The 56783-nt window shown below is 34.4% G+C and overlaps 7 protein-coding genes, 1 long non-coding RNA gene and 2 pseudogenes across 11 annotated transcripts; 5 read left to right on the top strand and 5 right to left on the bottom strand.

The window, feature by feature from the left end:
* The first annotated feature begins 2879 nt into the window (after positions 1-2879).
* Positions 2880-3753, top strand: LOC123229766. The gene is made up of 2 exons (XR_006504933.1): positions 2880-3141; positions 3523-3753. It is a non-coding gene; the product is annotated as an uncharacterized LOC123229766 (long non-coding RNA).
* A 7817-nt stretch (positions 3754-11570) lies between these two features.
* LOC123229761 (cyclin-D4-1-like) lies at positions 11571-14169 on the bottom strand. Its single transcript, XM_044655703.1, has 6 exons — positions 13506-14169; positions 13067-13153; positions 12875-12973; positions 12568-12772; positions 12331-12455; positions 11571-12251 (listed from the first exon to the last, which is right to left on the bottom strand). The coding sequence occupies exons 1-6, from the start codon at positions 13830-13832 to the stop codon at positions 12039-12041; spliced, it is 1056 nt and encodes a 351-aa protein (XP_044511638.1). The 5' UTR covers positions 13833-14169; the 3' UTR covers positions 11571-12038.
* A 4478-nt stretch (positions 14170-18647) lies between these two features.
* LOC123229763 (protein CutA, chloroplastic-like) lies at positions 18648-20980 on the top strand. Of its 2 annotated transcripts, none has more exons than XM_044655706.1 (6): positions 18648-18841; positions 18943-19046; positions 19144-19206; positions 19990-20021; positions 20199-20293; positions 20603-20980. In XM_044655706.1, the coding sequence occupies exons 1-6, from the start codon at positions 18672-18674 to the stop codon at positions 20682-20684; spliced, it is 546 nt and encodes a 181-aa protein (XP_044511641.1). In that variant the 5' UTR covers positions 18648-18671; the 3' UTR covers positions 20685-20980. The 2 variants fall into 2 exon arrangements, with proteins under 2 accessions (XP_044511641.1, XP_044511640.1); XM_044655705.1 differs by having other exon boundaries at positions 18649-18841; positions 18931-19046.
* Positions 20981-22199: 1219 nt separating this feature from the next.
* Positions 22200-23875, bottom strand: LOC123229762 (14-3-3-like protein B). The gene is made up of 4 exons (XM_044655704.1): positions 23262-23875; positions 23013-23135; positions 22568-22684; positions 22200-22441 (listed from the first exon to the last, which is right to left on the bottom strand). The coding sequence occupies exons 1-4, from the start codon at positions 23757-23759 to the stop codon at positions 22421-22423; spliced, it is 759 nt and encodes a 252-aa protein (XP_044511639.1). The 5' UTR covers positions 23760-23875; the 3' UTR covers positions 22200-22420.
* Positions 23876-24003: 128 nt separating this feature from the next.
* Positions 24004-26473, top strand: LOC123229760 (pentatricopeptide repeat-containing protein At5g18475). Its single transcript, XM_044655702.1, has 2 exons — positions 24004-24193; positions 24745-26473. Exon 2 carries the CDS (start codon positions 24783-24785, stop codon positions 26367-26369), a length of 1587 nt encoding a protein of 528 aa, XP_044511637.1. The 5' UTR covers positions 24004-24193; positions 24745-24782; the 3' UTR covers positions 26370-26473.
* A 59-nt stretch (positions 26474-26532) lies between these two features.
* On the bottom strand, positions 26533-30599 carry LOC123229764 (chaperone protein DnaJ-like). The gene is made up of 5 exons (XM_044655707.1): positions 30238-30599; positions 30078-30155; positions 29918-29993; positions 26897-26970; positions 26533-26800 (listed from the first exon to the last, which is right to left on the bottom strand). The coding sequence occupies exons 1-5, from the start codon at positions 30361-30363 to the stop codon at positions 26729-26731; spliced, it is 426 nt and encodes a 141-aa protein (XP_044511642.1). The 5' UTR covers positions 30364-30599; the 3' UTR covers positions 26533-26728.
* A 493-nt stretch (positions 30600-31092) lies between these two features.
* LOC123229642 lies at positions 31093-32288 on the bottom strand (annotated as a pseudogene).
* Positions 32289-32630: 342 nt separating this feature from the next.
* On the top strand, positions 32631-34215 carry LOC123228832 (annotated as a pseudogene).
* A 3569-nt stretch (positions 34216-37784) lies between these two features.
* LOC123228931 lies at positions 37785-48585 on the top strand. Of its 3 annotated transcripts, none has more exons than XM_044654442.1 (23): positions 37785-37966; positions 38185-38251; positions 38428-39000; positions 40018-40283; positions 40438-40509; positions 40625-40759; positions 40991-41109; positions 41192-41497; positions 41892-41979; positions 42051-42156; positions 42243-42356; positions 42917-43080; positions 43244-43364; positions 43601-43825; positions 43905-44095; positions 44593-44760; positions 44840-44945; positions 45577-45714; positions 46159-46320; positions 46399-46599; positions 46745-46939; positions 47052-47123; positions 48060-48585. In XM_044654442.1, exons 2-23 carry the CDS (start codon positions 38213-38215, stop codon positions 48210-48212), a joined length of 3714 nt encoding a protein of 1237 aa, XP_044510377.1. In that variant the 5' UTR covers positions 37785-37966; positions 38185-38212; the 3' UTR covers positions 48213-48585. The 3 variants fall into 3 exon arrangements, with proteins under 3 accessions (XP_044510377.1, XP_044510374.1, XP_044510376.1); XM_044654439.1 differs by having other exon boundaries at positions 45574-45714; XM_044654441.1 differs by having other exon boundaries at positions 37790-37966; positions 38191-38251; positions 45574-45714.
* Positions 48586-49801: 1216 nt separating this feature from the next.
* LOC123228930 lies at positions 49802-53101 on the bottom strand. Its single transcript, XM_044654438.1, has 6 exons — positions 52473-53101; positions 51460-51544; positions 51110-51282; positions 50644-50671; positions 50340-50448; positions 49802-50131 (listed from the first exon to the last, which is right to left on the bottom strand). Exons 1-6 carry the CDS (start codon positions 52716-52718, stop codon positions 50050-50052), a joined length of 723 nt encoding a protein of 240 aa, XP_044510373.1. The 5' UTR covers positions 52719-53101; the 3' UTR covers positions 49802-50049.
* Between the last annotated feature and the right edge of the window lie 3682 nt (positions 53102-56783).

Genomic DNA, 56783 nt, shown 5'->3' with positions numbered 1-56783 from the left:
GATGGGGGGACCATACAATTAGCGGCTTTTCCGGACGCGTAGGCGGAGCCGCCAGTGGCGTGCTTTCTGGCCTGTTTTAACTGGAGTTTCTTTTGCACTTTTCTTATTTAATCTTTTCTTTCTGCTTATTCTGCGGTGATTGTTGACGGGGGCTTCATGTTTTGTATATTTTTATTTGACCCTTGTATTATCTAATATTCCAAACACAAGCTCATTATTGATTATTTTCCGTTCCATGATTATATCTAGGAAATTAATGGAATAAAGTCTAAATGGGTTTGAACAAAGTCAACTTTGATGGGCTAGAATAAGACCCCTAGATTGTGATTTTTGTTCTTTTTCAAGGTTCATGTATGCTAGGAAATTTAATCACAATCTTATTGATGGCATAATAATTCTCCAATGAGAAAACAGAGAAGAAAAAGATTGGGCAACAAATGAGAAATGGAAAATGGCTGGGGAAGTGGAAACAATATTGTGCACAATCTGAGGGACAAGAGGCAAATAAAAGGTGGCGACTTTTTGAGCCATGTTGAGCGTGGGGTCAACCTGTCATATCCTTGAAACAACAAGTACCATTAGCAGCGTACCCAGACGATATAAGTAAAGCTCTAAGCATTGATAGAGTAGAATCATAGAATTATATTTTCAATTTCGTTGAGTCGTCAACTTACGGTACAACTGTAGCGGCAGAGAGTAGATACAAACTCTGTAGTCAATGCTGCAGAGCAGCCGCGTGCCATGTTTTATTTTGACCATGGGCTCCTCTGGGTTCACAAATTAAAATAAATCCCATATAAATTAATTACCCTCTTAACTTCATGTCAAATCACAGTAAATTAATTATGGTCAGATTGGAATCAGTCTAAAAGAATCCAAATCAAGGTTGAATTTAAATTTTTGTTTTAAAAATATTTAATTTAAAAAGTTAATTAAAATTAAAAATCTTTGTATAAATTAATTAAAATAATATCAATTTAATATTAAATTAAATTTAAATTAGACTTTGTTTAAATGAAAAAGCTTAAATTTGAAATATTTGAAATAAGTTCAAATTTGATACCATTAAAGAAAATTAAACTCGAGTTTAGATAAACTTAAATTTAGTTTAATTTGAATTCAATTATAAAATTAAAGAGTAAATCACATTTTTCCTCCCAATTTAGCCTACAAATGCTTTTATATTCTTAAATGGTAAAAATAATATTTTCTCATATGAAATCAAACAACTTTTATGAAATGGTAATAGTGCTCACAGTAAGATATAATATCAATTTCTAGCAAAGTGGTAAAATTTTGTCAAGCCAACATTATATGGATCAAATTAAGAATTGTTACTCAAGTTAACTAGACAGAAATCAATCTTAATTGATAAGAGAGCATCGCCCTGTGTTAGATGTCAACTATGTTGCAAGTGTTAACAGTATAGGTGAAAAATGGTTTGAGAAATACCGTGTCATAGACATATCTATGCTTGAGATTTAGGTTAAATCTTTCTATTCGTTATTTGTACAAGCTTTACTAAAAGCTTGTGTGTGATATCAACGTGACAATCGTATATCTTCATAGAAAGATTAATTGAGGACAGAACATTAATAATTTGAAAAATGGTAAAATTAGGTTCAAAGCTCATTCAAAGTCAAATCAATGGGTAATTGAAAATAGTTGTGAGTTAATTGAAAGTAGTAAGTCTTGAGTCTTTATATGAACCAACTATGAAATTTTGATTGAAAATTTATGTATTTCTCTTGAAAGTTTATTATTAACAACTTCCTCCCAACTCCTTTCACTGTAAAGATGAAAGGGATTATTATTTGTAGAAATGATGCTTCAAACTTTGAATGAGCATGGAGAAATTAATGATACTTCTTTTATCTTGTGAGTGTGGATAGAGCCAAGCCCCATTGCACTCATTTTGGCAAAAGAAATTAGTGGTGATTGGGTTGAAGAAGCATTGCAACATTAAGTTGGCTGTATATTTCAATTTCATGAAAAGGAAAATAACAATGTTGCATTTCTATTATTAAATTTCCACTAAAAAGGTTTCTATTATTAACTTGTTTGTCACGACTACATCAGTGTCAGACAACACTAAGGGTAGTGAAAATGTTTGTGTTTTTAATTGGGCCTCCAATGCATGAAACTAGATCACTCTATCGAAAGCCCGATATCTTGCAGTGCTGTTTCTAGCTCCTTCACCCTTTTATTTAATCGAAAATAATACTATTTATATATATTTTAAATATATAAACATGTATATATTTACGTGTAATTATATAATTAAATATTATATTATTTTTAATTTAAAATATTTTAATCAAATAATAATATAAAAAAATATATATATCTATTTATATACTTAAAATAAATATGTATAATTTTAGTAAGAGTAATATTATGTATATTCATTTTAAGTATATAAATAGATATATATTTATCTGTGTTATCACATATTTATATATTATTTTATTTTTAATTTAAAATTATTTAATTATATGATAATATATAATAAATATGTATATTAAAAATAAATACACATAATTTTATTATTTTAGAAGTGATAACATATTTGAAAGTGAGGAAAACTTCAAAATAGTGATGAAAAAGGATAAATAAAATGTTGACCTTATTTGCATATCAAATAAAATACTTCAATTCCTCATTTTGAATAATATATGATAAAACATTTACAAATTAATTTCCGCTTCACACAATTAAAAAAATATCGAAGTAAAACGAATAGATTAATAATTTACTAAATAGAAAATAAAATAAAAATAAAAGACTTTTGTTAAATATTTATTAATTTTTTTCGAATTTTAATTTTATGTATACTTTGTTATCGCTTGGACCACGAATTAGGTCCGACCCATCATTGATGCTCTTCCTGGAGGAGGACTTAAACATAAGTTTACGGTGGATACTACTGATACATTTTGGTTTTTGGTAAGTATACTAGTGATACATTTACTTTTGCTTTGAAAATTAAAATTCAAACTTGAACCGTGGATGCAACAGCAGTATCCCCGCGCAGTATATAAAACGTTCCTGCTGTTCTCGATCCTGTCTAATTTAACTTCTAGTTTCATAACGAGTGCAGAGCTCGTCATTTGAACTCACGGAACGGCCTTCCGAAGAAAGGTTAGTGCAAGCCATTGTAATTATTCTAAATCTTTCTGTCAAACAGAGTAAATGATCATATTTTATCGATTTCACTCATAAATTATGGCACAAAATTAGTTTTGTTTTAAACTCAGACATTGGAATTAGTTATGGAGTCTGCGTTGAAATGAAAATTATTGATGCTAGACAATGCACTCGTGATCCAGTAGTTGTGTTTACAATTATTTAGTGTTTTTTGTTCTGTGATTGTCTATCCTTGAGTAGAGCCTCAGGAACTTTAGTTTAGATGAAGAATTATAGAATGGAAAATCATGCTGGAATTTTTGTTTTGATACATACTTTTCTTGCTCAAAAAAATTAATATACTATATTTTTCATTTCCACCGTGGCATGCTCTAGGATCATATCTAGGAATGAATTATGAAGAAGAACAATATGAATATTGAAACGACCTCCAAAGACTACAATTGGCTTCTGATTTGGTGCCAAGCGGCCGGAATTTTGGTAGTGCTAGTTGATTTTCTTGAAGATGGTTCATGGATGTTTGTGTTGTAGTTGTCTCAATAACAATATCTGGTAGGCATTGCCTGCTGTTTGGCAGAGAAATAAAATAATTGAATTATTGTGGAATCATGTGTAAGTTCAAAAATCGTATAGGTTGAATTAATTTTTTTGCATCATTTGTTGACAAATATTCAAAGAAATATTAGGAAACTCAGACATGAAAGCATATATGAAATTGCAAATGTACCAAACAAATCAGTTAGTGTAAGGATTTGAATGAATTGGTGTTAAAAAGGCATTTGGCTATAAACATAGTATTATGTTATTTTGTCTATTCCGGATTTCTAATTATGCCTGAAATTTAGTTAATTGCTTTACATCATATAGTTAGAAAGATATATTGATTTTCTTTAAAAATAAAACTCTTTGAAGTCATCTTCTTGTAAGTAAGTCTTTATTTTAACTTTATATAGATGGATTGTTTTGGTTTCTTATTAAGGTTATTATTTAATTCAGTTTTAGGGAGTTTGAGTGTATACCACCACAATAATTTTTTCTATGTAATTTGGCTTTTTATGGTTGTACACTAAACCTATTTGTTATCAAACATCTAATTTGCCTTCAAAGTAAAACTATAACATGCAAACATACGTTTGGTGATAAAAGTGTGTTTCATACTCCATAAAAATTCACTAAAAGTTCCGCAATTGATGGAATGGGCATTCCATCATAGTCAAATGACCATTCCATGTGTTGTATAGTGAGGAGATCATTCTAGAATTATTGTCATTGACCATATTAGAAGTGTTCAAGTTGTTTCTAGGAAGAACGGGGTCATTTCAGGGAGAACGAAGTTGTTTCAAGTATGACGATTTGTGAAAAGAAGAACAAGAAGGGGAGCAAGCACATTTGTCCATTCCATTAGGCAAGACTGAAGAGTTTTAGTTGGGGTAAAATTATATTTTAGGTTCTTCTATATAAGTGAAACCCCAGGTTTTATAATGTAACTAGTATAACCGAGTTTTTAGAGTTTTCTTCAGTGATTAATAAAAAAAGAACAACAATTATGTGGACGTTGGCATATTGTTGAACCAAGTAAATTTGTGTGTGTGTTTTTGTGGTTGATTGATTGCCTTTGCTATATTATATCTCTTGAGATTATTATGTTATTCGATTCAAGTTTATTTTAGGGTAGAAATTCACTAAAGTTGGTATCAGAGCTATACAATGATAAGTGGATTTAGTGCAAACACAAATTTTGATGACAAGGAAAATTTCACTTAATAATAGTTGAAGGTTTCAAACATGTTAATGCATAATAAGGTGCATATGACATTCAGGGGAATGAAGTCAACCAACATGGATGACAAAACATACCAGGGCATGGAAGTTGTTGCCTTCAATATTATCTGAATGTGTTTAGTAGATACAATGAATTATGGTATGGTCAATGAAAAGACAACACATGGTTTGGGTTTGAAATTGGAGAGTCTGTTTATGTCCAATAATGTCACCAATAAGTTGTTCATGAAATGTGACTTGTACTAGTTTCAAATGGAAGAAAGTGGAGACCTAAGGGAGCATACTGTTCAAGTTAACCAAAAGGCTAGTGATCTATTGTGTGTGGATGTTAAATTAGAGGACGAGGACAAGGCCATCATCTTTATCTACTTGTTATCGTCATTGTTCAATCATCTAACTACTGTGAAGAGAACACTAGACTATGAAGAAGTTGTTTCAGTTTTGAAATTTCACTTGATAATGCAAAAGTTAGATACAAAAAACTCTTAAGGAAAGGGTTTGTCAATAAGTTCATATTATGATATTGGTAAAGGAAGAAATAAGGGAAAATGAAGTGGAAAGTCTAAAGGAAGATTGAAGTCAAGAGTGAAGAAGGGAGAATGTTTTAAGTACTGTTAGAAGAGATATTGGAGGAAAGATTGCTTATTATTGAAGATTCAAATTAATGATATGCATAAAGACATTGTTTCAAGTTTTGCTAGTGTTATATCAGAGACCTTGGGCAATGATAAAGACCTGTTGGTTGCTCCCAATGATGAAGAATCTAAATTGGATCTAAGTCTAGGAAATGCATATTCATTGGGCATGGTAATGAAGTGAAATGATATAGACTGTAAAATCCTAAGACACATAAATTATAGTTAACAAGGACATAGTCTTCAATGAAAAGGCTATGATGAATTGTAAAGAGCACTACAAACAAGTAAATTTGATTCAAGTTCCAAAACAGAAGTGAAAGTTAATCTTAGTAGTCCTTCAAAATCAATTCAGCTAAGAGTAAAATCAAACGACCTTAGGCGATGATATTAGAGACCTTGAGTGATGGTAAAGACTTGTTGTCTGCTCTAAGCGATGAAGAATCTAAATTGGATCTAAGTCTAGGAAATGCATATTCGTTAGGTATGGTAATGAAATAAAATGATATAGACTATAAAATCCTAACAAATAGAAAATTATAGTTAACAAAGACATAATCTTTAATGAAAAGGCTATGATAAGTAGGTAAGTATCATTACAAGCAAGTAAATTTGATTCAAGTTCTAAAATAAAAGTGAAAGTTAATCTTGGTAATCCTTTAAAATCAATTCAACTAATAGTAGAATCAAATGACAATAGTGATGATTTAAACATGTCAGAGTATTAGGAACATCAATAAGAACACAATATCACTATATATAAACCTAAACATACAATTAGACAACCTGTTAGGTATCATTATGATGATAAGTATGTTTTTTGTGTTTTGATTAGTAGTGAGAACTAATTTATTTTTAGGAAGCTATTTTTAGTTAAGAAAAAGGGATATGAAAGGGGTGCAAGTGGATCCATAGAAAGGAGGGAGCATTAGAAAAGGAAGGTCACACGTTTAAAGCACAATTAGTTGCTGAAGGGTTTTTATAGAAAAAAGGGATTGATTATAATGAAGTATTCTTTACAATGGTAAGGTATAATAAGAAATCTATTGACATTGACAACTCAATTAAACCCGAAGTTGAACTAGTTGAATGTTCAAATTCCATTCCTACATGGGGAGTTGGAGGAGGAGATTTATATGCAACAACTTGAGGGATTTGAGGATCTTGGGAAAGAACATACAGTTTGCAAGTGAAGAAAGTCTCTTTACAATTTGAAATAGTTTCCTAGGCAAACAGTACAAAAGCTTTGACTCTTACATGTTGAGCATTGGCATTATTAGGTGTTGGATTATTTTGCGTATTTTAAAATATAGGATGATACTCCCTTTATGTATCTATTGATATATGTTGATAATATGCTAATTGCTGCAAGAGATGTGAATAATGTGTGTCACCTTAAGTCTTTATTAAGTAGATAATTTGATATGAAAGATTTAAGAGTTACTAGAAAAATTCTTGGTATAGTGTTAGGATTAGGACACTTGTCCTCAATCCATAAAATAGTTTTATTATAAAAAGAGTGTTTAGATTTCAAAAGGAGGGGAAAGAAAAAATATTAAGGTTTTCTAGGTTTTAAAGGAGCCACCTTAGCTAATTGTGGAAAGTTGCTGTTACATTGATTTTACATTACAATGACATATTCTACATAGCATACTCTACACATTCAACTCTACTATTCAAAAGTCCATCATCTAGGAGAGTAGATTCTATGACAAGAGAAAGGTGATCACCACAGTAGTCGAGTCATTCGACAAAATAAACACACCACATCTCTAGGTACCTAACATATAACAATTAATAAGGATTGGAAAATTATGAAGCTCTGACTATCACAAAAGATTTATGTTGAAAAAGTTTTGAAGAGATTTGATATGGACAAAAATAAGCCAGTCAATACTCTATTGGCTAATTATTTTAAACTATTTAGTTTTTAGAGTCCAAAACTGAAGTTGAATGCATGACAGTTACAAAAACAACTAAAGAAGCGTTATGATTAAAGGGTCTGAATTTGGATATTGGTTTTGAGCAACAAACCTTTGGTCTGCACTATGATAATAAGAGTTTTATTAAGTTATCAAAGAATCAAGTGTATCATGTGAAAACCAAGACATTGTTATGAGGTACCATAAAATCAAAGAGTTGATTTCTTTAGGTGAAATTTTATTAGACAAAGGTACACACAAAAAATAACACAAAACATATGTTGACGAAGGTGCTAACATTGTTCAAAATTACTCAAAATCATTACATGTTAAATAGTAATGAGTTAAAGCTTAGGTGGGGGCACGCGTTTCAAAAGGTTGAGGAAATTTTCAAAGGATGCGAATATTCGCCAAGGTAGTGATTATTAAAAATGCTGCTCATATTCAAAAACAGTTTACTCAAAGTTTCAAAATTGATGGAACAGGCATTCCATCATAGTTAAATGGTTGTATTAGGCATTGTATAATGTGGAACGATTGTTCCATAATTTTTTTTGTTGCTAGTTCCAAAAGTTATCAAGCCATTTTGAAAAAGAACAGGGTTGTTTAAGATCGTTTGAAGTATGATGATTTACAATAGGTATAACGAGAAAAAGAACAAACTTGTTCTATATAAAACGAGCAAGATTAGAAGTTAGAATGAGCATTCCAATCTAAATCTATCAAGCGAGTAGGTTTTATAATGTAACTAGTGTAACCAAGTTTTCATACTTTTTTCAGTAATTAATAAAAAAAGAATGGTGGCTTTATGGACATAAACACATTGTCGAACCATGTAAATTATGTGTTTTTATAATAGATTTTATTTTCAATATAGTTTCTCTTAAGGTTATTGTGTTATTTGATTTGAGTCTTTTCGAGGGTAGAAATTTGCAACATTTGGTTGGTTAGAAGAGTATATGATGGAAAAGTTCATTGATCTTTGTTAATTGCTTCCATGTTGATGTGGAAATTACACTAACACGATGACATAATTTTCCAAAGATATTATGTGAGAAATGTGGTGGGAATTGTTGTTTGTGTGAAATAGAAAACACTGGAACAATAACATGAGTGTTTGTTCTTAATGTGGTTCAATTTTCTAAGCAAAACCTTAGTCCACCGTTTTATTACTATTCTCTTTTACAATGTATTCTCAAGGAACATTAAAGAGAATGTTTTGACCTTCAATAGCTTGTGGTGAACTTGAGATGTTATTAGAGGAATTTTGGAGAGAGTCCTAAGATATTCTGAGTGATTGCAGAAGGATTGAATTGGAATCCTAGCTAACTAGCATGATCAAGGAAAACATTGAGCTTTGCTTTTAGAGATCGGGTGAAAAGGCTCCCTCTTTCTTTAATAAATCTTTTAGTAGAAATTTTGGTCATCCTCTATTTCACTATTCAACCCTCCATCTATAGAGTAAGGAGGTAAGAGAATTGTTGTAATTGCTAAGACTTAAGGAACTTGAATCTTTGTTGGAATGAATGATATGTGTGCAATTGGAATAGCTACGAATAGTGTTGCCATTCAGCATTATGCATTTAATGTGACGTGGATTGCCTAATCGTCATGGTGATTATGTTTCCTTGATGTGCTTTGGTGGCAGCTCATGCCCCAGTCAATGGGGGATGTGTAGCCTTACCTGAACTTCCTAACTTTTTTTCTATCTAAGGTGGATTTGCTACACTTGCTGTTCATTGATCGAAATCCACTTATTTATGCTTTAGAGCAATATGCGTCTAGGTAACATATTACGCCAATAGTGCTTAGCAAGATACCCACCATCTAATGGCTAGACTCTATTTATGCAATTCTCAAGGGTAAGGTTACTCTCACAACACGTGTTAAGTAGTTTCATGAAAAAGAGGAAGATTTTCTCTTTGAAAACAAGTAACTAGCACTTAGTAACTCTTCAAATACTGCTTGTCATGTGATCATGCGAAATTCTCTTTAAGCTCTCTGACTTGTAACTTTGCAAATTTTTACATCCTTAATCTAGTTCTCTAATGCCTTTAACCTTTGGTCCAAGATAGAAACATTTAGGAGACACAGGAAATACAAGTATTAATAAATTATAGTGTCTGTTCTAATGTACTGTTAATGAAATATTACTCATTCATTCATTCAGATGAATCATTTGATTCCCAGGCATGGTAGTTTTACAGTTTCAAAGACTCTTGTCTCTTTTTCATCAGATTGTCCATCTACTTCTCCCCTGTATGTATTTCCATAATCTGATAATATGCTCCAGCACGTAAGGTTAATTTGTTTTTATAAAAAGTTTCCAGACTTGGGTATAGGTAATGTCAGTTTATATTCAATACTGCTTTGAAGCAGTAGCTTTCAGGCATGTAGAATGTTTGGAATAAGATGTAAACAGGATACATAAGTCTAGCTTCTTGACAATTTAACGTGTTGCAAAAATACATTGAAGTTTATTGAAAGTCATGGTGATTGATAGCATGCATTATTCATGAAATCCACACTGATTGGCGGTGGGAAACTCACCAGGGGACTTTAAGTCACCTCATGCATTATGTCTTCTATTAATAATGTTGTCCTCCGGCCCATAACAGGCGTTCTATTTATCTTAACTTTTTTGTCATCGGCTTGATAACCTATTCTTTCAATAACATTTATGTAGGGTAATATCTTTTCTTGGGTCCAAATTATCATTTCTGCAATGTAGATTTATCTATTTGTTTTCTTTCGAGTTGTTGGTATCCTTTTGCACTACCTTCCAAACCAAAAACTCTTATGCATATGTATCAGATAATTATGCTAACTCTTTACTCATTTATTTCTAAATTTCCTATTTGCATCCATCTGTTCTATTGTGTTAAACGTACAGTTAAGACTCCTTGAAAATGCCCAAACTTTTCTGTGAAAAAACACGTGCAAAGTTTGGTTTGTGAGGCAGAGAATTCGGGTATGTGAGGGTCAACATATGAGACAGTATAGACCGGACAAAAACAAAACAAATTAATAAAACACAATTAGGGTTTTTCTTTTCTCTTATTCTTCATTTCATTCAAACCAGTGAATGTCCTATGTGACTGTCACGCTTGATTTTGGTCCTTAGTCAAGGTTTTTTTTTGTCAGGAATAATCCACGGAATTTCTTTGTTAGCCAATATGGACCCACGAGTATCCCATATAAAGGAAGCTCCTCAATGCCATATGATTTTTACCAAACTAATAAGTTGAAATAATAAAACTATGTATTTCTATTTTAGGTACAAAAATTAGTATATAATTATTTGTGTTATTATATAATTAAATAATTTTTAATTGAAAAATAATAATATCTAATCATACGTAAAAAGACCATTTTTCTTTCATATTTTGTCTCTTTCCTGACAATAGTTTCTTTCTTGTAATTTAAAAAAATATTTTTTTAACTTTTCTATTTAATATTAAAACTTAATTATAATTTGAAAAAATTAAAAAAAATCATTCTTCTTCCTTTCTTTCCTTTCCTTTTTCTTTTCGGTTTTATCTTCCACTCTATTTTCTGTTTTTCTTTCCATCATCGTTAATATTGCTGCCATACTTGTACCGAAATTAGGCTGCAAATCTCTCTGCATGAACAAATAGTAAAACTCTACCACCTTTGAAAATTTCATCACATTTGTTGAACTTGTTTTTAGTCCCTTTGACTTCAATGGTGATGGAAGCGGTTGTGGAATATGTTTTTCCAATAGAAGTTTATTATATGATGAAATAGGGAAAGTTTATTTTGGAGGTGGATTTATAACATGAGAAACATGGGATCTGATACCATGATGAGTTGAGTCGTCACTTTCTAATGATGATGATGACTCTGCTTTGATTTAGGTTTCTTCAACTCTTCAATTTTCTATTTTATGCTTTTATTTTCCTTTCACTGATATATGGTTTTAAGAACTGAAACAATGGCTATTAGTTTTCTCACCGGGCGGAAGAAAGGTGTAACGCCGACGTCAAGTCATTTGGGCCATATATTTATTTAGATGGAAATTCGTTTTCCTGTATTATCCATAAAACTACTACATCAAATATCATAAACTAATAAACCGAATAAATCAAAACCAGCTGTATCTCACATGAAGAACAAGTTGTTTTTTGTCTTTCTATTTTCTCTTTTCTTTCTTTCTATTTTTTTGTTTTTTTATTTTTCGCCTCCCAACTGTAAGTCTCTAAGCTGTTAAGAAGTCTAATATTTAACAGCTGGTGACTATACTCTTAAAGACATTTCCTCGCATTCACCAATCACCATTCTCCATCCCCCAATTCTCCATCCCCATCCATTGACTCAACCTTTTTCACTCTTTCTTTTCTTTTCTTTTCTTTTTTATTTCCCCAAAATTTTCTATCATTTTCCCTTCTCCGTCTCCTATTTCTGACTTCATTTTAGTTTTTTGACTTGTTTTTGGGAGCTGCCCTCACAATTTACAAGCAAAACAAAAGTCCTAAATAAAAAACAAAATATATTGATGATGTGAATACAGTCCATCTTCCTTCACTTTTCATTATAGTTCCACTTCACAAGGTCTGTTTGGCTTCCTCCTTTTGGGATCTGGTGTATTATTTGAAGAACTTGGGCATGACCCAACCGTTGTGTCATCACTTTTATAGCTCAAGCAAGCCGCATCCAGCACCCCAATTGGACTTTGGGGGACACAAGCATCTGCACTAATCAATGACAAATCTTGCACAATTTTTACACACTCAACAATTCTCTCCTGCAAAAACCATAAAGATTGTGTTAAGAGTCTAATCCATCATTTATACTTCCTTCTGCTTTTGGACCATTGAATTTACCTTATTTACATATTGAGTGAGAAGAGAAATTGCTTTCTTTGTATCAACTGTTTTGGTTTCCCCCGTAACATATATTGCCACTGCTGCTGCAACCTCAGAAGGCTTGAATTCCAATAATTCAATCCCTGCATTCAGTTCCCACCCACCATAACATCAGACTCTCTCTTACTTTTCTTCATCACTATACTGCAGAGAGATGTTGTTATGTAAATACTGTGTTATGAAAAGAGAGTGGACCTTTTATAGTGCTTATTATGAGTTGGATTGAACTCAGGCATAAAGTTCTTAGTTGGATTTGATCACCATCACTGATCTTGCGAATGAAGTAGTCTATGTAGGAGAATGGGGTAATTGCTTGCATTCTCCACCTCAAGGTGCTTAGCACCAAAAGCTCCATTCTTTTTATGGTTCTAGCTTCAAACAAGAACTTTGATTCACCCACCTGCTAACACTCTTTACCATCAGACCTCATAGATCAAAAAAAAAAAAAAAAACTTCACAGGAAAGCTAAGGCAAAGGCAACACTAATTAGAGCAACTTCAACCTGTAGATCAAGACATGATGGAACTTGAGTCTCCTCCATTTTGGCAGCAAGCGACAAACATGCCACCGACAACAATTGCATCATCCAAGCTTTACCCTTCTGGAGATAGCATAAAATGAAGTAAAGATGCAATGAGAAAAGCAGTACAGTCTATAGTTGCTAAAAATAATGGCAGCTTAATCCGCATCTTACAGGCAATTCATAGGCAGAGAGAAATCTGTCCAAGTAGTTGATGGATAAATAAGCACAGAGAGGTCCAAAACCGAAATGAGCGTTAACCTGTAGAATCAATCATAAGAAGGAAGCAATGAGACAAACAATTGAATGGAACAGAAGGAAGAACAACTCATACACATCGATGAAATTTGCAATCAGAATAGGCTGAACAAAAGCAATGAAATAGATGAGAAAGGCAAAGACGACAAAACAATATAGACATTGGCCCCATATCAATATCAATCAAAACGGTGACGAATTCCTAGCACATAACCATAACTTCATCTCAATGAAACCTTTAATCAGGTAATACAAAGTTTCAAAGGAAGAACCATTTTTGGAAAACCCACAACTATTAACCATCCATTTTATTAAAGCCAAAACAACAAAAGCATTCGTATATCTAAGAACCTACCTTAACAATCCAATTGACAGCCTCTTTTCTAGCCACTAAGTCCAAATCCCCAATTTGCAGTCTCTTCAAGTAATCGCCATTTGGCAAATGCTGGCATTCCTTTTCGAGCATCAAAACCAAACATTCATCACTCTGCAACGGGAATATATCTCCCCAATCATCAAACCTCTTGTTTTGACTACGGGTTTGATGATCGGCATTATACAAAGAGGCCTCAAACTCCTCCACCACAACCCCATTGTAATCGGTATTGATATCATCGAAAATGCAGTTGTTATCCTCTGTACACAGAAGGCTTGAAACCGCCGAGTCAAAACTTGTTGCCATTACAGAAGCCACAAAGAAACAAAAAGAAAAAACTCTCTCTTATAACTCTCTCAAAAGCAAGAAGTTTACAATAACTAGCCTTTGATTTCTATGTCTGTATATTGAAATTGTTTAGATGTTTTAGCTGATAAAACAGAGAATCTTAACCAAAGAATTGTAGAAGAAAGAATGGTTTATAGGTGTATATATAAGAACAAAAATACAATAGGGTCTCTGCCCCTCTTAAAGTTGAGGCCTTGAGGCTGAGAAAGACTGCCACTGAGAGGGCCTATGAAGCAAATGAGTGCCCCTTTTAGGGTAAAGGCGGGGAGAGAGAAAGAGCCAATGTGGTTGCTTGTAGTAGTATTAGTGACACAATTGAGCATCAAAGCGAAGGAGACTGAAAATATATAATACAAAAATGATGAAGGGCATTTAGAGTATTTCATTTACAAAGTCTAATTTTTCAGTAGTTTGAATGATAAAAAATAAAACTTATAAATAAAAAAAATTAATTCAAATCTACTATAACAAGATATTAAAATCAAATTATTAACTTATTTAATTCAAAAATTAAACCAAAATTTGGTCTTTCTGTATAATGGGGCACTCTGACTGGTCGGGAAAAAAAGTCCAAGCACATAATAATGACTAATGACACTGCATTACAGCCTTTTTTTTTTTTTTTTTCTACCTTTGAATTATTAACACAATCAAATTCCTCAAAATGTTTACTAACTTAAGGCTTACATCTGGAAAGCTATTTTGATATGGAATTGAATGTCCATTTATGGGCCATCCGTTGTGTCTTTTTCCTCTTATGCTGACGCGTCTTCTCTCATCCACCCGTCCGTTTCTTGCATAAGTGTGAAATTACAAATTGCCCATTTTCCTTATAGGTGAACCGTCACCAGTTTTCTTTTATTTTTAGCAGATGATGTGGACTTGATCGTTGCTGTATATTTTTATAGAAATTATAATAGTTTTACTTTATTAATTGAACCGACGCATAGGGCGGCATTTATACAAATACCATGAAAAAAGATACAGCATGAGACGCATGGAAGGCGGGCAATTTTATTTGAATATGAAATCTTCTCAAAATCATCCCTAAAGCCAATTAGGGGAAAAACTAAAGCCTCTTTTTACTGCCAAAAGAGAAAGCTTTTCTTTTGGTTTATTCACTTTTTGGAGCGTCTCTTGTAAATGTAAAATCTAAAGTACAAAATGACAGGTTGAACTTATATTAATCACTTCATTAACAATTAATTAGAAGTTTAAATCAACATCAATGAACATCATCATCATTTTCCTTGGTAATGCTGTAAATTTTATTTGTTTCCCGAGAAAAAGAAAACCACTCTTCTCTGGTCTTCATCCTTCTAATTCCCTCCATAGATGCCCCTCGACAAGGTGTTTTCTCAGTTAAATTTCCTTAGCAAGTAAAACATTTACTGAGCATACAACGGTGAAGATTTTATTATGAATTTTACTTAGGATTCTTGCTTCCATGAAGAGGTTCCTTCTGAAAATAGATTGTGAAAAGAGACTTTAGGGACACAAATTTCAAACCCTTTTTCTTCGCTTTGAATAGGTAACTTTTTCTGCTTTACCAGTTTTACTATTAAGATAAATTCTCCTCATAAATTCAACAGTTTGCCCATATGCCTCTTGTCAGTTTTGTGCTGATTTTAAAGACTATATTCCAGTGGCACGGTCTAAAGAGCCTTTAGTTATGTATATTTTTTAGTTTGAGAATTGAGATCCGAGCTGAACAGAGTGTCATTCGCACCCACTGCCATATTTTTTTTAACTCTTCCGTTCCTTCTTATTTTACTGTTACAAACCCAAGGTGCGATCATGACCAAATTTATTTCCCCAATATTTCCCATTTGACTGCATTTTCCACGGCCCATTTTATTCTTCATGGGTGTTTGGTTACGTGAACCACTGTATCACCGTGATATGCTTGATGCAAAAATATCACATCGCTTCCCCTGTTTGGATCCTGTGATATTTATTTTTTGTATTGTTTTAGAATATTAGGTCAAACACACAATCAATAGATTAAATTTAGACTATCTAAGGAAAAAAAAGAATATAATAAATAAATTACGAAAAAGGTCAAAAAGTGCCCAAAAAAAAAAAAGAAAGAAAGACTGCAGGATTCATGTAACTCAGCAATATGCAACACAAAATATTTTAATTTTAATATTAGATAACTTACCCGATACACCACCTAAGACTTCGTAAACTTAAACTCCTCAATTAATAGAAATTATAAATAAATGCTATTACACAAATGAGCAATTTGAGGTCCACCCTCTAAATAAAATTAGATGCAGTGGTCGACAATTAATACCTTAGTATGAGACACCAATAACTAATGAATAATGATTATCAACTAAGAAATCTCAAATTTGAAATAGATTATTTGACATATATTAAGAAAAATCTTTAAATCGGATCTTATACTGTAATGATCACTTATAAAGATGTTAGTTTTCGTATAAATGTAATATTGTTAATATAAGTGTATGTTCATCTATTTAAATTCAAAATAATGGGTTAAGTTATGGAGGAGAGGGAGAATTTAAGAGAAATGTTTCCCTTCAAAAAATCTGTATATAAAGAGGAAGAAGAAAAGAGAGCAAAGAGAGATTGAAAGAGCTAGAGGGAAAGAAAACACTTAAGATCATTGTATTATTCTTATATTACACTTTTGACTAAAGAGGAAGAAGAAATGAGACCAAGTTGCCTAGCATGTTATAGATGGTTCTTCCACTATCACGTGATGGCAATGAGTAGATGGTTTCCCTTTTATGTGATTTATCTTTTGCAGGTTAGGGTTTGATGTCTTCCTTGCATAAGTTAAAATCTACACGTTGCAAGTTGGCATCTCTTGCCCGTTAAGTTATGTTTTACATGTTGTGAGTTAGTGCTTCCTTGGAATGATTTATATTCCATGTGTCACCTGTCAATGCCTTGGTTTATTTTATGTAAGTTATACTCTATATGTCGAGGGTTGGCACCTCTATGAAGCGAGTTATTATCTATATGTCAAATATTGATGCATAGACCTACTTTACATAAGTTATTCTTTGCATGTCAAGAGACAATGTATTCATCATGTAAGTTATATTCTATAAATTGACTATCATCGTCTTAACCTAATCGACGTGAGTAATGCTTCATACATTGAGAGATGACATCAACATGATGTAAGTTATTGGTTGCACAATATAAGTTAACACTGTAACAATGTGAGTTATAGTTTGCATATTGTTAAATGACATTGTCAAAATGTAAATTATAGTATATACGTTGTAAGTTAACACTATTGTGCGTGGGTTATGTTATACATGTCGATGGTTGATACCACTTAGGTGAGTTATGCATTGCAACTCAAGGGTTGATGTCACCTTGATATGAGTTATGACCTATATGTTGTACTCAACGTCATTGTGGGTAACAATAACTCCGTTGCATAAGTTATTTTCTATAAACTTGAGAGGATTTTGGATTCTCTTCTTGGAGGCATCTTACTATTGTTTCCGTTGGTGGAGACAAGAGATAATCATATAAGAGGTTCATTAAGAGGGGATTAAAGTTCCTAATGGTGCTATCTAAATAATGTCATCAATTCGTTGAATCACAACGATGATGACATTGGTAAAACCTTTAATTGTATCATTTAGTTACACCTCCACGTCAAGGGCTACTAGTGATGTTTTAACTATAAGAGCAAGTTGGTTTTTAACACGTTCAGGTTGTTCTATAGGGAAAACATTTGGATTGATTCTAATTGCATAACCGGTTATGAATTTCTTTGATATTCTTCCATTAAGAGCCATAAGAATAGTATTCCATCAGAGATGAGAGAAATTTATATTTGTTAGAAAACTAAGAAAAGACTTTTGAAAGGGCTCCTCCTCTAACTTCAAATTGTTGATATGATAATCTACACTAATGAGAGATATGCAAGACGAAGAGTGTAATCTTGTAAGTAAATATTATGATCAAAATTAGTGGTATAATTTCATGTAATTAATAGAGAAAACAAACATGTTTTTGAAGTGGTTTAACCTATAACTCGAGAACCTACATCTATTGTTATATTATTGAATAACATATCTAGAGTTCAACGTAGTTACTATAAATGTTATCAGAGAGTTCTCTTTTATCTTTGTATAGTTACTTATTTATAAGACGAGGAAATGTGAATCAAGTAAATTACAATAGAAATATATTTGAATTCTAATACTGGGTACGTTATCTTATTGAAATAGAATAAAATGATGTCATGATTGTTATCTCACGTTTAGAAGACATAAGGATAAAAAATATCCCAATGAATTATGAATATGACTTGATTTTTTCTTTCCTTGTTCTTGAGAAGAAAAGTTTTTATCTATATTTTAAATTGATTCATAGATGGATGATATGGTTAACTGCGTATATTTGGAGAGACATATAATCAATTGAGCCAATGTTGAAAGATAGAACATTCACGGCCCATTCCGAAATTCACTTAACAATCTAAAAGGATGAAATTTTCGTTCATGATGCCATAACAAACTTTAACCCACTACTTATGAAAATGCTCTTTATTTTTGCTCTCAAAACATCAACAGAAATGGTTCTTAAAATCCAATCAGATTCAACCCAGCAATCTTATAGGCCAGGATCGGAACTCTCCATCCACTTGGCCCATTGATGTTTTATTCTCTGTCTGTACAAAAGTATCCATTTATGTCAAACCTAACTAAACACCGCAACCGTCAGATCAATCTTTCATAAATTTTGCAATCGTGGCAAAATCAGGAGAAATAAAGTAACTTCTAGATTTCACACCCTAAAATGGCTTCCACACTCTGTTCCAGAGCCTCCTCAATATTTTCATCCTACACTGTACGACGTCGTTTGCCCCTAATTGGGGCGATCTGTATTGTCAGCTTGGGCATCTCCAATCTTTCTGCCTCCTTCAAAAAGGATACCACTCATCCACCCCCATTTGCCCCTCTTTTAAGGTACGTACCAGAAATTTCGAATAAATTTCTCTGCATTTTTACTGTGATTGAATTATTGTTCGTTAGCAATTGCATAAGTGTAATTTTAGATCAAAGTTTAGTACTGAAACACTATCAAAGAACTTTAACGCCATCAAAATGGAAGGGAGCAGCGACACTGTACCAAGTATTGTAGTTTACGTTACTGTACCTAACAAAGAAGCAGGTATTATTTCTTTCTTCTGTTCAGGAGTATGTCGTCGTTTCTTTTTTTCTATTCTTTAGTAGAACTGAGCTGAATATTTCGTTTAAAATTTGTTCAGGGAAGAAGCTGGCTGAAAGCATAGTGAAAGAGAGACTTGCAGCATGTGTAAACCGGGTACCAGGCACGTGAATCAGTCTTTTAATTCATGTTTTACTGCCATTGCGTTTTCTCTTGCTGGGATGTAGCCTAATGAAAGACGTATTTTGTGGATAGTTTAGATTTATAATTTGTATGCTTTCTTCTTTAGATGGAACTTAAAAGTATTGAGATCAATTGTGTCTGATTAATATATTAAATTTGATTCAAAATCTAGGTCACTGCCAAGTTCCTCTTCTGGAAATAATTATTAAAATCTAGTTCCTTCTCCTTCCTCTCTCTCGCTAAACATAATTTATTAAGTTGTTGATGAGAAATTGGCAGCATAATCAACTCATTTTGTCAAACTTTTGTTAAAAGAAAAAAAACACCCTTATGTTTTAACTATATGTTTGGTAAATAGGTGAAATGTTTTGAATATTTATTGTTGCCATGTTTTGCACATTCTTAGCTTATCTCAGGCTTCCTTTGATATCATGAGATTTGACTGCAGTATAGGAGTTTGATGAATCAGTCTTCAGATAGAAATGATGAATTATTCTGTGAATTGGTTACTTAATTGTATTGGTTTTCAGAAAGAGCAACCTAGTCTTGATAATTCCCTTAGGGCCATGACAGGAAGAAAGTTATTTGATACTGTAACTCTGGAAAATCTGCTCTATTTGATCTGTTTGTCTTTGGAGCACCCTGCTTCAATATGCTTTTAGTTGGTAGTTGCATAATGAAATTGCTGCTAAATATTTTCGGACCTACTTTATATTTCTTGAAATTAAGTATTAAATTAATCAGAGACATATGATGAATGCAGGTATTGAATCAGTTTATGTGTGGAAAGGAGAGGTATAGATTCTACATTCCCCAACAGCAGAAAATATTTATTTAAAAGAGAATTGTGCATATGAACTTATTGCTAGTCTTCTGAGACTAGATGTTTTGCAAGATTTTGTGTGTGACTAAGAAAACAAGTTTAAAGTTGTTCTGCATTTACTTATGCTAGTTATCCAACTGTTACTGCAGATCCAGACAGACCCTGAGGAACTGCTTATTATCAAAACCAGACAATCCCTATTGGAAGCTCTGACTGAGCATGTCAAAGCAAATCATGAATACGAGTAAGCCCCAAGTTCTGCTTTATGCTTTTTTAGAGAAGCACAAAAATCTATTTGAAAATTAGGGTGGCAGCTTGAAAAGGCTGAAGTTAGAGTATGGAACATGGTAATTGCAGACATGAAGTATGTTGTGGCGAAACTCATTATTTACTTGAACTGATATCAACATAACATAGGTTCAGAAAACTAATATGCATCTTACAGCATGGATTATAGCATATTTTGGACTTAGGATATAGTTAAAAGATAACAATAATACTAATTGGCTGCAATTTTAATTTGATCTCCTACTTAATCTTTGTCTTTGTTCAGTGTACCAGAAGTAATTGCCTTGCCCATCACTGGTGGCAGTCACCAGTACTTGGAATGGGTAAAAAAAGGTACAAGGGATTGACTTTCTCAGACGTTGCAAGGTACGTTTATGAAGTTGTAGGGGCCTCTTTTGGGGTGTGCATGTTAATGGCTTCTGTAGCATAAGTCTAGTCTGTAATTTGACATTGGATCTTAGTTCTAGGTGAAGAACTGTTTTTTGGATATTTGTTGGCAAACATTTTTACATCGTACACTTTACATTTTGGTATAATACACACGCACACACACCCCAAAATCATGTACATTTAGAATGAGTATCCGTTTAGGTATCAATGATGATGTAACATTATATGAATTAATGATTTTAAATTAAGTGTATATTACATCCATTAATCCAAAAACTTAGGTTAATTTATAGCCTTATAAGTTAATGAATAATTTCTGCCTTTAGCGCAAGAAGAAAGTCCCGATGCTCTGAAAGGCCGCTTCAAAATAGAATACTTACTCTAGCATATATGAGAGACCACCCCAATGAAATTTTTGGTTGAAAATAACACTGGGTGACATAGGCTTTCTTCGATATGGCATGTTTCTTATCTTACAAAATTTTCTTATGCATTTTACCCTGAAAAAATCATACATGTAACGCTACATAATTGGAAAAAGTGAATCATATAATAAAATAATGTGTTTAAATAATTTTTCATTTCCTTTCAAAAATTGAGCTTTTTGATATTTAAATATCAATAAAATTGTAAGTATTTATTTTGAATACACAAATAAATATATATTTTAATATTTAATTATATAATAATACATATAAATATATATTTATTTATGTATTTAACTTATGTATGCGTAGTATTGCTTTTTAAATATTAATAGAATTAAATGCACAAACATGATTTAGTGGAGAATCTAAGCATGATTAACAGTAATAAGTTGCAGTCATCTTTAGAAAATAGTGGTGCCTTTGATTCCAAAGATAAAACGATGTGCCGATTGGTTGGATAGTTAATAGATGAGCCTAATCAATTTCTTTTATCAGATGAGGAGAAAAAAGTCAACAAAATGTCAATTTAAAATTATAAAATCAACTATTGTAAGTCATAGCTCACACCTCTCCCAAACTACCAATTATGTACTCGGGTTGATCATGTGCCAGAATTTAGCCAATAAAACACCATTTGTCATGCATGACAACTAAGTCGAATGCGCCACATGCCATGTTCTATCTTAAGAATATTTTAATGCAATTACGACACTTCCTAAGCTTTCAACGCTATATTATAATTCCTACAGCTAGTTTCTCAATATCCTGTCTAAAAAGGCACCATTAAGGAAAAGCCAACAGCCAGCACAATGCCGATCATTTAGCAGCTTGGCTTTTGTCAACCAAGGAAAAAGAAAGCCACTTTTGGAGAAATCAAGACCGATACACGGCTGTCATAGCAATAATTGACATGCTATCAACCGTGAAAGTGATGGGTTCACAATACAAATTCTTTCATATATCTAGTCACTATTATAATTGATGTGTTTGCCCCTTAATCTTAGAGATAAGACAGTCGCCATAAACCAGAATTCACATTAGATATTGCAGAAAATAGAACTAGCTGGTATTAACATCAAGCACTTACCTAGTTAAACCATTTCAGAATTTTGAAAAAGAAAAGTTCAGTCAGAAAATCAAAACATAATATCATGGGTTGACACCCATTCTTCAAATTGATAAACACTATTAAACAGCACAAACAAATGACATTCAAAGCCCACCTCCTCCAAAAGAAGAATAGGACCTCTAAAGCTCACAGAACCTCATGGCTCATCTAACTGGTCCTGCAATGTATACCGTGCATAAACCAGTTTAGTGGCGACAACTAAGTATATGCCTATACTGTAAAAAGACCAAAAAATGTAGAAATAAAATTTATGCTACAGCTACAGAGGGAGAGTAGCACTGACCTGCAAATCTGAAGTCCAAAGAGTGAGGTTGTCCCTTAGAAGTTGCATAATAAGGGTGCTGTCCTTGTATGATTCTTCTCCCAATGTGTCTAGCTCAGCAATTGCTTCCTCAAATGCCTAAGAAAATATTACAAGAGAAATGAAACTCAATGATTTATGAGATATACAGATGAAATCAATGCCACAATCAGATAGCCAATTAAGAAAGAAAGAAAACCCCAAAAACAAGCGTTGTTAAGCTTCCTCCTGAAATTGTTTCAAACCTCAATGTCAGATGGCTTTTCTTAATGGCATATGACTTTAGATGTTAATTTCACTAAAACAGAATTGAAGGATTACGCTTACAAGAACCAATAGGTAAATCTTTCAACTGTGCTTGAAGAGAGAAATAACTTAGATTAGCCGAATCTGATATTAATGTCCAAAAATTGGGGAGAAAGCATACCTGTTTAGCCATGCTGCAGGCCTTATCAGACTGATTGAGTATCTCGTAGTAGAACACAGAGAAGTTGAGGGCCAGCCCCAGTCTTATCGGATGAGTAGGCGCAAGATCCGTTGATGCAATATCCTTTCACAAAACAAATTGATTGTATGAAATAATAATCCAACTCCCCAATTCACACTCAGTCAAACCCTAAAATATCTAATACTACCAGATCTTTTAGTCAATGGTGAGTTTGGTTTTCACAATTACCTGAGCAGATTTGTAAGCCACCATAGTATCCTCAGCAGCGGCTTTCCTCTCATCACCAACCTTAAACTCCGCTAAGTAACGGTGATAATCTCCTTTCATTTTCAAATAAAACACTTTCGACTCACCCGAGACAGCGGATGGAATCAAGTTCCCTTCCAACAAAGTCAAAATACTTGCGCAAACATCCGTCAACTCCTTCTCAACCTTCGATCTGTACTCTTTCACAAGCACCACGTGCTCTTCGTTCTTACGCCCCTCCTCTTTCTGCTCAATCGACGAGACGATCCGCCACGCGGCACGCAGCGACCCGATCACGTTCTTGTAGGCCACAGACAGGAGATTACGCTCCTCCACTGTCAGCTCCGCCGCTGGAGTGGAAGCCAACACCAGTTTTTGCATGAATTGAACCATTTCTTCGTAACGCTCGGCTTGCTCCGCTAGTTTGGCTAGGTACACATACTGCTCTCTCGTCAAGTTTCCGGGGACTATTGCCGCCATTTTACTACTCCGTGAAAGCGAACGACAGAGAGGGAAAGAGAGAGAGGGCTTGAGTTTGTGTGTGCTTGAATTGAGGAGAACTGTGTTTGTTTGGACGTCTTTTTGTGTGCTGTAAAGGATCTTTTATGCCTCGTTTTGTGTGTAGGATGTGAATCCTAATTGAGGGTAATTTTATCCTTTCACAAGAAAATTTAATTTGCAGTGGACGGCTTGGATTAGACGAACAGTGGATTAGTACATGCCTTTTGGGCCGACTTGTTGGGCTATAAAGCGCTGCGTTTAGGCTTATGCCGAGGCTCCGGTTGTTTTTCCTTTTTAAACCTCTCGAGTCTCGATTTCCTTGTCCAGGCCAAGAACTAAAGTCCCTTTGTTCTGATGAAACTGGGATTTACTGCTTGATTAATTCACTGTTTCAGGTTCTCAATATCTCATTGGTAAGCTCCCTATATCTTACTCTACAAATATAATGTAAAGTTACCTCTTCTTTTACAGATCCATATCCACAATTTATACTTTGTTGATGCGCGACTAAGGTCCTTTTTTTTTTTTTGATCTGATAAACTTTGGGTAATCTTTTATTTGTTGTTCTTGGTTATCATTAATTATATTGGCCGAAGATTTATGGGTTGGGAGTTGAGATTGGTTGGGGACGGAGGAGATATGGAGAGATAGAAATCAGTTTTTGCTTATATTTTCTTCTGGGTAATGGTAGGATGTAAAAACAGTCGTCCAACATCTAGCGGGAAACAAGAATGAAAATTGTGGAGGTAGATTGAGTAGTGAGCTAAACAAGTAGAGTTTTTTCATATTTCTATGCCATGAAGCATTTGTCAAAGGCATCTTGATAAGTCTGAGTTTATAGCATTTGGTTTATTTATTGTGAATGTATATGTTGTTAGTTTTCAAATATACAGTTGTTTGCTCGTTCTAATCAAAGCAGTTATCAAGGCCATAGAAATATGTCTAAAAGTGTTATCTTTTCCAGAATGCTGATAATAAAGCCCTAACAGCTGCTGGAATTTCATGAATTTCATGAATTCCATAAGATTCTCTTTTCACAAGCATTGCTGTTTCTCCTCCTGCTCAACTTCATCACTTTCACTCCCATGGATTTCTCCTCTTCAACTTTTGAAGGCCAATACTCTGAAACCAGACCCTCCAACCGAGACCTTGAACACCTCTGTGGAGGTTCGCAAAAAATCAAAATTTATTTCACATGAAGCTGCCATTAGTTTAATCAAGCGTGAGAAAGAACCACAACGAGCATTGGAAATATTTAATATGGTATCGGAGCAAAAAGGGTTTAACCACAACAATGCTACTTATGCAGCAATTCTTGATAAGCTTGCTCGGTCCAAAAAGTTTCAAGCTGTTGATGCTGTTCTTCATCAAATGAAATATGAAACTTGTAAATTTCATGAGGGGATATTTCTTAATCTCATGAATCATTTTTCAAAATGTTCTCTACATGAAAGAGTACTTGAGATGTTCTATGCAATTCAGCCAGTTGTTCGTGAAAAGCCTTCTCTCAAAGCCATCAGCACTTGTCTTAATCTCTTGATTGATTCAAGCCAGGTTGATTTGGCCCAAAAATTTCTCATTTATTCTAATCAGTTTCTCAAATTGAAGCCAAATGCTTGCATTTTCAATATCTTGGTTAAGCATCACTGCAAAAATAGGAATTTTGATTCTGCGTTTGAAGTTGTCAAGGAGATGAAAAAGTCCAGGATTTCTTATCCTAATTTGATCACCTACTCAACTCTGATAGATGGTCTCTGTGGAAGTGGAAGATTCAAAGAAGCAATTGAACTATTTGAGGAAATGGTCTCAAAGGATCAGATCTTGCCTGATGCCCTGACTTACAATGCTCTTATTAATGGCTTCTGCCGTGGAGGGAAAATTGATCGGGCAAAGAAGATTTTTGAGTTCATGAAGAGTAATGGATGTGATCCTAATGTGTTCAATTACTCAGCCTTAATGAATGGATTTTGTAAAGAGGGAAGGTTACAAGAGGCCACAGAGGTTTTTGAAGAGATGAAGAGCTTTGGCCTTAAACCTGATACAGTTGGCTATACAACATTGATTGATTGCTTCTGTCGTGCAGGTAGGATTGATAAAGCCATGGAGTTGCTTAAAGAGATGAAAGAAAAAGGGTGTAAAGCTGATATTGTTACTTTCAATGTCTTACTTGGAGGATTATGCAGAGAAGGTATGTGTGAAGAGGCCCTCGGTATGCTAGAGAACCTGCCATACGATGGTGTTTATCTAAACAAAGCGAGTTACAGGATTGTCTTGAATTTTTTGTGCCAAAAAGGTGAATTGGAGAAGGCTACTGAGCTCTTGGGTTTGATGCTTAGTAGGGGGTTTATACCACATTATGCAACTTCAAATGAGTTGCTGGTTCGCCTCTGTAAAGCTGCAATGGTAGATGATGCAGCTATGGCATTGTTTGGATTAGTAGAAATGGGGTTCAAACCAGAGCCTGATTCATGGGCTTTTTTGATTGAATTGATTTGCAGAGGAAGAAAACTTTTATTTGCATTTGAATTGCTGGATGATTTGATCATAAAAGAGACTAAAGAGTCGAGAAATTTGCAACCTTGTTCTTAATTGAAGGGACAGTATTCTAAAGGGAATACTTTTTGGCATCCCTGTGTTGTAAAAGACTGATAAATATTACTAGAGCTTAGAGTAACTGCAATTATGTTTCCGTATTATCATGTTTTAGAAATTAAATTTATTGGGAAAAATAAATGCCTCTGCAAAAATAAAATGGCCAACCTACGATGTTATACAATGATGTTATGATGAGAATATTTTCTATTTTATACAAAAGTGTCTGATAATGTCAACCTCCCATACATACAAACTGTGCTGCGGTTCATTCCCTCAGTGCTACTCGTAGCAACAGCAAATTTGTGAATTTGCAGAATGAAATCCTTGGGACATCTTACTCACTGTATTTGGCTTTACAAAATTGAATGCCTCATCCCAAGGCCATTGCATGTTAATATAAGGCCCTTGTAGCGGTTTAGATAGTCCTGAAGGCAATAAATGGAAATTTGCAAGAAAATTAGGCTGGTGTAAGTAAAAAGTACATAATGAATGCTGCGAGATGGAATAGGTGAAATTCTTACAACTACATTACAGTCATAGACATAAAGCATCCCTTTGCTGTCATATTCCCTCCTTTTGACAGGATCACTCAAAACTGGGCAACAAAATAAAATTCGGTAGTTAGATTCCAAATCAAAACATCCAGTACCGAATTCAAACTTTTCAGTCACAGAATTATAGCCATAAACATTTGCATAGGTGAGCATTTTATTACTCCTAAGCATCATGCTTTTTAAGCAATAAATTTCATTTAAAACATAATCTCACCAGATACAAGGGCTGGCATCGGTATTGATGAGAATGAATGCCATTAAAAACCAATGAACATTTTTTGAGTATAATTTAGCAATCATATTGGCGCCAAGCACAACAAACATAATTGCTTGCCATGCAAATATTGAGTATGTGCTTATTTTAATGAGAAAGGGAGCAATGACTTCTACAGAGATCATTTTCTTCAGAAAGGGAAGTTTGCAAGGAATTTAAGACTTCCAGCAAACTTGCATTACACCCATACCGTCTTGTATTTTAATGTCAGGTTGATTCCCCCTTAAAACATTACACTCCAGACATCAAGATCTAAAAAAGGCAACCATTGAAAGTCTTTAATACAAAATGGTATGTGATTCGACAACACAGCATCTTTGCATACAGGAGGAATTTATATTGAAGATAAAACCAGTAAGTCATGCTTAGTGCTTATGTAGCCAACATTTTGAATAATCAAATAAAATGGCAGAAGAAGAGAGAGAGAATATGCAAACCCACCCAGCTTTTCAAGGTGACCAAAGATTACCAATTTCACGGACTCATATTGAAACATGATTCATAGTCTTTCTTTCCATTTTGAGAATTTCAAGCTTTGACAAGTTTCAGGACAGAATATCATCTTTATGCTCATTCTCATGCAAAAAATGATGTGCAGGGATCCCAAAAGGGACAGCTAATAGACTTGGCAAATGGATGGGCCGGGGCGGGTTGATACAAATACAGGTCAAAGACAGATCAAATTGTACATGTAGGAATTATGAGGATTCAGTTATGAGGAATTCCTATGACTAACTTTCATTAATTATAGGCATTTTGACTTGGAAATATAAACCAAATTCAATAAAAATCAAAAGGAATAAATACCAATTTTGAACTTTCAGCCTCCAGTTCAAATTCCCAGTAAGTGTATGCACGGTTCACTCCAAATTAAAAACAAGTTGATATGAAACCAGCACCCACTTCATTTGTGTAAAATAGAATCCAAAAAGCACATGCAAATTAAACTATGATGGCAGAATTACTCCTCCACCTTAAAAAAAGTATATTAATATGATAGAACTGAAGAACACAAAAGCAACAGTTTTTACAAGATAAAATCTGCACTCTAATTTACAAACAGTGAATCATTAGTTTGATAACACAAAATGGTAGTAGAATAATTGCAAAAGGATTTATTTTACAGAACATCATAAATAACAACACAAAATGAGAACCTGTTTAACAATTCTATCAAAAAGAAGAGTAGTCAAGAACTCTTTGTCACCCATTTTTGGCAGAAAATTTCATCCAACAAAGGGAAAGTCCAATTAAGTGGGAACAAGATTAAAGAAGCAGAAGAAAATGGCATTTGTTTCCCTAGAAAGGAACCATGACTACAGAATGTATGTTCACATTCACAAACAAATAACAAAAGAAAAGATTTTGGTTGGAGATCCTCAGTCATTTCTAGCCAACAAGGTTGAAGTCCAAGAGTTTGACAATTTCAACGAAAACTTTAGCAGAGGAGGCAAAGGAGTGGGAAAGAAGGTGTTTGCAGTGGAGGGAGAGAGATGGGAATGGGATGCGATGGATTTGCAACGACTTGAGAAAGAACAAAGGTGTTAAATTGAAAATGTAATCTAAAAACCTAAGCTAAATGGATGATGAGCAAGAAGAAAATACATAGTTTAGTTAAAATATTTTTTTATAAAAATAAGGGCACCTGCAAGTATGTACCCGACCTCAATAAAACTATGTGCAATTATAATAAGTATCAATTTGGATACCAATAACTATGTGTCACAATGTGATTAAATGATTTTCAATTAAGGATAAAATAACACCCAATCATATAGTAACGTATCATTATTAATACCTAAATTGGTACTCATTATAAGTGCATATAACATTGTTCACTCAGCTTCCCTGCAAAACTAAATACCTACAGGTGTGGGTTTGAAATCTGAGAACTCCTCGTTTTTTCAGTAGGTAACCCACCCGCATGTCAAGTCCAATAGCTACTCCTGTTCTATGTTATATTTACCAGTTTAAGATTTCTCCATGATAAAGTATGCACGTGACTTACTCATCAATTTGTCCTCCCATCAGAGTTTAATTCAAAAACCCCTTAAAGCTAAGTTAGCAACATCAAAGGTCTACTTAAAAAGTGAACTTTGTTATCATTATAAACAAAAATTCCAGAATCCACATCCTGTAGAAATCAAACTTTCGCAAATAAATAGTTTGACTTCAAAGATCAGCCATTGTCAGGCCTTCTCACATACCTTGCAATGTCTACTCTTTATTAAGCAAAATTATTTTCTTCAATTGAATTTTAACAACTAGAAGCTACAAAACTAGCACCAGGGGAACCAAAACCCATATGATTCTAGATTGAACAAGCTTGAAGAAAGTTAAAAGAATTCTCATTCTTACACTCCCTTTTCAACAAAAGAAATTGGCATCTAAACCCTTCACAAACCACCCTTTAAAAAATAGATACAAGACATGAAGCAAATAACAAATATACATCCATCTAGTTTTGCTAGCTAATTTATCAACTATTAAAGCACCAACCCCGGCCTAAACCCAAAACCCTAAAACCCTCACAATTTCAAAAACAAATAAAAGGAACGAATCATTTCCACAAACTATCCCCACAGGTCACAATTGCATTATTGCAAGCCAAAACCTTCCCATTGTAATTAGAGCAAATTATTTGATTCTAATGAATAACTAAACACTAATCTGTAAACAAGAGGGGAAAAAACTGGATTATTTAGTTCACTTACCCTGGTAAGCCTCGTTTATCTCTTGAAATCTAGAAGTAGCACAATCTTGGCCCTTTTGCTTATCTGGGTGCCATTTCTGTCACATTAAAAAACAGCTGAGCGACCATCAAAGAAGCCTAGGGCAACAAAAACCCAACAAAATTTGATAAAACGAACGAACCAGCGCCAGACGAATGTAATTGGACCTAATAGCCTCTTCCGTAGCATCATAATCCACTTCCAAAATCTTATAATAGTCCTACATCATCAACCAGAAACACCCACAACGTTAATTCCCAAAAAAAACCATAAAATTTTACCAAGACGGAAACGATAATTACCTTAGGTTTTGCTAGAAGAGAAAGAAAATCAAAATTAGCATGAGAATCTTGGTCGTCTTGGCCTGTTTGGTGGTACTGGGCTTCATTAAAATTGTTGGCGTCGTCGAGCCACTCATCCCACATCATGTTGATTACGATTTTTCAGTCCAGAGAAGATAGCCAAAAAGGAGTTGAAGTTGGGTGCTAAGAATGTTGTTTGCTGATAATTTTGTAAGATCGATTTTGTTGTCGCGTTCAGTGGGGTCCGTGGCGATGGCCCTCCGGTTAATGTCTGTGTTAATCGGAGTGCCGCGTAATGAGTAAATAATACAGTTGCGGTCCAAATTATGTATGCGGAGAAAGGAAAATCTAGATTCATACGTAAAAAAATGACCATACAGATAATTGTTACAAAATATATGAGTTTGAAAAGTTTGGTTGAGAATTAAATTATTTTGTCTAAAATATTTAAATATAAATAAAAAGCTGTTATATTTTATTTTATATATAATAAAATTATTATTATATTACTCTTAGGCATTTGATTTTGAGAGTGTGTTCCTAGAAACCAAGTAGCGAAAGTGTTTTTAGGAATAATAAAATATATAATTTGGAAATTTAAATTATGACTAAAAGAGTTATCCCCACTCAAGGTCTAATATAAACTCAAATTTATATTTATTAATTTTTAATAATTTAAATATTTATTAATTTATTAAAATCTATTATTATTATAAGAAATAAAATTATTATTTAACAAAAATATTTAAAAAAATTTATCATATATATTTTTTAATTTGAAAATTTATATATATATTTTTTTTTTAGGGTTTCATTTTTATTTATCTTCTCTGACTAGCTTTCTTTGACCGACAACTAGCCGTCTTCCCCTGCCATGAATGACAACCAATACCGATTAGAAGGATAGCCCGAAGACCAATGTTTCTTGGAATCTCCATTGACTTCTCTCCCTCTGCCACGAATGGCATGGGAGTGTTTGTGCCCATGCCAGGGGTCCTTTCCAGGCTGGTCGGAAAGTTGCGGGGGATATGCCGGCGACCCATCAAGCTTAAACAGCCCAAAATTTCTCTCGGAGGTTGGTACGGGCTTCTGATTTTCATTAAACAGAGCAAATATATATACATTGAATTCGGCCTCTGGTCTGAAAGGCGTCCCCCTTCTTTCAGAGGCAAGCTTCATCACTTTAGTATTGTACTCCGCGGCGTTTTCAGGCGTTGCACCAGCTTCATTACTGTCTCCTTTTGACGGCCAGCCAGTCCCAGTGATGTGAACAGCCAATTCTTTAGCGTTCAATGAAGCGAGCGCATGGTACACAGCATCAAACTGAGCGAAAAACATGTTGGCATAACGAAGATTCGTTGAAGGGTCTTCAAATCCTTGGCTATTTGGCCTAAAGAGAACAAAATCAAGAGACATTTGTTGAGGATTGTCCTTGTAAACAAAGACAGGATAACGTTGATAAAAAACGGAGAGCTGGTTTGTTTGTGAAACTCCACTACACCGGTGATCTCCCCCATTAAATCCTGCCTAAAAGAGCATGAAGACGGAGGATAAGAGCTTTGAAGAATGTTTAACGCATGAATTGTGCTAACAATAACTTGCTTCTCTAAACCTAATTCAACCAGTGCTTGACGAATATTTTGCATTGCAGGAACTAAAGAACTTCTAAGGACAGGATCGGCGAGTGTCAAAACTTCGTTGCCGACGTCGACGCCGCTGATTTTGGTGGCAGGCAAGTAAGGTTGGATATTTTTTCTGACCCAAGCTCGAGCTTCGTCGGGGTTCTGCGTCTGCTGCAAAAACTCATTTGGAAGTCCAAAAATGAGCTCGATGTTGGAGTTGGCAAAAGCTGTAATGACTGATGGCTCAGCGTCAAAAATCTTCACCTTGCTGGCACCAACTGATTGAACGAAAGAAACAGCTTTTGCTGACGGCGGAAGATTGTCGGCTATCGGGCCGTAGTTGATTCCAAGAAAGGCAAATGTTAGTCTTCCATGGAATAAAAAGGTTACCAGAACAAAGAAAGCAGCGTGGAATCTGGCTGAATCCATGGTTTACTCATAAAATTTTATGATGAGCGACGAAATATATATAGTGTAGCAATGTTTCCCTATAGGAAAAGGAGATACAATAATTCTGATCGTTATACAAATATTTCCTGATAATTAAACAGAAAATAATAAAGGACTAGGAAATAAATCTAGTAATAATAGGAAAGAAATCAAGCAACTTCATTAGAGGGTATTCCCGTAATATCAGAAACTAGCGTGGATTTGGCAAGTTTATAAATCAGTCAAATTAACGTAAGATCATGCATGGAGGGTATTCCCGTAATTAAACTCTGAACAAAAGTAAACTTTATCATCGGTCAAATAAAATCATTTCATTTCTCCATGGCTTCTCCTTCTGGTCTCTGTTCATCCTCGCCATCTCTCAAGGACGAAAATCCAACCAGGCAACCAATAAATCAATTCCATCTGTCCGCAAAGATTTCATAACGGTCTCGACTCTTTCAACTCGGACGCCGAGCCTGATATGAACTCAGTCCCTGGCTCGTGAACGACAGTGTACCTAAGAAAGAGAAGAAGGGTTAGAGAAAGATCCACTTGAGTTGTGGAAACGGTACGTTGACTGGTTCTACCAACACAAGGAGCTAGGGTTGTACCTGGATGTGATATGTGAGTCGGATTGGGCTCACTGATGATTCGGGAGATGGAGCCGAGATTTCAGGCGGCTCTTAAGGTGATGGAGGAGTTGGGAAAGCGCGCGGTTACGAATCCTGACGAGGGAAGAATGGTTGGACACTATTGGTTGAGAAATTCTAATATCGCGCCTACCTCCTTCTTGAAGACGCAGATTGATACCACGCCTGATGCTGTCTGCAGGTTTGCCGATGAAGTCGTCAGTGGTAAGGTCAGTTTGTTCTCAATCGAGTACATCTCTTTGGAAATTTTTTGTTGTTGATTTAATTTGGTTAGTAGAATTTTCGCAATGAAGAAATTGTTAACTTATTTATTCAATTTTGACATTGAAAAATGCAGATTAAGCTGTCGTCTTCCCTGAAGGGTCATTTTACTTCGATACTCTCTGTTGGGATAGGAGGTTCAGCTCTTGGACCACAGTTTGTTGCAGAGGCGTTGGTCCCCGATAATCCTCCTTTGAAGTTATTTTAAACTTATTCATGCAACTTTTGAGATTCTAGTTTCTCTATTAGAATATGAGGGGCTTACCAATCTTTATGCAAATGATCAAATGCTGAACTGGTAACTATTGAGTTTATAATGCCATGTACTGGGCATATGATACAATAATCGTGGTGCTAGAGGCTGATAAGTCTAATTGATTATATTTCATCTATGCTTTTGTATTGGTGAATAATAATTTTTGTTTTGTTGGTAGATAAGATTCATAGACAATACGGATCCTGCTGGAATTGATTATCAAATTGCACAGCTTGGCCCTGAATTGGCTTCTGCACTTGTAATTGTGATTTCAAAGGTCTGCATGGAAACCATCATCTTCTACATTCTTTTCTCCTTTTTCTCGTGACTGTTATATATTGTTGTTTGTAATCTCACATTTAGTAATTTGCTGATTAGTTGTCACTCTATTCAGAGTGGACGTACCCCTGAAACTAGAAATGGTTTGTTGGTAATCTTCTACATATGAATCCACACTTTGTAGTTAATACAGTCTGTTTTTTTGTATCAAAATGTTATATGGATTGAGTTTATAACTCCTTAACTTTGCAGGTGAATCAAGTACCTACTGTTACATATTTGCTGATGTATACTTAAACTCAATACACCTTTTCCTATCAGCCTTTTGTTTCGATTAGTTACATTCAACAACTTAGAGAAGGTTTGCACAATTTCCTCGTGGCATTCATAGAAGTGTTGCGCGATAGACCCCCTGGTCATGATTGGGAGCTTGAACCAGGTGTTACTTGTGGTGACTACTTGTTTGGAATGCTTCAGGTAGAACAATCAACAACTTTTAAAAAATTGCCTGGTGGCTCTTGATCTATAAACTTATGGTTATGTTCTGCTTCTATTGATAAATCTATTTTTTTTTTTCAGGGAACAAGATCGGTTCTGTACGCTAACAGCCGGGAGTCCATTTCAGTCACTGTGCGCGAAGTGACTCCTAGGTCGGTGGGAGCTCTTATAGCACTTTATGAGCGGCCTGTTGGGATAGATGCCTCACTTGTCAATGTTAATGCTTACCATCAACCTGGTAAATACACGCTTACTTTTTTAAGGAAACTAGGTTCTTGAAGAAAGCCTTATAAGGTTTTGTGGCCTGGAAAGTGAGAGTAAGAGGATATAGCTGTAATTTCACCATGCTTTGGCACTGTTTACAACATCTTTCAGTTTGTTCAGCACATTTTAAATCATTTAATCTTGCTGGTGACTTTCTTCTTTCTGTTTATGTATTTATATTTAATTTTAACTCGAGTGGAGGCTGGAAAAAAAAACAGCAGGAGAAGTATTAGCTCTCCAGAAGCAGGTTCTGGCAGTGCTGGATGAGGCCAGGTAAGATTCAGATATTTGGAATCTGGGTTTTATTATGCTTTTGTTCTGAAATTACAAGTCTTGAATTTATACTTTGGTTAAGTGGTGAACTAGCTTAATAGATTCTAATTCCCGGCAAAATAACTAAAATTGATTCATGAATAATTCAGGGCAATGACAAATTGTGGGGAAGATTGGAACATTCAGATATCTGAACCAATATAGGTCAAACAACTATTTCCCATCCAAGGTATGCTGTAATGACAAGTTTCCACTCTTTAATTATAAAAACACCAAATACCTATCCATGACCAGTTAAAAATAACTGTGGTAAGGGTAAAATCTTCATTTTCTTTATAATATTAAAAAATAAACTAAAATATAATCTATTTTTACCCCCCTAAACTTTGAAAACTAAAATTTTCTCTCAGCCTAAGTTTTAAAAAATGACAGTTTCACCCTAGGGTTTGGTTTTGAAATCTCCAGCCACCTCTCCGGCTCCATTGCCGACGGCCTCTCCCTCCCGAAGCATCCTCTCCTTCCGACGATCTCTTTCCTCCCATTTGGAGGGTCGATCGGTGTCAGAGATACCTTGGAAGACGAAAAACTTCGTCAGGGAAGACGAAGTTCTCCGTCTTCCCAGACGAAGACGATGCTTCGGGAGGGAGAGGTCGTCGGCAATGGAGCCGGAAAGGTCGCCGAAGATTTTAAAACCAAACCCTATGGTGAAACTACCATTTTTTAAAACTTAGACTGAGGAAAAATTTTAGTTTTTAAAGTTTAGGGAGGTAAAAAGAGATAAAATTTTCAGACGTTAGGGTTCTATTAAATTTAACCGGCCATGGGTGAGTATTTGGTGTTTCCATAGTTAAATAGTGGAAACTTGTCATTACAGCATAACTTGGGTGGGAAATAGTCGTTTGGCCACCAATATACAACAACTTAAATTAAGATTCAAGTACACTGGGTTCTATAATGAAACAATAAAACTAACCAGGTTCAATTAAAATTAATTCTTTTTGGGTATTGAAATTTATCTATGATGCTTGCCGAACATTGAATTGAGAGTATATGTATATTTCTCAAATGAGGCTGGAACTCTTATAAATTAATGTTTCTTTGATGGGATGCTTTATATAACAATATATCTATTACTGATTCTCACCATTGCGCTTCTCTTTCTTCAGCTGTAAAGAGCCTGTTGAACCATTAACACTTGACGAAGTTGCCAAGCGTTGCCATGCTCCGGAAAATGCATGTTCGGTGGTTGTTTGAGAAAGCATTTCTATAATGAAATATTTGCCCAACTTTTCATAATTTGTAGGTGCAGATTGAAATGATTTACAAAATTATAGCTCACATGGCTGCCAACGACAGAGCGCTGATTGCTGAAGGCAGTTGTGGCTCACCACATAGCATAAAAGTTTTCCTTGGTGAGTGTAATGTTGACGAACCGTATGCTTAATCGGCATCAATGAATATCATTGATATGTTATACTTGTGGTTTGAGCTTTACTGTGATAAGAGCATTAATAAACTATCCTTATATATTCTTGTGGTCCCCAGTCAAGGTAGTTGCAGCAGACCCTGGCGATACGAAAAAGCCCAAAGGACTTATTTCCACCCAAGTTTTAGTTCGCTAATATCCGCCCGTTGATTTCAAAAATCTAAATATTTACTCTTGATATAACTTTTATTAAATTTTCTAATTAATTATAAAAATAAAATAATAATTTTATTATTAATATTAAAATAAATAAAATTATATATATTTTTAATTTAAAAAACTAACAACTTCTTTCTATTTAAAAATTTAAAAATTTACATTTTTTCTTTAAGGTTTAATTATTTTTCGTTTTAGCAACTATTCCAAAAAAGCCATTGGGTTGGCCTTTCCCACCACCTTCTTCTCTAGTGGTTTTTTTGCTTGGAAATTATCTAATAAAGCTTTGAAATAAAATATTATTTACTTTTAATAAATATTTAAAGTTACTGAAGGAATTTTTAAATATTTTTATTAGTCTATTTTCAAAATTAATTAAATGCTTGTCGAAAGAAAAAAAAAGATTATTTTTCGATTTCAAAACTCATAACTAGTTAATTCTTTTTTGGTATTTAAAAAATTCTTAAATTGAATCATCTATCTATGATTGAATTAATTATAAATAAAATCTCAAATTTAATAATCAATTATATAATCATAATATTGTTACAGAATATAGATTTTTCATCACATGAGAGGAAACTTTGACCAAAGAGTGTGAAAACATTAAATTGTTTTTGTTTAACTTGAGTGTGAAAGCCATTTTTCTTGATTTGAGGGCACCCCCCTCCCGTTGTAATTAAAAATATCCGAAAATCATATTTCTCTCAATAGTTTTTGCCCTCTTCTCTTTCTTTCTTTTCAATTCTTCTTTAATCTATTTATTGTTTTTATATATTGGTGTGTTATATTTACAACAAACATAAAATAAATTAAAATTTTGATATTAATTTAGACAAAACCTGCATCCTGAATTTACCTTGTTCATGTGACTTTGTGTGGGAAATAGTGGTTATTCCTTGTACAGGACAATACAAAAATGCCAGAAATCCAGGGCCGACGAGCACATGGACACTGCACATGGCTATTTGCTAAGACAAAACCAAAAACCATAGGTGGGACCTACCAAACATAAGTCCGTACTCCATAGCCAATTAATTCATTCAAATGTACAGCGGGAAATTGGACCAAGATGGAGTCCCACTGACGACGTTTGAACCACTCAATTTATTAAATAATACTAAATAACCGGACTCCGTTTGCCACGTCACTCTACTCGTTAGTTTCTTTTTATGCAGCCGCGAGTACAAGTGCGCTTTATTCCTCTCGACACGTACTTGCTAATTCTTATAAGAGCAAGTGAACTACTTTTCCCTTTGATTGAAAATTACAAAAATTTGGATTATCTCAACGACGTCGTACCGCCAGTCTCATGTGTGTGCTCAATTGATATCAGTACATATAATTCCATTGTATCGCTGGTTTATTATAAAAGAGAGAGAGAGAGAGAAAAAGAAATTATTACAAAAATAGTAAAAGAAAAAAAACCCATCAAATTTGCAGGGATGGAGACAGCTTTTGGTTTGAGTAACTGAGCGAGCTGAACAAAATAAGCTTAGAAGAGAAGCAAAAGCTTTTCTTCTCAAATCTCGTACTCTGTCAAGTCTTCTAGGTTGATCTCTTCTTCGATCGTTGTCTCTTATTAAAACTTTGCTATTTCTTACCTCAATCGCCTGTGAAACCCTTAACTTCGTTTCTTAAGTGTCTGTCTCTGCATTTTCATTGTCTTTGAACTGTTTGTGTTTAGTACTTCTGTCTTAAAAGCTCTTGTCCTTGTCTTTGTCTTTTTCTTTTTCAATCTTTTATATTATGTTTTAAATTTGGTTGTAGTTGCAGGTAAAACAGAGTCCTAGCAATCATGTACGCTGAAGGTCTTGACAACAATGCTGTTCTCTGGGTAAGAGAGATCGGCTAAATGGTTTCGTTTTTTATTTATTCACGTAATTTTTAATTATTTATTAGTTCTTTTTTTGTCTCTTCAGTGTTGTGTGATCTAGCTGCATAGAAATTTACTCAACATTTTTTGCAACTAAATCTGAATCGATTTTTCTTTTTCTAAATTTTGTAAAGCAGAATCAAGTACCATTATCAAATTCAAATCTAAGACCATCTATGACTAACCTCCGTATCAGCCGCGGATTTGACTTACCCCCGCCGTCGAAATTCAGAAGCGGCCACTTGCCGGCAACTGCTATTCCGGTATCTAGGACATTCACTAGGGATGCTGGGGATATTGCGTCCGCATCTGAAAATGACATGACCACCGATTCAGAGGATGATGTGTACGGTGGAAGATACTCGCTAGATTCATCACCACAAGACCCAAGAATCCCTCATATAAATGGAAATTCTGTGGAAAGGCATGTACGTTACACAAGTGATTATGGGTATTCAGATGTGAGTTCGTCCAGGGAGACGATTTTTGGGAGGGATAGAAGCCTGAGGGAGAGGTTGATGAGGGGAAATGGAAGGACTGTTTATACAGAGAAAGAGGAGGAATCAGATTCAGCTGCTAGCTCTGAGTTTTCAACTACTCAAGTGGGGAGTTTTGATGGTGTTGGTGGAATGAGGAGAAGAGCATATGTTTCGGAGGGGTATACGTCAAGTGTGGCTTCACATGCCAATCTAAGAAGCACAGTCAAAAGGGTTCGTTTCATTACTTAATGTATAATTTGGATAGTTTGTGAGAATTGGATTGATTGTTCTTGAAAATGATATGTTCTTATATATGAGAAGAGCATTTCATTATTTTCATAATTTGTATATAATTATCAATGATGATCTTGATTTCTTTGTCAAACCTTGAATTGGTTAATGCCATGCCAAAGGTGAATTTGCACATATTCATTTATTTATTACTGCTTTCATGGATGAATTTCAATTAGTAATGTATTGGAAAAAAAACATTCTATTTATACATCTTTTAGCATGCAAATAATATTAGAGCACACTAGTTGTGAAGTGTTGGGCTTCCACAAAAGTGCTTTGGGCTTTTACCACCTCAAAAGCAAGCTCAAAGTGGTAGGCTTTCCCCCACACCTATATTACCACACCCAACTCAATTCCCAACCAATGTAGGATTCCTAACAATCCTCCCCCACACTCTCCCACATTAGGCCAAGGCCAAACCTTAGTTTAGGTGCTCCACAAGGAGTAAAGGGGTCAAAATTTCCCCTCAACTGGCCCTTTGGGGATGGGCAAAGTTGGAACTAATATTACGTGGACTGGAAACCTTGCCTTAGATGGATTGTTCTTTAAACCCTGGGCTCGAATACCACTTATTGGGGCCTCCACTAAATTGCCATTGGTTCTCTCTCACCTAAAAAGCTTGCTGAAGGGGTGTGAAGTTTACCGATGTTTGTTAGAACTAAGCGAAAGACTTAATCCAGTAGTTTCCTCAGGATGTTTAGTGCCCACTCTCGCCATTCTTCATCATTATTCTTTGTTTACTGGTTGTGTTCTTTCATTTTATTTTAGGGCTGTTGGTGCTTGGAATATGTGCTTTAGAACTTTATGTTTTTGTGATTGTATCTGGGGCAATTCTTCATCACTATTGGCCATGTTTATTAGCAGAGCTGATAATTGAAATTTCCAGTGACATATCATTGCATAACCCAGGATATAAAGTGAAATGCTGGCCAGCTAAGTTGATCTGCTTTTCAGGATCTGCATTCTAGAAGCATACATGATGACAAGCTCTTTGATGATGATGAAGGAGATGGCATTCCTAGTGCACCTCCATTTTCTGGTTCTGCTCAGGAAATTAAACAAGTTGCAGAACAAGTTCCAGCACCAAGAGTACAGTCTGCCACAGCCATGGCAAATATTCGCGGTTCATCCGCTAAGACTGATTCAAATGCATATAAACCCACACCTGGAGTTAGGCCAGATGATATTACTGGAATCAGGAATTCGGGTCAGTTTGCAAGGTTGTATGATTTTCTTAATGGTTCTCTTTGGTAAAATCATAGTAATGGTACCTTAGTTGGGAGATATATTAGTGTAGTTTTGTGATATGTGCCTGAAGTTTTTGTTTCAGTATAATACATCATTTTTATTTGTTTTTCTTTTCTTCACGTACAGAACTGCAGTAGGTGCTGAACCAGCTGTGCCTTCAGGTTCATCCCCATCTTGCCTCCCTACATTTCATGCCAGGTATCTTTAAAAAACCCAATAATTGTAGATAATGCCGATTGAAAATTCTGTACCTCAAGTCATGGAATCTATTCTGTTCATTAACCGTAATTAATTTCTTCCATATCAAATACAGTACTCTTGGGCCATGGCATGCTGTAATTGCATATGATGCTTGTGTTCGACTTTGCCTTCATGCTTGGGCTAGGGGTTGTATGGAAGCACCCATGTTTTTGGATAATGAGTGTGCTCTACTACGTGAAGCATTTGGGTGAGTCAAGTTTCTAATTGGCCTTTTTCTCTCACAGTTCTGTTCTTTGACTTAAGAATAAGGTTTTGCATATTTTCTAGTTTCTGCTCTCTTTTTGGAGCTGCAGGTTGGAAGAACCATGCAATCTATTAAACCAAATTGCAAGACTGATTGAATTGTTAGTAGCTAGAAGGTTCAAGAATTGGTCTAATGTATTCTTAACCTCGTGGAACTTCGGTTATTGAATTATAGGTTGCAGCAAGTGTTATTGCAGTCTGAAGAGGAACTATTGGTGAAGCGCACTTCAGAACCTGCTAGTGAAAGGGCTGCACCTAAACCTAAGAAGGTTATTGGGAAGATGAAGGTTCAAGGTGAATTTGCATTCCAGCTTTGATGTCTCCTCCATTCAGAACCTGAGTATGGGTTGTCCTTAGATCTTTGTTCATTTTGCAGTACGTAAAGTGAAGACAAGCCTAGATCCACCTACCACATGTAGTATGACATCTTTAAGGTCACAGGTGATAAAACTGGAATCAATCCGATATCGATTCTCCAGTTTGCAGTCATCTCTCTCTTCTGGCTGGCAATCACTTCGAAAAATTCGTTTTGTACCTCATGCACCTGCAAATCTTTCATTTTCTCATCAGAGCTTGGCATATGTGCATGCCAGTACTCAGTATATAAAACAGGTGTCTGGACTGCTAAAAACTGGTGTGACAAGTCTATGCAGTAGCACATCATCTTATGACATTGTGCAAGGTATTCAAAAGTAGCAAATTATGTGCTTTATTTGTAGGGATTATGCATCATAGATAGTTGTTTATAGAGTTATTCACTGGAGTTAACCATTGTTCATTACTTGGGGTTTGGCTTCCTGCATGTTAGGAACAATTTAGATTAACATACATCTTTGAACTGAGCATTTGTACTTGGGGAAGGTGGAGGAATTTCTCTGTGTGTTTATGTTTATCTATTGGATCTAAACTGCTGAACTGCTTGCTACTGACTCTCTAAGTGCAAAGTATTGTTAACTGTATAATAAACTCTTTGCTAGTACATTCCTATTTATTCTCATAACTCAATATGCTTAAGTTTCGCCCTCTTTCTGTTCTTGTTTTGTTCTTCTGTCTTCTCTTCCTGCAAATGTGTACAGAAACATACTCTTGTACATTAAGGTTGAAAAGTTCAACTGAAGAAGATGCCATTCGAATGCAGCCTGGATCTGGTGAAACACATCTCTTGTATGCTCTCTTGTCCTTTCTTCATCTTCTTTTAGAACAGAATTTGCTTCAGGCACTGACATCGCCTGCAGCTTTCCAGATAGTCTTGGAGATGATCTAATTGTTGAAGTTCAGGACTCCAAAGGGAAGCATTATGGTCGTGTTGTAGCCCAAGTGGCAACTATTGCTGAGGATCCGGTATCAGTTTTGATCCCTATTAGTTTTGACAATAAGTTAGCATTAGTGTTAGTTTGGTGGATGACTAATACAGAAGTTGGATACAGACCGACAAATTGCGCTGGTGGTCAGTTTTTCGTGAACCGGAACATGAACTAGTGGGAAAACTACAGCTCTATATCTATTATTCAACAAGTTCAGACGATAATAGTCAGCTCAAGGTAAGTTTTTTGTCTGTCATACTTAACTTTTAAGGGAGTCAAACCTGTTTTCTGAAGAACCTTTTTTCCAGTTTGTCTGTTAATTGATTAAAAAATAAGTTCCAGTAGTCTGAAGCACTACCAAATTCCTGTTTTTTAATCATTTGGATGGCCCTGACTGTTTAAGGGCATATAATATGCTTATCTAAAATGAAGAAATGATACTCTGTCAACTTGTTGAAATCTGTTAAGACTTTAGTTTAGTTTTAAATGTTGTAGGTTAAACTGTTGACGCAAGCTTATTCATTAGAATCAAGATATGTTCTTTTAAGTCGAGTGCATTTTAAATAATTGGATTATTCTTTCTTGGCTTTCAAAGCCACTCATTTATAGAGAACATTGTTATCTGTAGTGTTCAAATGTTGTAACACTGTATGAGGACCAATCCTCGCTACATGATTTTATGGATGCCTTTCTTTTTAAATGTATGTTCTGATCATTCTAGTTTAAAATCTGGAATCTTTTTACAGATTCATGGTTTTCAAAGTAGTTACATTAATTATTCCTCTTTTTGGTCGTAGTGTGGCTCTGTTGCTGAAACAGTTGCATATGACCTGGTTATGGAAGTTGCAATGAAAGTTCAACAATTTCAGCAGAGGAATTTATTACTGTATGGTTCATGGAAATGGCTCTTAACGGAATTTGCCTCATACTATGGGGTTTCTGATAGCTATACCAAGCTAAGGTAATAATTAGTAAATTATTACTTCACTTTTTGACAATTCCTTATGTAATGGTTGCTGATGAACCGGGTTTTCTGATGTCTACCCAAGCATAGGTAACAGGTTGTAAACTGCTTTATTTTTGCTATTCCCATTATAAAATGATGGTATCTCTTGTGTTGGCAGGTACCTTTCCTATATAATGGATATTGCTACACCTACTGCGGATTGTCTGACATTGGTCTATGACTTATTAGAGGCTGTGATTATGAAGGGCCACAGCAAGAGCACATTGAGTCATCAAGAGGTACATCACAATTTTCATTTTGTGTGAGTAATAGTCAGCCAGAATGATAAAGAATCCTCTGGCAGATCAGTATCATCTGGTTCAAATTGAGATATTTTTCATCATTACCACCAATATTAGTTCTTTATTATTTTTGTTATTGTTGTTTGGTGTAATTTGTATTATGTCCTAATAATATATGCATGTAGCTTATAATTTTATAACATAACATGTGTAATTGCTGACTGCTTCCCCAGAACCGTATCCTGGGAGAAACCAAGGATCAGATTGAACAGATTCTTGCCCTTGCTTTTGAGAATTACAAATCGCTTGATGAGTCAGCCTTCTCAGGTATTACTGATTTTTTCAAACCTGCAACTGGGGTTTTGGCACCTTCCCTTGCACCTGCTGTGAAACTTTATACTCTCCTTCATGATATACTCTCTCCAGAGGCACAGAATAACCTGTGCCACTATTTTCAGGTAAAAAATAATGGCATTTGCTTTAAGTTTGGATGTTTCATTTTTACATTTTTGTTTACTAATGGTGGTTTCTTTCCAGGCAGCTGCCAAAAAGAGATCAAGAAGGCATTTGGCTGAAACAGATGAATTTGTTTCTAGCAATAATGAAATGAATTTCACTGATACTATTGTTATGGCTACTGCTTATCAAAAGATGACGGCAGTTTGTGTGAATATTAAAAATGAGATTTTTACTGACATAGAGATCCACGAAAAAAATATACTTCCTAGGTATAATTTTTTCCTTCAATATTATCTGAACTTATAGATTGAAAGGGTTCATATTTCTGAGTTGCTGAATAAAAGTTACCATCTTGTCATGGCACACCTTTGGTGCCATTTTGTTGATAACAATTTACAGGACTTATAGAGTATCCCAACTTTATATATAAAGTGATATGATAGTTGATTTGTCATAGTTATATCTATCATATTATCTCATCATTTATTTCATGTTGCCAAATCAGTTTTACATCACTTGGGATAGGTGTAACATCATTGTTAATTTTTTTTATAGAATGATGACTAAATCATATACATATACCAATGAAAAACTTTTAAGCAACCTTTATTAGCTTGGATACTCATGGAGGAAACAATTTTCCTTCAAGGTCACACTGCAGAGACTTGAACGTTTTAAGAATTAGCTCATGTGTAATTTTTCTTACTTTGGTTTGGTTGGCTGAGGTTTGCAGGAAGATTTTAATGCAGATTTTCTTTTACTGCAGTTTCATAGACCTCCCAAACCTGTCTTCATCCATATATAGCACAGAACTTTGCAGTAGATTGCGTGCTTTCCTTCTTGCATGCCCCCCATCTGGCCCTTCACCTCATGTAGCTGAACTAATTATTGCAAGTTCAGATTTTCAGAGAGATCTTGCCAGCTGGAACATTAGGTATTAATTTTTTATGCAACTCAATGCTAATTGTTCTATTTGTCAATTTTTTTTGTGCTCAATTTATTTTATTTCCCAGTCCTATGAAAGGTGGAGTTGATGCAAAAGAATTGTTCCACCTGTATATCTTGCTATGGATTCAAGAAAAGCGCCTCTCTTTGCTCGAGTCATGTAAATTAGATAAGGTATGATACATTTGTAAAGAAAATTTTTATGACATGTATAACCTTTACAATTGCATTCCCTTCCATATGTAACTGTGAAAAAGGTTAGCAATTCTCGCAATTTTTAATGCAGTTTTGCATTTTAAAAGTACCCTCACATGAAGCTCCATGTCTAAGTTTAGTTGGATTCAGCAAAAAGGAGATTGGGTTTAAATATTAAATGGCCTAATGAAATGGTACAGTACATTGTTTTTCTATCCTCGCCTGTTTTCCCAATTTCTTTTTCATGGGTTTACATGTTTAAAGGCACTAGGCCCACATCATTCCACTTGTAAAGCAGATTTCTAAAATTGAAATGTACAAACAGGACAAGTTTGAAGTAATTTTCTTTTACCAGCATCATGACGGACATTATTGAAAGAATAATGCTATGTGCACAAACAACGTGCACAGCTTTATACACAATCAATGATATATTATCATGTGATTAGATAATTTAAAATTAAAGGTAAAGCAATATCCAATCATATGGTGACATGTTATTGGTTGTGCATAAAATTGTGTACATGGGTTGTGCACACAGTTTTATTGTTATTGAAAATTACTTGGAAACTTCTATCATCATTCTGACAAAAGTTGTTTTTTCTAGCAGGTTAAATGGTCAGGAGTTAGGACACAGCATTCCACAACTCCTTTTGTTGATGATGTGTATGACCGCCTGAGAGAGACCTTGAATGATTATGAAGTCATCATTAGCCGCTGGCCAGAATATGTTTTTGTGCTTGAGAATGTATGTTCAAAAGGGTGATCACCCCTCATTTTTTTTCTTATCTGTTAACTATAATTGATGTTTGTTATATCTTCTGGGAAGCTCTGCTTTTAACTTGGCTTCTTCTGTTGGCCTCATTGACATTATCATCTGTTTGAACCTCTAGTTTGGTTGTCCATCGCAAGTGTGCTAATTGTGCCTATATTCAAAGAAACAAAGTAAATAAAACCAAGGATAATGTCATTTTAGAGGCTATTGCTGCTTTAACTTTTATCAACTTCATCTTCTCAGTCGATAAACCACATTTCATAATATTATCTAAAACTAAATTTAAAAGAGGATAAAGGGAGGTTAAGAGAGATGGTGTGGAGTTTGTGTGTTGGTTATTGCACTAAGGAGGCTTAATTAAGAACGTAAATATGTTAAAGTTGTTTGACTTATTTGGATATGTGTTCCTATGAATAGGCTATAGCTGATGTAGAAAGGGCAATAGTAGAGGCTTTGGACAAGCAATATGCAGATGTCCTAGCACCATTGAAGGAAAATTTGGCTCCAAAAAAGTTTGGCCTGAAGTATGTCCAGAAACTTGCCAAACGAACTGTATGTGCTTACACAGTCCCAGATGAGGTGAATCATAACTTCACGTATTCTTGAGGCTCCATATGATATGCTTATTCTCTTGTTGAATATTACTACTTCTTTCAGCTTGGAATTTTGTTGAACTCCATGAAAAGGATGCTTGATGTCACGCATCCCAAGATAGAAACTCAATTCAAATCATGGGGTTCTTGCATCCCGGATGGTGGAAATGCAGCTGCTGGGCAACGTCTTAGTGAAGTAACTGTGATGTTAAGAACAAAATTTAGGACTTATTTGCAAGCTGTTGATGAGAAACTTGCAGAGAATGTGAGAATCTTTCTGACCCTACTTTGACACTTAGATAAAACTTTTTGGCTCTTTGTTCTTCTGTTTTGATCTAATGCTTGTTTTATCTGAAGTTTTAATTGTGATCTGTGATGTTTTTTTGGATTGGTTCTTTATGTTTCTTCAGACCAAGTTACAAAGTGCAACAAAATTGAAAAAGATTCTCCAAGATTCTAAGGAAACAGTGGGAGAATCTGATATACGAGTTAGAATGCAGCCACTGAAAGACCAGCTAACAAATACAATAAATCGCCTTCACACTGTCTTTGAAGCTCGTTTATTTGTTGCAATTTGCCAGGGCTACTGGGACCGGATTGGACAAGTAAGCTACATGCTAATTGGTCTGACAGACTATTTGCATTAAGATGCCTTTATTGGTAATCTTCTGTTTCTAAAATCTGCCAAAACCTCTCATGATTTTTCTTCTGTCACAGGATGTTCTAAGTTTCTTGGAGAACAGGAAAGAGAATAGGTCATGGTATAAAGGTGCACAAATTGCAGTGTCTGTAAGTGCAAGTTAATTCAACTTTAGACTTCAAGATGTCAATTTGTAGACTTAGTTTCATTTATACGAAGTGATTTTATTAAGATGGTGAAGCTTTTCCATGGCTTGCATATATGCATTATAGCCAAATATTTAGGCTCGCAATACCCATAAAATTGCATTACCATCTTTTCGTGAAGGTTTTTTTTGCTATGAATTCATCATTTGCATCAGTGGGATAATTTTACATGGAACTTTTTGAGATGTCTCTGGCAGATTTGTGGAATTGTGGAATTTTATGATATAGTGTACTACACTAGCCCATATCATAAATTATGGCTGTGATTCCAGACTTAATGGTTTCATTCAAGTTGATAACCCCCTTCGAATTCTACTTAGATATCAAGTTCCATTAGATCTCCAGAAAACCACTCTTAAGAATCCTTTGATTGAAATATGGCTTGATAATAATTAATCAAAGTTTTAATTTCTTCCATTTGGTAAAAAATGTCTAAGCCAATAAATATTCTGTTTAAATCTAAATAGGTAATTAAAGAATCATTCATTTTGTGGCTATGGGGGTGCTGCTGTTTGCTCTTGTTTTCTATGTGAAAGATCAAATGGGAGAAGGCTCTGGTTGCCTCCTTTTGTAACCAAAGAGCCGAAAGATTGATCTAAAAAGGGTATAAAAGTAGAATAGGGGATAATTTATGTATTTTTTTCTGACTTCTTAATTGAAACAATGATATGATGTTGAGTAAGCAGTAAAGGCAACACTATGAATACAAGTTTTCTGAATTTCATTAATGATGCTAATAGAATTTGCTTACAGAAGTCTTACAGGTGAGCCAGTCTTTAGTACATGGAAACATTTGTTTCCTTCAGTGTAATTTAGTGGTTTCTGGCTGCTTCCTTTATTCATTTGACATTTTTTTCACTCCTTCCTGTTGCACTGCAGATTCTGGATGGTACATTTGCCTCACAGATGCAGCAGCTACTCGGAAACGCATTATTAGAGAAAGACCTGGATCCCCCGAGATCTATCACAGAAGTGCGATCGATCCTTTGCAAGGATATTCCCAATTATAAGGGTAACACATACTACTATTAGAGTTGTTCTGTCGAGGCATATGGTACTGGAAACTTTTGGGCTTGGAAAAGATTGAGATACAAGGTGCTGCCAGATGATATGGTCTCGTTGGCTTGCTGAAAAATAGCTGATGTTCTTCATAAGTTTCTGTCAATTTTTTCAAGAGAGCAAGCTACGCAGCTGCTCCTTACTCCAAGTCTCTGCCCTCCCTGAGTTTTTCTTGCATATATTCAAACGTAAAGAGCATTGGAAAGTTTAACATTTTTGGTAATATGTATATAATATAATACGATATTGATGGCCTTTCCTTCCCCAACTTCTTCTGAATTATGGTGTTTCAAACACGTTTTACTGAAGCAAAAGATGACTAAGAGATAAGTTGCAGTTAAGTTTAGGCTATGATCCCATCATTCCAGAGTCTCTTATTTTTAAGATATTATGTTTACCATTAAATTTTGTCAGTAAAAACCAGGGGTGATTTCATCCAGGTATCTCGCTCACCATGCTAAATTGCAGTAAAAATTAGAGGGTTGGAATAGAACCAGAACTAATCGATTTCACATAAAGGAATCCACATTTTACCTAGTATAAGGCGGTTCTGAGTAGGAAAACGCGATTCCTTCCTGCTCTTATGCTCACCCTAGTAAAAACTGAATTCTGGAAGTTTTGCATAGCATAAACAAAGAAAGAACGAAAAGCCTTCTCTTAGGTTCTGGACTGAAAACGAAAAACAAGTCTCAAGCTTATCTAAGCTTGAAGAACCTTGGGGAGCTGAGGAAAGGCACTTGATTACTTGTCGTCTGAAACAAAACTAGTATCATCTTTTATTTATTTGGGTATCCTTCAAATTTCTCTATTTGGGTCATAGGTCAAGCTCCCTCCTTGGGTTGGCCGAGACATTAACTTCCTGATACTCTACCCAAACTTTTGCTAGAGGCTACGCATAATGCACGCATAACATAACGCCACGATTCAATGGGAGACGAGATAGATCCAAGCGTTTGAATAGCTTCATATACACAAATTTCAAACATAATCATCACGTGCATCTACAACTAAATCGTCCTGCAAGATTAGGATATTTATTTATGAATAATGCTAAGACATTACTTTTATATATAAATGATTGACATGAAATTATTTAATTAAATGATTAAAATTTAAAGATAAATAAAGGTCTAATCATATAAAAATATAACATTATTTATATATAAAATCATACATAAAAATTATACAGATAATATTATTGTTCATGAGTAATATTATATATACAATTTTATACATAAATAATAATATATTATTTTATAATTGAACAGTTAAAAATTAAAAATAAAATAATATATAATCACATGATAACACATTATTGTTTGTATACATTATTTGTGCATTTTATTTTATTGTAGGCAAAATCTAGCAAGATCGCAGCCACCAATACAAAGACTCACTACAAAAACGTGGAAAGTCTATTTCCCACTCCATTAATTCAAAATAAACTGTATAATTTGATATAGATTTGAAATATATTAAGATAAGTATATTTTTGAAATGGTGACAAATTTCTAGCCATCTTAATCCAGCCATCAATACCAACGAATGCATATACACATAAATAAAAATCAAACTGATGACTAAAGATGTTATAGCCAATGAATTTGAATTGCACTCAGAATGCTTCACGAGGCACAAATATTTACAAGTTCAATTTAAGACAAGGAATCAATGGATCTGTAACACCCAAAGAATGGCATTAAAGTTACACAAACTGTGAAACACCAACCTGCACTGACACCACAAGCATAAATACAACAGTGCATCCCAACACCAGAACCAGTCTAAAACCAATGATGACACAGACATATCAGAGAAGCTTTGATATTGCATGACATGAAGTCCAGAAGGCTTTAGAGGCAACCCTCAGAAGAACAGGATTTTGATATATCCTGTTACCAACAAAACAATAGTCGATATGAGGTCGGTAAAAACATAGTTAGAGAGAGGACTGATATGTGTAAAAAAGAAAAAATGCTGAAGCATGCAAAATAAAGTCCTCAACAGTATTAGAAACATATCAGACAACACATCATTCACTACCACTCATCATCTGAACCCTACACAAAAAACATAAAAAAAGTAAAATAAATAGCCTACCCGATGGCCGTTGCACCCCAGGAAGCTACATTATATAAGACTTTACTTCCATCCCAAGCTTTCCGAAGCTTTCCCTTTTTCTTCTTTACAGAGAAGGTCTTGCCAAGAGCTGCAATGATAATTCAAGATAATACGTCAGAACTCCAAATCGCTTATAACCAAAATAATAGCATTTAATGCATAAAATTTATCTGGAATCAAAACACTGACAACTAATTGATAAAATTCTGTCTCGAAGTAATCGTTGAGGTACTAGTATTGACAAAAGTGCAATGTACCCTATCAAAGATGAAGCCAAACTCACCTTCTTGAAGTTGACTTGGAGTCATATTCTGCATATAAACAGCACCCAGATAAAAAAGTTAGTCACTTAATAAACCATACACAGCATGGTTAGACAATTTTATCCAATTTTCCATACAATTAAGCTAAATAAAAATAGAAGTTGATAAACTATGGGGACTAAAAAGAAGGCTCAAATGCCAATACTTTCCTAATTGAGCGGGGAGGAAGGGAGAGAAATGAACAGTGAGCATGCCTAATTAAATCAAGCTTTCTGGTTTAGTCAAGAAGAGCATTCATGTTGAAGGATATTAGACAGTCATACCAATTGAAAAAAATATATATATGGAAATTGGAACTCTAGAATGTCCTATTAGGTGACTGCAATGGGAGAAAGCCAATTTCTTTGTAAGTCAAAGATCAATGCAGTCACTCTATCCATTTTTTAAGAACCTCAAAATTTATTGAAGGGCGTAAACTTTGATTACCTTGGTCTGTTTAAGGGAGAGTAGATATGTTGCCATGAAGCATGCAATACCATCCAATATATCTTCTTCCCCAACAAGAACGTAATCTTCTTCATCCAAATCGGCATTTTCACTATCCCACGTATCATTGCTACTGACCATTTCCCATGAACTACCTTCTTCCGCCACAGCAACTACAACAACGAAAAAGAAGTTCTATGCAGTCAGGTTATGAAGAGCAGAACATGATTCTTTCAAAGTTTATAAGCTTGAACTTCAATATGCTGAAGAAATTGACATTGAATGAATAGCAACAAGTAAGTATTGACATATGCTAATACTTCTACCAAGCATTTTCTTAGGATGCATACCAGCATTAATTTGTGACACCTGCGCACGCTCTAACTTTTGAAGGAAGTCAGGGCATTCAACTCGAGATTTAAGAAGATTGCAAAGCTGCAATAGGGAAGATAGACACAAAATGTAAAATCTACATATAACTTATTGGCTCAATAATACTGTATAACACATACAAAGCAAAATCATAAATCTTTCTTTTAGTAACAATTCAAACAATATATTTCCTTCCTAATATCGATATCATTAACAATTAACACACAAGTTAGCAATCCAATAGTGACTATTTGTGTCCTTCAAGGATTACACTGAGCATACTCAATTTAGAGTTTGAAAGCATCACAGCATATAACAGAGGAAGATTCAGATTTTTTTGCAATTAAAACATTTATGAGGTCGGCAGCTTGCACAGTAATTAGCTTAATTCTGAGTTTCACCAGTGTCCATGACAAAGTGGTACACAACACATGAAAGAAAAACTCTATATCCAATTCAAACTGACCCTCTACAAACAGCCACATACATTTCCAGTGCATGATTCTTCAGCATATATCTTCTCAACATAGGTTACACTTAAAACAAGGTTATTCAATATCATGGGTCAACATCCACCGAGTCTCAGACGAAAACATATCATGTTAATCTACATCTTCCAGTGAACTAGCAGTGCCATATCCATAAATTTATCAGCCATACCATGAGATGCACAAGAAAGAAAAAAAAAATGATCTCAACTATAAAGTTAAAAAGACCTGAATAAAATCAAGCACGCTTTGCATAGCATCTATGATGAACTGATGACAATAACCCAAACAAGTAAGGTTTATCAGAAAATCAAATCAAATAAACTATAAAACATCCCAACTCAAATTTCTACAAATCAAAAATAATTTAACCTAAATCTCCACATGAAATACCAAATCTAACGAAATTAAGCTTCGAAAGCGCATCACATTATTAGTCGAGCTGAACTGCAGAATTCACCCAATCTATATATCTCAAAATTTTCCCAAGCCGAAACGCTTACCTCATCAGCTTCTGGATCGGCCCGGGAAGACCATGATCCTTCGCGGCTCGGCTCCTCCTCGGAATCGGCGCCTTCATCGTTATCATCTTCATCATAGTCTTTAGCAAGCAATTCAAGAGCTCTCTGGCACTGCTCCAGCACGGCCAGTAAAGTCTTTCTCTGGACACGAACCTTCTCGTTATCTCCCTTTGTCATATTCTCAGCATCAATAGGTAAAGGTTTGGAACTGGACACTTCGATTCCCATACCCTAGGATATTTCAAATCAAAATCAATTATTAATTCAATTAATTTTACGATGAATCTTCGAAACCCTAGAATTAAAATTCCAATCCAAATTAAATCCTAGTCCTTGAATATCGGGGATGGAAAATCGTTGAAATCTGGTTCGTTGGGAATTGACAAGTCGATTCTTGTTTCTGTTGTTCGTGTTTGGAAAGGAAGAGGAAATGAAAACTTAAAAAAAATAAACAAACAAGCGGGGCTAAAAGCCGCCGTTGGTTTTGGCTACATGTTGGAATTGAGAGGCTTCCTTTCCATTAAGGTGGCTCTCAATTTCACGGAAATTAGTCCTCCTTAATTACGTTTACAGCTAATTACTTGTACTTATCTGCAACCTCCCCAACTTGCGAAAATGGCAAGTCTTATTTTATAGCACCAAAATATAACCCAAAGTTTTTTACCTAAGAAAAAAATATGTATATACATATTAATAATATAGTCACATGTTGGAATTGAGAGGCTTCCTTTCCATTAAGGTGGCTCTGAATTTCACGGAAATTAGTCCTCCTTAATTACGTTTACAGCTAATTACGTGTACTTATCTGCAACCTCCCCAACTTGCGCAAATGGCAAATCTTTTTTTATAGCACCAAAATATAACCCGAAGTTTTTTACCTAAGAAAAAAATATGTATATACACATTAATAATATAGTCACGTTCTATATAAAAATAATTAACCCAGTAACTTTTATACTTATATAACCATTGCACATAGAGTTTAACGAAACTACTTTAAGACCAAATTTTGTATAATTTAAGGATAGTACATACTGAGATAAATATTTATTGTTGTTTGAATATTTTCTTTGCCGTATTTTATTATTTTCATGATGTTTATCTTATTTATTATCATATGTTTAAAAAATTTATCGTGTATTGTGATTGTGTTGGTTTACTTTTCAATTACACGTTGTTATGATATTTATAAAAGTTTAATTTGTATAATGTGCCACTCTAGGTTTGTAATTGGGATTTAAAGATGCAAAATCAGGAAAACAAGTTGAAAACTGAAAAAAAAAAAAGAACTAGAGCAATTGTTGTAATTTTGTATGTGATTAGGGGGGTTTTTGAATTTTATGCAATTATGTTTTTTTTTAATTTTTATTTGACACGTGTAATTGTTTACGTGGACCATGTGAAATCTCATGTAGGGCATGCTCTTTCAATCATTTTACATTTATTTTTTACGAATAATTTAATATTTTAAAATATGTTTTCGGTATATACTTCAATTTCTTGGACAAACTATTTTGCCTTAAGTTCATAGTATTTTTGCACTAGCAAACATATGTACGATTACTATTACAACGTATTTGTTATATAACGGTCATCCGAAAGTTGTAAATGTGTCATTCAAATCAACAATTTGAACTAAACAAAACAAATTTGGTCTATAATAATTAGATTTAAAGCTATTTAAAGTAAAACGATATGTTATGAAAATCAAATTTGTTGTTAGACAATATTTGATGTGACTATGGAAATCTAGTTAAGCAATAAGCGAAAGACATGTGTCAAGTATCTCTTATTAGGGTTTGCATATAAAAGTTATACTAAAGTATTTGAAATGATGTGTGTACCAAAAAGAAAATACCAAAAAGTGTAAAAAGGGAAAAACGCATAAATGGAGAAAATAATTGAACAATAGTCTCTTTCACCTTGCAATCTTCTCTGGTTTTAGTAAACTTTTCTCTAGCTTGTACTATTCACAAATACAATTCAAAGATATTTTAGTAATTTTTATATTTGATATATGTAGGGCTAATTCAAACCGAGCCGAGCCAGCTTCAGCTCGGTTCGGTCAATCTCGAAATGAACCGACCTTAGTCGAGCTCGGTCAAGCTTGAGCTCAAACTCGAGTCAACTATATATGAGCCGAGCTTGGTGCGAATCCAGCCCTAGATATATGTCTATGAGTTGAAAAGGACTAAGTGATGAAGAAGATTTGAATTTTAGTTAGATGTACGGTTGTGCATGAATGGTATGCGCTCATTCACCAACTTGCCAAATAGACGATATAAATATCATGTCACATTAGTGATAAGCATCAGATGCACAACCATACATCAAAAGACACACAATAATGACACCGGTTATGAGTAAAATTTATATATAAGGAATATGTCCCATGAATTTTGAGATTTATTATTATCCCTCAATATTTGATAAAAAAATTCCTATTCCAATTTAAGATAGGAGAGAATTTTGGCACGTTTGGAGTTGATTTTCCAACAAATGCAGATAAGATACTGACGAGCAAGTGGGGTCCCTACATCAAGTCTTCTTGCTTGAAGAATAGGTAAGTAAGGGTTTCTTTTTTCTATGTTCTTGGTCAGTTCTTGATTCATGGTAAGTCCGAAAAATTGTAATTCAATTAGAAGCATGTTATATAAGTCTTGAATGCTTGATATTGTCTTTTGAATATGTACACTTGATGTAAATGAAGAATGGCAATCATGGAAGACATTATGTTTATGATAGACTATCAATGCATAATGAATTTTACATAGGTAATGGATTTTATATTATTAGAACACGATTTAAGATATGAAAAATGATTATTCGATTGCGATGAATTGATTCACTACATAGTAATGAAATAGATTTAGTTGTAAGTGGTGAATGAGATAATAAATGTAGCTTAGTGATTTTATGAAATTGACGTGACACATTATTTCATTTATTCACCTAACACGTTATGAACAAATATTCACTTTTATGTACGATTGGTCATAAGTTTATGTTTATAAATTTATAACTTAACCTTTTATTTAACAAAAATAATTATTAAGACAAAAAAAAAAAGTCAAATGAAAAGACGTAAATGACCTTACTACCTATTTAGATTCATAATGATAAGGTTTTCTTTTAAAGTCAAATGAAAAGATTTAAATGATCTTACTACCCATCTAGATTTATAATGATAGGATTCTCTTTTAAAGTCAAATGAAAAGATTTAAATAACCTTACTACCCATCTAAATTCACAATGATGGTGCTCTCTTTTATATTGTTAGTATATTGTAATCTTCCAAAAGGGTGAGTAAAACTTTTAGGGGTAGTATTGGAATGTGGAGTGACTTAATTGTTAAGTCTATTTGTGCGAGTGATGCTTAATCAGTTTTGGGTTGCTCCTTTTCAAGTGAAAATCCAAAGCCAACATTAATCGTCTCCTAAAATGATCAAATTAAGAAGTTTTGTGAACTTTTCAAACAAAAATATGATATTAATATGTTTATCATCAACAAACATCTTTGGATACATAGCCTTATACTGACTACATCTTCTATTGAGAATTCAATGAAGAAGCCTATAAGCAATAATTTTTACTATAACATATTCCTTTGTCCATTCAGATGTCATTAACTTGGTTATTCTTTTATATGTATGTCGCCATCAAGTTATCTCTAGTTTTAACCTATTAGAATAGGTGCAAGGATGAGCTCTTATCTTGGGAATATTGGACATCCCTCTTCTATGAGTTAATGGATAGGACAAAAGTGTCTCTTTACTCAGGACACGGGCAACAGGAAACAAATGAAAATATCTAATGGGAGAAAATAATAAACAAATCTCTTCTAAGTGACTTTAATTTCGGGGTAGTTCTCAGCTTCTTCAACTCACCCCCAAGAAAATGATTTGACATGGAATGTCTTTTATTTGTATGTTTATGATTGCATATGAATGTAACATAAATTAAAAGTTCTAATAAGCATTAATATTGAATTTTTAAGTTGATGAACAATTGTGCATGAAGAGTGCACATCTGTTCATCTGATTTCACGCCAGTAAAATAGATAATGTATCACATAGAAAATTTTAAAAGGGGCGCACGACTGGGCATGCTTTGAATGAACACCCATACACTCGGTTACAATTAAAAAAAATTATAAAAAGCATGTTAAGGCGTTGATTAGGACTATTATCCTGTAACGCCTTTAATCATAATATTCATTCTTATCCTCATTCTTAAAAGAGTGAATCTTGTGGTGGCAAAGGAGGCCTCTGGTGACGGTGTGGTTTCTGATGA

This window comes from Mangifera indica, chromosome 11 (assembly GCF_011075055.1).
Source record: "Mangifera indica cultivar Alphonso chromosome 11, CATAS_Mindica_2.1, whole genome shotgun sequence".
Lineage (NCBI taxonomy): Eukaryota > Viridiplantae > Streptophyta > Magnoliopsida > Sapindales > Anacardiaceae > Mangifera > Mangifera indica.
The sequence above is the reverse complement of the archived record's forward strand: the minus strand, read 5'-3'. Positions and strand labels throughout refer to the sequence as shown.

Excerpts from the sequence above, each read along its gene's own strand:
- LOC123229761 (XM_044655703.1), bottom strand. The coding sequence starts at position 13,832 with ATGGCAACAAGTTTTGACTCGGCGGTTTCAAGCCTTCTGTGTACAGAG. Across the intron at positions 13,154-13,505 it reads CTGTCAATTGGATTGTTAAG|GTTAACGCTCATTTCGGTTT; the intron begins GTAGGTTCTTAG and ends TTGATTCTACAG. Across the intron at positions 12,974-13,066 it reads TCTCTGCCTATGAATTGCCT|AAGGGTAAAGCTTGGATGAT; the intron begins GTAAGATGCGGA and ends TGCTATCTCCAG.
- LOC123229763 (XM_044655705.1), top strand. The coding sequence starts at position 18,672 with ATGGCTTCCACACTCTGTTCCAGAGCCTCCTCAATATTTTCATCCTAC. Across the intron at positions 19,047-19,143 it reads TGTACCTAACAAAGAAGCAG|GGAAGAAGCTGGCTGAAAGC; the intron begins GTATTATTTCTT and ends AAATTTGTTCAG. Across the intron at positions 20,294-20,602 it reads AAAGCAAATCATGAATACGA|TGTACCAGAAGTAATTGCCT; the intron begins GTAAGCCCCAAG and ends GTCTTTGTTCAG.
- LOC123229762 (XM_044655704.1), bottom strand. The coding sequence starts at position 23,759 with ATGGCGGCAATAGTCCCCGGAAACTTGACGAGAGAGCAGTATGTGTAC. Across the intron at positions 23,136-23,261 it reads TGGCTTACAAATCTGCTCAG|GATATTGCATCAACGGATCT; the intron begins GTAATTGTGAAA and ends GTTTTGTGAAAG. Across the intron at positions 22,442-22,567 it reads TTTGGACTTCAGATTTGCAG|GACCAGTTAGATGAGCCATG; the intron begins GTCAGTGCTACT and ends TATACATTGCAG.
- LOC123229760 (XM_044655702.1), top strand. The coding sequence starts at position 24,783 with ATGAATTTCATGAATTCCATAAGATTCTCTTTTCACAAGCATTGCTGT.
- LOC123229764 (XM_044655707.1), bottom strand. The coding sequence starts at position 30,363 with ATGATGTGGGATGAGTGGCTCGACGACGCCAACAATTTTAATGAAGCC. Across the intron at positions 30,156-30,237 it reads CTCTTCTAGCAAAACCTAAG|GACTATTATAAGATTTTGGA; the intron begins GTAATTATCGTT and ends TTGATGATGTAG. Across the intron at positions 26,801-26,896 it reads TCTATGACTGTAATGTAGTT|GACTATCTAAACCGCTACAA; the intron begins GTAAGAATTTCA and ends TATTGCCTTCAG.
- LOC123228931 (XM_044654439.1), top strand. The coding sequence starts at position 38,213 with ATGTACGCTGAAGGTCTTGACAACAATGCTGTTCTCTGG. Across the intron at positions 40,284-40,437 it reads AATTCGGGTCAGTTTGCAAG|AACTGCAGTAGGTGCTGAAC; the intron begins GTTGTATGATTT and ends CTTCACGTACAG. Across the intron at positions 42,357-42,916 it reads ACGATAATAGTCAGCTCAAG|TGTGGCTCTGTTGCTGAAAC; the intron begins GTAAGTTTTTTG and ends TTTTGGTCGTAG.
- LOC123228930 (XM_044654438.1), bottom strand. The coding sequence starts at position 52,718 with ATGGGAATCGAAGTGTCCAGTTCCAAACCTTTACCTATTGATGCTGAG. Across the intron at positions 50,449-50,643 it reads TCCAAGTCAACTTCAAGAAG|CTCTTGGCAAGACCTTCTCT; the intron begins GTGAGTTTGGCT and ends TTATCATTGCAG. Across the intron at positions 50,132-50,339 it reads TGGGGTGCAACGGCCATCGG|GATATATCAAAATCCTGTTC; the intron begins GTAGGCTATTTA and ends TGTTGGTAACAG.